A 62,056-nucleotide genomic window follows, 5' to 3' on the forward strand; every position below is an offset into this window, starting at 1 on the left:
AAGCTCAAATATTCAAGAGACTCATTTCATGCCATGAGCCATCGAATACTCAGCAAATCAGTGTGCTTCGAAGGATCAGGTTCGGAGTGGCACGTCTGTCGCCAGACAAGAACATCAACAATGGACAGTTTTCCAAAACACTAGATTATTTTTGGTCCAAATGTTTTCTTTTTCCATCACATGCCAGCACTTTCTGCAGATACCAGATACCTATGGTGAAGTTTGTGGTTACGAAAAATAAACTATGGTTAAGGTTAGTCAACAAAAGGGTTAGTTAAGTCAGGGAAAGATCATGGTTAAAGGTCCCATACTGTCATATTGTATCACATGAGATTTCAATGTCTTGTATGATTATAAAGCAGGTCTAGGTTCTATATTAATACTGTGAAAGTATCAAAGCCTCAGTCCACAGAGAAATGCACACAGCCTGTATTCAGACACTGAGCCTTAAAACCAGCCGTCAGGACTTCTGGAACTTTGTGATGTCACAACAAAGCAGTCACCGCCCTCAGCCATGCCCCAAGCCCTGCTCACCTGGACCCACCATCCAACCTTGTAAGATTTAATTTTATTTGAGTGTTTACCCTGAAATCCGCTATATTTGTATTGAATTACTCAGAAAACAGTCAGCCAATCAGAAGAGAGGATCTGAGCCACTCTTCTGATTGGCTGACTGACCTGTTGTTACTAGAGCTCCAGAGAGAAGCCTGAGAGAGATGTAAAACTACACTGAGATGGTTTTTGGTTCTTAAAACCACAAATATATCTTCTGATGGAGATCAACACTTCAGATAAAACACAGAAGTGTAAAATATGGAGCTTTAAGGTTTATAAAATACAGACATTATTTGTAGATCCATGAAAACGTGCAATCTCTGGCCACTTTACTTTCCATCTCACTACATAAAGAACCAATTACTTCCTGCACTGACACTGACTGTAGGACCTGGACATAAACCATGATGTGCAGAATCACACAGAACAGATAATATGTGATCTGACACAACATGGAGTGAATTTCACAACTTTAACCACTTGACCATTTGTTAATTTTCCCCCAAGCAGCTAATTACCAGCTACAGGTGTTAGCTGTCAGCTAGCTTCCAACAGACGCACTGACCCTGTGAGTCTCTGTTCAGCTCAGCCATAATGCTGACAAAAAAGAAGAGTGATGAAGTCCTCAGTGTGACAGATTACCCATTTCAAACCAGTATTCATATCATACTGGAATGAAGTAAAACCAGTGGCTGCCTGGAAGTTAGAAAATCAATCTGAAACTTACAGTCTGCTTTGGAAAATGACCAGCAAGAAAATATTCCAGATTTGCTGTTAATGGGCTAAAACATTTAAAACCACAAGTACTGTATGATCCATTAAGCCTTTATTAGCATCACACTCTATCCACTAGCACAAGTGTTTTCACTTTAGAATTACTGGAACACACTGGCATTGATTTAATTGGTCGTACTCTCACTGATGAGCTTTCTGCTGAACTCAAGTTATTGCAAAGAAATAAGATTCCAAGCTGAATGTCAGAGTTTAGCAACAAGGTTGAATAATTGGTTTTATTGTAACAAACTCACACACATTCACACACACACTTACTTTTTCAATAATTTATGAAAATGAGATTCAACTATCATGATGTAGTTCATCAGTGTCTGTACTGAACTGGACTGTCTTAATTTCTTCTCTAAAAACCACAGTACTCCACACTGGTTGAGCTCTATAGCAAACAGACACATGCTTTTTAAGTGGTACCGTATGTTTTCCTTTGGAGCTCCTTCATTAGTCATGTAGACATGATGTTCCCTCTGAGGATGTTTGGTTCCGTCATCAGTCAGTGTCCGTCTGATCTGAAAATTGAGTTACAGATAAATAAACTGCATCTTTGCAGAATTCACTCATGAGAAGTTTCAGGAGATATTTAAACATTTTGTGAACAACATGTATTTGCTTATTTTTCTCTGTGAGTGAGTTGAGACAATTGATAGCTGCGTTCCAGTTAAGGGGCTGCGTCCCTCCAAGGAGGTGGTCTGCAAAGGTGTGGCCTGCAAAGGCCGCTTAGACTTTGAAGGCTAAACCAAAATAAGATGGTTGGTCTAGCGAGCATTTCCTTTTTATCCACTGAGTCCGTCATGTTTTTGAAGAGTGACTCATCACTGGCAAGCAATGAATCTTTGGTCAGGACGGATCCACCTGTTGGATCCTTTGTTTCCCAGGAACAAAAGTCGCTTTAAAAGAAGCCTTCAAAATGGAACAGTCTAGTCACGCCGCTGTGATGGAATCGGTCAGATGCAGCCTCCAAAGGACGCGACCCCTGAATTGAGTCAATCTGTCGTCTGTGTGTTGAAGTTCAACTGAAATTGAAGAGCATTTCTCTACTACAGCTTAAAAATCTGCTTTGTAATTCATGCTGAGAATAAATCAGAAACCAACAAGTAAGAAATTTATCTTACATCTCTGGTTTCATGATGTCGCCCCTTATTTCTGTCCCTCAGAACAGAAAGCTAATTAGCTGCTCAGCTGCAGCATATTAAACAGCAAACGTAGCTGTAAATGTTGCTCTGGGTAGATGCTGGTGCTCCTCTCTCTTCCCTGCCACTAACAGCAGCTGTCTGACATCATGTAGCTGCAGCACCACTTTTAGTTGAGCTGCAATTATGCTTCTCCAAAGATATGGAGCCTTCTCAGAGAGCGGTGTGACGGCTGTCCGAACATGACACTACACTGCCGGCCGAAAGTTTTTAACACAGACGCACCTCTCCAGCTGCTGAAGCTCCTCTTCATCATAAAAATGATCATCAACTTTAAAAAACACACTGACTTCATTTTTGACTCCAAAGAGAGATGATGAAATGATCAAAATCTATTTCACTGCAAATGCAGGACTTTTACAAATCCAGTTTTTATATTAAAAAGAGGAGCTCTAATACTATCACCAAATCAGATCATAAAAGGCTAAATTGAACCTCTCTTTATGAACTTACAGACATTAAAATGCCTTGACCTGATTGGCTACAGCGCTGCACAAATAATGTGTTCAGTGCATAAAAATATGTGACCATCAAATCTTTCAAACGTACAGCCTGAAAACCTGACGCCTCTGGCCTGTCGCCAGTGCATAGGCATAAAAATCCACAAGATCCTGAAGGGATCCCCACACCTCAACCAGGGTACGGGGGCACAGAGGGGTTCTGGAAAATGTCCTCGGGGACCCTGAACAAAGAGAGTAATAACTTCCTGTAGTTCCACAGACATGAATCTCTTCTTGAAAATGTAAGAATGAACATGAAAACCTAATTTCTACATATAATGTAGAGGATTGCACAGCTCAACAGTAAATCAACAGCAGTATCTTTCCATATGGGTCTCTGGGATACATTATGTCAGATGGGTTCCCTGACATGTGTGAGCAGCCCTGCTGTCTGCACAATGTATTAAAAAGACACACATTACTCTTCCTCTGCCTTCACTTCTTCATAACATGAAGTTCAGCCTCTCTTACCATGAATCTACAAACTGAACAAGACTTGCAATAAGCTAAAAGCTAATGCTTTTTTAGTCCTCAGCCCTGAAGTCATTCTTTTTCAAATTGCACCATTATTTTTATAAAGAGCTTTCCCATGCTCCATTTGTCTATTTAATACAGCACATCTGGTGAATCCATCTCCACTCTGGCTTTCTCGTGAAAAACAATCTGTCGTCATCGCAGCAATGGAGGGGGGGTTGGGGAGGTGGGGTGGCGGGGGGGACTTCTGCTTCTCTGGTGAGAGGCATTACAGCTTTATGAGTGATGGACTGCCTCGGTGCTGGACACGCCGGACTGAACTGAGAGCCAGTGGAACACACTGTTATGGCAACATCACAGTGAGTGTGTTTAGACTAGGCTGTGCTGTGCAGTGAGGTAATGCCTGTGATGTAACTTCAAGGAAGCAAACAGGAGAGAGGGGAATACGTACTATAGGGGGGCAATGGCAGAATTGGTGGTAATGTTTGCCAGACCACAGCGCACAGTGTTATGTAGGAAACAGAGAGTGAAGGAGAGGCAAAGCTGCCCGGTAACAGAGCTGCTCTGGGAAAGCTTCAAATCACACAGTGGGAGTGAAAAAAAAAAAAAGCGCACTGGTCAAAGGTCAAACCATCCAAAACCAAGTCCAGTTTCCATGTGCAGACTCTGAGTAACCTGCAACTAACAACTCCAGAACTTTTGCATTTAAAGCCACTATATGTAGTAATTGAAATTGTCCAGCTTTGGCTCCCCCTGGTGGTTGGAACAGAGTCAGAGTGAACGCCTCTACCCCCATCCTGATTATCTAAATTTGTTCATATAAAAATATTGTGTATAAAAATGTCAACTACAACAGCAGGTGAAGGAGCTGTTGAGATGTACTGGTACTGGTTCTGTTTACACTGTGTGAAGATGTGTTCATGTGACGTCGCCCCTGTGAGGGAGGAACAGAAAGAAACAAAGTGGACGTGATGTTGTTGGCTTCAAGTCCATTTTTATTCCCTGGCTTTTTGACTCACTAACCTTTTAGTCCACATTCATGTTCATAATTGTGTATTTGTTCTTGTTGTTTTCTTGTTTTTGTTCGTATGTTTCTATGTTTCTGAATACATTATCATTCATGTACTTTCCTCGTGTTTTTACTTCATTAATGCATTTGTTTTACCAAAGCCATGGATTACAGATGTCAACTGATAATTAAACTTGGGGAAAATTCAGAAATGTCATAAACTGTTATTTCAAATGCATTTTGTGAAACATTAAAGGAAGTGAATTAAAGAGCGTGTTTAACACTTATTGTCATCTTGTCAAAAATCATTATCAAATCTGTTACTGATTGCTGATGCTGATGCAACACATTGGTTAAAAGTCAACAGACTTGCAAGCAGGTCAGACCAGACTCAAAACCAGACCCCCCCCCAACCCAACACCCAAAGATACACATGGTTTATTTCACTCCTGCAGGGTCGGATTAACTCGACCTTCTTCAACCCTCTGATACGACCCACAGCAGCAGGCGTACCAGACCTTGGTTGTCATGGTTACAATAATATACACATGGGCTGTACCGAGATCAGCGTACCTACCTTCGTCGCCATAGTTACTATAATAAGAGTCATGGCTTGGTTAGGTTTAGGAAAAGATGGTGATTTGGGTTAAAATAAGTTCTTCCTCAACATTACATGATCTTTGTTGTCATGGTTACAGTAATAACAACGAATGGTCATGGATAATAGAAACATAAACTGTCACTTTCACATGGGAATCAAACTCTGCGCTACAGCCGCTACATGTCTCCTAGCAACAAAACCTAACTATGGGTCATGATAACCTGCTGGCAGATGACCTGTGGGCTGGTTCTTACAGGACAGTTTGGTTTAGGTGGTCTATGAACAGCGAGTTGTTACTCGTGATGGGTTAAACTGCAGCAATGTTCTTTATGTTGTCTCTCCAAACAACCCTTATAGTAAAAGCATTACAAAGTAATTGTACAGTTGTCAGTACAGAGGACTGAACTCTGCTTGGATTTCAGTTTCTCCAGCCAAAACCACATAAACTATCAAAGAATTTCTTATTTTGCTTGAGTGCATCATAAAGACATCATAGCTCGTGACCCTACAGATACACGCCTGTCCACTCACTTATTTGTTAGGGTGAGGGGCCTCTGAGACTGTGTATGCACAGGGCTCAGATTTTCATGGTACAACCCTGGATCAAGTAACCCATAAAGAAACCTTTACTTTTTCATATTGCAGTAATTTCCAATCTGTCAGGCAGGTTTTCAGAGTGATAGGTGTGAAGTCACTGAAAACATTCAGCCCCCCTGCTTCACCTGGACTCCAACAAGTCCATTAAGCCTCTGTGGACTGGGCCTGCTCAGACTCTGGGCTGCAGAACATCTGAGCTGAGCTGCCCCTCCAGAGGCCTCTGCTGCCTGCTAATTTACTGTTCCCCAAAAACCCAGACAGCAGGAAAATTACTGCAATGCCTTTGCAAAAATAGAAGAATGTGTTTCGTAACCGTCTAATGTCAAACATAGCAATTCTGCTGTTTTTCAACGTTGCTATTTAAACTTTGCTTTCTTTTCTCCTGCTCACTGGTTTTCATGCTCGCCATAGCGTTTCTTCCATCATCACGGCGCTGGTGGGAGTGTGCGGCCAGTTCCAGAAACAAAATTGCCCGTGAGTGCTTTTGCTGTTCGTTTGTCTGAGGAACCCAGAGCTTTTCTGTGGGTGTGCCCTCTCTATTTTGCTCAACTTGGGGACTCGCTGTAATTGCTTGTTTAAGGATAATAACAAGGGAAGACTCTCGGAGGAGCCCTGCGCCGCATTCACCAGCCTTGAGGCAAGCACCGCAACCGCAGTGCAGTGCAACGGAGGAGTGGAGGACGAGGGGGAGGGAGAGCAACAGAGGAAGAGAGAGAGACAGACTGGGTGGTAATTAAGGGCTTATTTTTCCTGCCGACTGAAGAGCATCTGCACAGCTCTCACCTGCTCAGAAGGGATTATGCTGCTGTTTGTGTGTCTGTGTGTTTGTGTGTGCGCGCTAGCCGCTTCAGTTCTGAAAGGCTGGCCTCTGCCGCCTGTGCTCTTTCCCCAATGGATCTCCGACAGCGTATGTGAGCGTGTGTGTGTTTAATGTAATGCAGGGACGGCAGCCAGCGCAGGCAGTGAGTCTGTCAGACAGGGGGAGGTAATTAAATTAGGGGTGGCACTCCAGCAACCTGGAGGCTGAATGAGGCATGGGGGATTTTAGCGTGATCCCCTGGACTCATTGTTTCCCATCTCTCAGTAACACAGAGAGAGTCTGCTTTACCCACCGGGCTCACAACACATCAGAGCAGAGCAGCGCGGTAAAGCAAACCTTCACAGGTGCACATGCTCACCATCACACTGAAATGCACGCTTATAATCCGTCTGCACAGTCGGAATAACAAACATTTTCAGGTGCACAGATCAAGGCTCAGTGTTCATTGGCCCAGACAGCCTGTGTAGCTGTAGCCTACACATCCCAGCATCCCTCAGACCGACACTGTGACACACACTAGATGCTGATGTGCCACTGTGCCACTGCCACTTGGTCAAATTGTCTAGTTTAATGTGTGTGTCATTATTAAAGATCCTTACATCTCCACACACTTTGCTGTCATAATAAGCCACAGCTAACAGCTATTATGATTTCAAGGCAATGTCTTCAGGTTAGAGAGAGAAAAATTCCTCACTGCTGAAAAGCTGGACCTAGGTAATATCTGGCGTTTATGTTAAAATGACCTTAAAGCACCACAAGCCAAGGATGATGTCTATATGCAAACTCTGCAGCTGTGAGGGGTCAAGATTAGCATTAAGGTCAAAGAGAACTAGAATCATCGCCTCATGGCAGTATCCCTCCACCACTCACACTAGTTTCAGGTTACATCCCTGTTTATCCAGAATCATATAAAATATTAACCATTTGTGTGAAATTTGTCTAAAAAGCGTTTTGTGCAGTCACAATGACCTTTGACTTTTGACCACCAAAATCTAATCAGTTCATCCTTGAGTGAATGTTTGTTATCTCGGAGGACTGGCCTGGACAGACCCGGGTCTCTGTCTGACAGAGGCTGTTGAGTGTGGCTTTAGTTCTTGTCCCGTCTTCAGTTGTGTTTACTTTGAAGTGTGTTGAAGTGTGCGTCATCGCCGTCATACCTGTAACATTTTTTTTTCATCTATTACGTCCAAACAACACAACACGATATCAAACTGCCACCTCCTGTTTGTCGCCACCTTTTCAACACCAGTTCAGTTTCCTGTGCGTCATTACAAGCACTGGCCTGGGAACAGCGGACAGACGTGACTGTGGAGGTCCAACACAGATGGGGTTCAGTTTCTACTGTACCACTGAGGGTTAGGGGTGTGTTCTGCTACGACAGCTGGTCTTGGAGTGGTGCCTTCACTTTAACAATGGTCAGGGCTGCAACAGAGGAGAAAAGGCCTCAACCGGAGGAGAGATTTATGGCTCGTGTGTGATGGTAAGTTGGCCTGATTTCAGCATCTTGACATCTCCAAAGAAATAAAGACAGAAGGAGACAATTACAGAGGAAGAGGAAATACATGGATGGAATTTGAAATATCCTTATTTTTGATCTATAGACCATTTGGGTTTTTGCCTTCATTGGATACATTTCATTAATTATTTATTCACCAGCCTCAACATATTTTAAGTAATTTCACATTAGAGAATTAGAGAATAAAACTACAAACTGGAATTTATACTTGAATCAAATCAGATCAAATGTTCTACAGTTTCATGTGAAGTTTGTGACCTGGAGTCAAACCGACAGATGATGTTTGTGTTCAGTAACGTTTGTGTCTCGTAAATGTTGCTCAGACTTGTTTAAATCTGTAGGATTAACAATGCATGTGATGTTTGCTTGTATGTATTTGGAAAATGCCATTGAAATGAATGAAATGAATCCAATTTTCTAGATTCTAGCTCTAGTAAGAACAGGAAGCTCTGAGCCTCTCTTTCTGAGTGAGTGAATAAAAATACAGCAGATTTCAGGTTAACACTCCCACACTTGGACGGACCTGCTTTATAATCACAAAAGACATGGACATCTCACTTTATACGATATGGGACCTAAAGCATAGAACTTAAAAAATATGGAATATTTTCTGATTTGGTGTAATAATAAAGCTTTATTGTCATGTCTGGATTTTGTCAACTTCATCAAATGTGAAAATGTTATATTACAGGGGTGTTTACAGCTGCAGTGTTGCTGACATTGTATTTGAAGGGAACCAAACTGAGGCCACCTCTGGAGGAGGATGTTCCAAAAACCATATACTGTAGACTGAACGTCAGCTGCTGGTGGGGACAGGGTCAACCATGAGCTCGGAGAGTGGGAGAGAAGCAAACAGATGAAGGGCTGAAACCTGCTGACACCAGGCAGGATGCAGCCAACACTGTGGTCCAGCCACATACTGGGTTTTAAGAGTCTTGTTATATCTACAACAGTGGGTTCTGTTTGACTCCATACAATGAGGCAGTAAAGCCAGTGTCAAACACATGGGTCAGTTAAGTCATTCCGGTCCAGATTCAGTCTTCAACTGGAACCGGACAGTTTCAACAACAGCCTGGCAACTCAAACCTTGTCCTCATTAATAACATTAGAAATGACTTCTTGACTAATAATAAGGCCAGAGGTAGAAACAGCTTAGAAAACAGTGCCTTTCTCTAAAGCGGTGCAGGAATTTCTTCTGTGTGTGAGAAGGCCAGAGTACAGTTAGAGTAAGATAATGTGCTCAGCGCAGCATTGTTTCCCATCTGCCCAGCTTGCAGGCCATCTGAGCAGGACCTCACAGGAGACGCACATACATGCCTCCAGCTCCTCTGTGGTAAATAAATGAGATGTACAATTTGGTCCAACTGTCACAGCACACTTGGGGTTAAAGGAGGAGGTCTGCTCACCGTGGCAGGGCCCCATCGCCTCCCTGCAACCCCACGTCCCCAGAGGCCATGTTATCAAAACCCCACAGTGGGGGGTGATCCAGCCGCTCCTGTCACTGGCCAGTCAAGCAGGTGTATTCTTGCACTTGTCTTGCTCTGCCTTGATCTATATTCCCCCTGCCACGACCCCCCTCCCCATTCTTACTCACACACCATTGCTGAATACACACAGAGGTCCTATTAATCCCATTATGCAAATGAAAGTTATAAATCGCGCAGGGTTTTCTCTCTTCCCCCCTCGCTGTCTCCACTCATTCCTCCACGTTTCTCACCATGCCACCACCACACAGGGTTTCCCTGCCACTTAATTAAGTGAGAGCAGCAGGGTCTGCTGCAGCAGGCTCAGGAAGAATCCATGCCAAATGCTTTTTAGGGGGTGTGGGGCCGGGGCGTTTCAGCTGGCAGTGACAGATTGGCATCCAGCATGGCAATGACCCGGACAAGGACAATTGGCAGAAAGACTGTGAGGCCAAACACCTCCCAAAAAGCATGGGTGGATGGAGGTGTGTGTGTATATGGATGGATGTATGGATGTGTGAATGGATGAATGATGGATGGATGGATGGATGGATGAATGATAGATGGATGGATGGATGTATAGATGGATGGATGTATAGATGGGTGGATGAATGATGGATGGATGTATAGATGGGTGGATGAATGATGGATGGATGTATAGATGTATGGGTGGATGAATGATGGATGGATGTATAGATGTATGGTTGGATGTATAGATGTTTGGATGTATAGAAGGGTGGATGAATGGATGGATGGATGTATAGATGCATGGGTGGATGAATGATGGATGGATGATGGAGCACTGCTGATCCAGCAGTTGGACAGTGCTCAAGCTCAAACACGTCTGTTGCCAACATCAGTTCTCTGGTCACACCTGTAACATATAGAAGAAGTTTGGCCTTTTCACTGATTCACAGTTCTCATCAGCACACAGCTCTGTGTGCACTGAGGAGCAATTCATTTATCTCCTTATGCAAATCATCCTCTGTCCTTGTCAAATTCTCTTCTATTTATACAGACTCTGAACTTGCCCCAGAGGTGATTTTCAATCCCATGCAAAAGACTTTAGTTCTAATTAGAAGCACTCATGCTCAAGGAAACGCTCGCCAGTCAAACACATATATTACACATTAACACATACCACAGTGAACTTAATCCAGTGTCTGAGGGGAAATATGCCCCTCAGACATTTCACAATGTTTCCCCAAAATATCTTGTATTCAGGAATTGATTTAACAGTTTGACCTGAAATCAACTCAAATGAAAACCAAACTGTTTTTGAGGATAATGCAGGAAACTGCAAACAGCTTACATTTGTACAATGTAACCATGTACAGTTTAGCCCGTCTGTTAGATCCTGCTGAGACGCAGTGTATTCCAGAACATTCACTACAGACTCTTCCACAAAGTCACATCTGGAATAACAAGGCTCCTGTGATTGTGGTCTGCAGAGCAGTGTTTCCCTCCCTGTTGTGCTCACACTGAGGTGGGTCACTGCATGTGTTTCTGTGGGTGCACTCAGTGCTGTGTTGGCAGGCAGGACAGAAAGACTGACTATCTGATGAACTGTAGTTGCTCAACAAAGAGGTTTTTCTCTGTTTCATGGCTGCGGTGCATCAGTTGGCTGAATACAGGCCACGTAAGGCTGAGTAGAGCTGGGCTGTGCCACGATACAGATACAGAGCCTGGGCCAGATCCATAACGGATACATACACACGCCATCTTTGGACCAGGTGTGCACACGGTAAATAAAGATGGATGGAGCCTCTGTGACATCACCCACAGGTTTCTGAAGACTCAGAGTGAGCTGCTTCGCCATCACCATCTTGTCAGTGCCTGACTCTGCCCCCTACTCCCAGCTAATCCAAAAATGGGCAAAGAGTTGACTCACTGTTGGAGCCAGACTCTAGTGGTCATTAGAGGAACTGCGGCTTTTTCACTGTTGGCTTCATTTTTCTGTTTGGGTTTTCCACAGTAAACCAAGTTAGGCACAGTGAAGTGAAAATTTAACATAAAACAAAAAAGCCAGCTTCATGTTGCCTGTGTTTGTTATTATCATTATAAGTTTTGGTGTTTACACATCGATGTGTGTTACCAGCGTCTCACTCACCTGTGAAAACTGTTGCATTTCCTCTTCTGTAGCTCAGGAGGAGCTTCGTCGTGTCTGACAAATGAACAGAGTTGTGAAATGTAAAGCAGAGGAGCGTTTATCAGGTGGGAGAGGTGCAACAAAGAGACACCACCGAGTTACAGAACATGACAGGAAGTGTGGGAACATACTGAGTGTGTTTTAAAAGATGCTGCAGCTTTCTGAATGGAGCTGAACACAGAGGGACACAGTCTGGAGCCAGAATCTATTTGTCAGATTCATCTTCTAGCTTTTGATCAATAGTTGCAAACACTAGCATCTCTGCTAATAATGTTTCACACTGGCAGTAATCACAACTGTCAGCTTCAAACCACTGGAGACTGAACACAGCGTGGCCTAACCAAGGACCTGGCTCGGCCTCAGCAAGCGCTCCACACTCTACAGGTGAATGAATATGTGAATAAAAGCACATGGCTGTGGTGGGTGAGAACAGCTGAAATCAAGCAGCCGTGTACAGCAGTTGTGAGGCTTGTTGGGGGGGGGTGGGGGTGGGTGGGGGGGGGGGGGGGGGGTGGCACAAGGGATGGTACCAAACTCTGGCCGCCAACATTTTTGTTTGCAGCAAGCGTGGATTACTCTGCACACACACCCACGAGCTTGCACGCTGACAGACTGTTTGGCATACACTCTCTCTCACAACACACACACACACTTTCTGTGACCACCCACCCTCTGCACTGGCTCGTGTGCTCGTGAAAGCCGTGGACATCGGCTTTTAGACACAGTCATTAGTGTTGTGAATGCAGCAGAGGTCACAGAGTGGACAGACGTTGACACATCAGTCAATAGAGTCTCAAAGGAAAATTCTGGCTCATTATTCTCATTGTTTTGGCTGTCGTCGGATGGTTATGGTGAGGGTTCTCCTGAAAGAAGGAGAACATCAATTGCAGGACTGTGACAGGAAACAAACTCACACAAAAGTTGGATGGCGTTCAAACCCATTCACCACCCTGACCTCCACACCCTTTACTGCTCACTTCACCACACAGAAGACACACCAGGGTCAGTGTTCAGCAGCACTTCATCAAATCTGAATACAGCCTCAGATCGATCCATCAAATCCCTTATTTAATCTAATTAGGTTCAGCTTTCTTCACATGCATGGAGCTGAAGTTATAAATGACTACAGCTCAAAGGTTCAGTGAAGCTTCTGTAAACAAGACAATAACACAGCAGCAAAAACTATTTTCTATGTAAAGATTTAGTGTAGTAATGGCGTTCTGAACAGAGAATTTAGCCACACCCCCTTAATTTTTTTTAATCTATTTATTTATTTGATAGGGACAATGCATTTAACATAGTTCCAGGTCAGAGCATGAAACTAATGTGCTGCACAAAGATTTTTTAGCTATTGCTAATTCTCAACTCCTGTCTGTATTTTTTTTTACATGTACAGTTCAACCACAAGAGTCAATTTTAAAATGCTACAATACACACCAGGTATATAAGTAGAATAAAATACTATATTGAAAATCACTGCTTTTGATCTATAGTCTAAAAAGAGACAACAATAGCGCCACAAGCAGACAAACAAAATTGACTAACAATAGGCACAATTAGCTAGAAATGGATACAGCTCTGATTTGCAGAGAATTGAACCTTTGTTGTAAATGAATTTATGTCTGGAGTTATTTTGGTTTCAGGTGGTGATGTGTTCCACAGCTGACAGCCTCGTATGGAGAAATCTGATTTCTACATTTTGTTCTACATGTGGTTTGTGGCAGTTGCTATTCACCAAACTCTGTTACTCCAGTTACTCTGTCACTGTCTTTCCTTTGAATATATCTGGAGAGAGACTCTGGGGCTAAACTGTTAGTCGACTGTATCTTTTCAGTATGTGACAGAGGTGTCAGGACTTTTTGTGCGTTACTCTCCCTCTGTGTGAGTCTCTCTGGTCTTTGTTTTGGTGTCTGCTCATGCACACAAGTCCCTCCTCAAACCATTGGACCTACCCACCTTTTAAAACACACAGGCCCCGCCCACAGGTGAGAGTTCAGAATTTCCACTGAAGAAAACCACGTTTTCAATCTAACAGGGTGGTTACACCTTCACAGTAAACAACACACCACAAAACCACACCAACAATCTGCATCATCCACTGTATCAGTGGCATTAAATGAACCGGCACATCCCCTCATGTTGACTAATGCATCAGTAACTGTCTCCTTCTGCTAATGAAGTGTTAGTGACTGGAAGTGAGAGAGTGGGCTGGCAGCGATCAGGGGAAAAGACCCATTGATTAACAATCAACAACTGTAAAGAAATCCATTGGAACGCCGGCATGTTGGATACCTAATCAATAGGACACGGTTTTCATTTGTGTCCCTAAGCTACTGCCATCAATGGATCTGTGCCACAGCAGTGTGTCTGCTCCTCGGCAACCATACAGCAGACATTACTGTCCTGCCAGTGTCTGTGACAAATAACCATTTATTTGACAGTCGTCATCCAAGATCATTGATCAGTGCTGAGAGGATTGTAGATCCATGGAGAAATTAACGTAGGTGAGCAGCAGTGAACGCTTTCGACCAGACTCATTGAGCAAGTGAACAAATGGTGAAGTGTTTAAAGTGAACAAGGATATGGAGTCGTCCAAAGATGGAGAGATAACTGTTTAAATAGCAATCAATGTAAGGTAGAGTGAAAACACATATATGTACAGAGACATCTATGAATGTAAAAGTGGAAGATGCGATTCACAAAAATACAGTTCATTCTGTTTTAAGCTAAAGGTCTAGTTTGTGGTCACAAAGATAACTGATGATTTAAGTCGTGGGTAGTTATGTGAGCAGTAATGAATATATCTTGATCACAAAAAACTCTGAGATTCCTAACGTTGGTGCTGGAGACCAGGTCAATGTTTGGGGCTGAGTAAATCGGGCTTCATGATGAATATAATTGTGTATCATCTGCATAACAATGGACGTTGATGGAGTTGTTATTTCTACACATCAGTGTGCAGCTGCAGCCATCTCATCCACACTTTTTCTGTTCATGTTTTTAATGGCTGTAGCTTGGTAGCTAGCTATGTAAGAAGATCATGTCTGTTTGGATGAGCAACATGTGATTTGGCAAAACCAGGCTCACCTGGAAGTGGAGGAAGATTGTGGTTTATTAACCAGACCCACCTGAGATGCGTCATGTATTTATGATATAAACAGTTAGAATAAACTGCAGCTGATCATGTTACTGCTAATCTAAAACTCACACTTATGAAACCAAACAACAAAATTCATGGAAGCTTGAAGGAAACAGCAACATTTGACAAAATGGCTCTGCCCACAGGCAGCTGACTGTAGGAGGCATTGGCAGCACCTGGCGGCCTCACTTCGTTCAGTCTGACTGTACAGTCAGGACTGTGTGGGCGTGTACAGACGGTGCTGGATTGGCATCTCTCTCACTCTCCTGTTAGTTTTGTTGCACCTGTTAGAGTGGAACTGATTTACACCTTTATGGGTCTTAAAGGCCACCGTCCACATCCCACTTGGTGCTGGATGGGTGGAGCATGTGGAACAGGGAAGACAGAGGCATCCAATTTAAAACGTTAATGTTTTCTCTTTGCAAACACTTTTTCAAGTGACTTCACAGGTTCACTTTAGTACATTTGATTCTTAACAAGCAGTGTAGTCACAGCTTTTAACACAAGCTAATAGAGATCAGTCATCTCATTCCAAAAGCCTTTCCCCGCCTGCCTCTACCCAGCATGCAGCTTGGCGACATCCAGACAGGCAGCTACAGCTGTCTGATACGTCCTGTTTACATCAACCAAACTATATTAGAAACCTTTGAGTCATGACAAAATAAAATGAGTGACAACAACCATGAAAACTTCCTTTTCTGTTTTTCCCCTCTCAGAATATTGTTGACAGATACACGCCTCGACACTGACACCTCGCTCTGTCCTTTCACAAACACACACTGTTTCTGTGTGGACCTCAGGTCGACTAGTGACCACTTTGCAGAAGCTACAAAGGATCAAAATGAAGAATAAAGAATAATGGTTCCTGCAGGGATCCAACCTGAGCCTTGGTCAGTACTGTGCATGAATGTGTTAAATGAATGCAGTTCATTGAATGCATTTTTTGGTGAAGGGCTGAAGGAACGTGTGCGTGAGCGTCAGTCAGTGATGTTCACGCACCACAGGGTGGTCAAGCATGTGTCAAATGCTGGAAATACAAACAGTGAAGCTTCTGGTCCTGCTGAAGTCAGTTCATATGAATATTTGAAGGAATTTATTAACAAATCAGTGCAGATTCCAGAGGAAAAAAATTACATGTAAAAAACAGGTCCAGATGTCAGCTACATCAGCAGTGAAACTACACGAGTTGAAGCGTCTGACCAGTCTTCTGAAATGTCTGCAAGTGATTGATGATCACAAGAAATCATGAAAACCGGGTCAGACCATGTGACCACGAGCCCGCAGCCACAAAGTTCCTCCACCTCAGTCAGACTCACAGCACAGACACATTTAAATGTCATCTCTGTGTGTGGCTCTGTAGTAGTAGACAGTGAAGCATTAGTTTGTGAAGTGGTAATGACTGGGGGCTGAGGACGGATGGTAGGAGGAGGTTCCACTGAAAAGAATAAAAAAAGAAATGAACATGAACTAATTCTATTTTTTGGACTGTGAACTTACTTCAAATTCAAACTGTTGAACTGTGAATGTGAACTATTTCATTTTAATCTTTGTGAACTGATCGTTCTCTTGTATTATATAGATATAGAATTATAGAAATATAGAATAACAGTCCATATTCACACGGCAGATGTGATGTCACACTGAGGATGAGAAGCTGAAGTTACGTCTCCAAAAGGATAATGTTGTTCTGTTGTTTTACAGAAACAGAGAGAATCTGACAAACCATTTTCATTTGACGGCTTCCCAATGATCAGTGACTGAAGAGACAATGGGCGGTAAAAATCCACCCATTAGTTTCCTCTACACAACAGCTAACGTTGCCATTTAACCACTTCTTAGCTAACGTTAGCATCTGACCGTGCAGATCTCCAATACATGTAGCTGAGCCTGGAAGTAAAACGTCCTGAATCCAGTTCATCGTAACGTTAGCTGCCTTCTCACCTGGTGGAGTCTGCACAAGGCAGTGGATTGATTTGTCAGCAGCGCTAATGTTGACATTTACATTAATTACAAAGGTCACGTTTGCTAGCCAAACATTAACTGACAGTGTTTGACGTGTGGGCGGGTTTTACCTTCTGCATTGTGGATTTTTTTTAATCCTTAAATTTATCTGCCCATTTATCAGTTCTCTCAGAGGGAAGTGATGACAAACAATCCAGGTTTTCAACCACCTCAGTTCTCATTGAGGAGTTATACTGAGACGTTAAAGTGTTCAAGGCTCCCCGCCGTCGGCGTGATGTCAGAGGAAAATGGCCACCGTGTGAATATGGTCTATGTTAAACTGAAATTAAAACTTATTTTCTCACAATCACCACTGCTAATTCACTCTGTTTTAGGAATTAACTTATATTTCAAAATGATTGAAACACACAAAGCATCAATTTCACATGTTGATAAAAGTGTTAAACCATCTGCAGGAATGTATCAGACCACAGCAACACAGGGAAAGAGCAACGATGCCAACTGTTGCTGAACTGTGCCTGGAGGCTGCAGTGGTCGTGATGAGAGCAGCGCTGTGACTCTCGGACCATCCATCCTCTCTCAGAGCTGTTAGTCAGTGGGAGCAGACAAACTGGTCAGGGAAGAGGCGGCCTGCTGGGCCGTGAGTCACGTCAATCTGGACTGCAGCGAGACTCCATCACTCTGCGGCAGAGGAGAATGAGGATGATAAAACAGCCCGTCACGCAGAGAGAGAGACACAGCCGGTACACCAGGCAGGTCTGACTGAATCACACGTCGCCACCGCACACACAGATGCACACTCATGATGAGCCTGGAGCGGTAATGATCGGACTGAAGCTGGTGATGGATGTTACCGTCTTCTCAAGACCAGACTCACGCCAAAGAAGTTCCACAAAAAGACAACGTGGTTCCATCAGAAGTGTTCCTGACTGAAACAAGTATGCAAACTGTCATCTGCACATCACCATCATATTGTTTATTAACGAGTCAATAACAGGACGTCGACACTGGTTTGATCCAGAAACAGTGAAGCGTGGAAAGAGCCGATCAGAAGATGCCCCAGAGAAGAGTGAAGAGAGTCGACCCTGTGGCACAGAGAGGATCTGCAGGTGAGAGAGTGGTGGTGACAGAGAGGAAACTACACTGAACAAACATCTACAGGCCATGACAGGAGCAAATATCAAAAATTCTCTGTGTCAAAGTATATATGAAATAAACACATCGCCCTGACATGGTGTAAATATCAATATTCTAGTTTAATCTTTTCCAAACATTTCTCAAGTCAACACTTCCAGGTTTCTGATGAACTACACATATTACACAGTGTTTATTATTACTGAGTTATACACACACACACACACACACACACACACACACACACACAATCCTGCAGCTGAAAGTAGTCCCTAGAGCTATGTGGATAAATCCGCTGCTAAAAATAGGCCCCAGTAAATGGACTCTGATTAAGTAGAGTAAGTTATTAGTGTGGTTGCTGTGGTTACATTTGGTCTAATATCGGTACCATTATCTAAAAATACAGTTTCAGTAAATTATTCAGCCTTTTTAAAGAATGAAACTACTTTATTTATTTATGAGCCGTTTTTTTATGTTTGGGACGTCGACCTGACAACAGCTTAAACACACAGTTAGAACTTCTGCCTCTATGGATCTTTCAATCAAACAATAACAAAAGACTGTGTTAAAATCACTGATTCACCAACACTCTTCTCTGATTCGCTGGAGCTGAGCTGTCTAACATTTCCTCAGCTTGTTTCTCTGATAACTTCAGATCCAGACATCCGACCACTAAAATCCTTCATCTGGTTCAAAACATAGAGCTGAAAACCACCAAGGTGGAAAAAGTGAATCTTAAAAATGTGACTTCAAACTGTCACACAAACACAACACTGACACATGAGCAGAGAGGATATGACGTCACTGACAGGCGGGTTGAGCTCGGGTTGTTTTTAGAGCTTTTAATGAGGAAAAGTTACAGATTTTAACTTAACTTTCCCAAGTCCCTTAATTCTATATGTCCTGGATAAACTTGATTAGATCAGATGAAAACAGCAGGTTCAGCACTGATGTAAGTCCTGATTTAAACATTATTTGGAAGTCAGCTCCTTCTACCTATATACAGGACAACATTATGTTTTTCCCAACAGTAATGGGCCTTTTGTTTCACAGATCATGCAGTCTAATATGAGCTGATTATTGTGTTAACTGGAATATGCATGAGGTGTCCTGGTATGCAATTTTAAATGACACCTGCCAGCCAAATAGAAAGAAGCATTCTCCACTCTGGCTCTGCACTGACGTCTGACTGCTGGGAGATTTATGATGCCGCTGCACAGCCAAAATAAATCTGAGCTGACACAGAAACAGCGTCGGCGTGGCAGACAGCCGCGCTGACCGAACCCCAGCACGCAGACAATGAAAGGGCAGGTGGTGATTGGCTCGTCCCAGGTTCTCAACATGATAATGAGGCATTGTGAACGTCGTTGGCATGGCTGCCGCTGCTTTCCTCTGCCTTCTGTCTTCCTCTGAGGGCAGCGCGATGATGAGTTATTTTTCTGCAGCTTGGCACAGCATGACACATTCAGCTCCCCAGATGGTCCTCACCGTGATTCAGTTAGTCGCCTTGTCTGTTGCTGGGCAGCATGTGCGGGCCAATGAAACATCACACACACTTCGGAGCTTAGCTTCACGCGGTGAAAACCAGCAGCCACCAACACAGGACATGATTTTTTTCCCCCCAAGGATTCTCATGAATTAGTTTTCAGGCCTGTAACGTCTGCCATTCAAAGCAGTGGCGCCGGGGAGTTCGGGGAGGGGGCACGGGACTAATGATCAACGGAAATTTTCCCTCCTATTACTGTCATTATAGCTTTAAATTTAATAGATTATTAATGTCTGTGAGCAGAGTTTCTGGGGCCAAAAATGAAGGTTAAATTCTACAAAAGTCAACAGAGCCACTGAGCTCAAAGAAAAATAAAAGCAGAAGAAAGATGTTAAATGAGAGTTCACAGTGTTTTCTGCACGAGGTTCATCTGAGCGTCCAGACACTGGATTCAGCCTCAGACAACCAGTACAGTGTTTTGGAGAAATTAGCATAACATGATTTAAACAGATGACAAGTCTGGCAGTGAGCAGTGAATTCATTACAGTCCAGAGTAAAATAACTATATTATATTTTATATAAGCTAATGGGATTTCTCCACTGTCCTTTGCATTACTGCAGAAAATAAAGTGTGTGATCTCATTTTTGCAGCACTTTCCAGGGTGAGACTATAAACACTGAGACTTATGACACGTTGTTTTTAGACTTTTGAAGTCTGACACCCTCTCACACAAGTCCTAGTGAGTTGTAAGGACGGCAGCCCCGGGATAATGTCGGGATAATAACCCTCCAGGTTTCTCACTGAAACCCTGAGTGGACGGAGTCTCTGAACATCTCTTTAACAGATCATCTCAGGCCCTCACAGGCTGCCACTCCTGCATGTTTTCGTGATTAGCACATGTGCTGTCACCATGGAGAAGCTGTAAACTGTGGCTGGCCTGGATAATATTCCACCTGGTCGCGTTAACCTGACTCCATACGCCACACATTATTCTTCCTGGAACAGTTTCAATTAGAGCTCCAGACTTGTGACTCAGTACATTAGTCACACTGTGGACAGAGCTACCTCCCTGCATATGAAAATAAGAGCAAAGAAGACAGCACCTGTTTCTTCAGCTAAAGAACAAAGTGGCACGCTGTGTGAATGAACAATGAATACATGAGGGAACACGGCCCCCTCAAACCTCCACTGTGGAACCTTTGTCTCCCCCTCTGGCAGTCAGAGTAATTACAGAGACAATGTTGAATTCAGAGAAATGTCCTCAGTTTCAAGACGATAATTCATTATTCAGCCAACTCCAAAAGTATCACAAAAACCAACCAGTCCAAGAGCAGTAAGGTGACATCATGTCTCTTCTGTCAGAGCTCTCCACTTTTAGATCGTTCATAACATTTCACTGCTGCAAGTGCTAAAACATGCCAGTGGTGCATGGGAGACTTTTTACTTTAACAAGCAGAGTTATTGTCAGGAGCCAAGTTTCCATGAACCTGCTTAATGCACAATTTGACATTATGAACTAAAAAATAAGTAATGGGAACACGTGAATTTAAAAAAAAGTCTTAAACGTCACAAGAAGATGTGAAGATACTCCAGATCCCATCACCACCCGGCCCAGTCTATGTCCCGTCTCCTAAACTTAACCAATAGCCACATTTCCGTACATGCACAGAGCAAATCAGGTTTCTGGCATGAACCAACAGCCACACCCCTACCTCCGCTAACCCAGTGACATGTGACATCATCCACTCAACTGGACAAGACTCTCCCCACTTCCACTCAGTTTGTGGACTGGACTGCCGGAGGAGATAGGACCCTGCATCTGCTGTATGCTAACGTTAAAGGTTCTGTAAAAGAGATTTTTAACAATAACACAACAGCAAACAACTATTGTCTATGTAAAGATGTAGAGGAGTAATGGCATCAATGGCATTAAACCCTCGGCCCTCCCCACATTTATTATGTACCTTTACAATATACAGTGCGATGCGCAGCGTTAAGGTGAAATGACCCTCCAGAATTTACTCCACTGAAGAAACTATGTTTTTTTGTCTAAAAAGGCCCTGACAGAGGAAGAGATCAGAGCACAAACGGACCGACCATGGGATCCACTGGCTCTAATACCAGTCTGCCAGTGAACCATCAAAACATCCATAAAGTTTTTACTTTACTAAAGTTTTTTTTTTTTTTTTTTTTTACTTATTTACTTCCTATTTCCTAACTGTATGTTCTGCAGCTGTAATCAAACCATTTCCCTGCAGGGATCAATAAAGGTTTTGATTCTACTCATCTTCCACCCAGCCCCGCCCCCCTTTGCCTAAGTTGCCTAAATGTGGATTTTCTGGTAAATGGTTCTGTCCTATAAGTAGGTTCTTAGAAGTTCATTAGAATCTGAAGATGGGGGAGCACAGTGGGCAGATCATTCTCGGTGAGTGTCTTGAGCAGGTTTAGATACTCAACTTGTCTCTTGCAGTTTTGTTTTCACTTGCTGGCTTTCTCCACCTCCTCCCAGCAGCTGATTTATCGTTTTCAGTGATCAATCCTACTACTGGGGCGTTACAAGGACACATCGTCCACACATCTGAGGCGTGCATGGACATCCATCCATAAGAAAAGAGGCGGTCGATCAGCACAGGGCTGGGCGCGCTGCCCTGTGGGGGCCTGTGTCCTCGATGTGAGTCAAACAAGTGTGACCGCTGCCTGTCCATCACCAGGCTTCAGAACCTCCTGCAGGTGCTGAAAGACAGACAGCTTCTGCTTCTACTTTGACTGTGAGCAGAGGAAAAGTATTAGATGTTAAGAGAAAGTCAACAAATAACATTCGCTGCATTGATTGAGTGTTTTTCACTGCACCTTCTGAGCCACAGGCAGTCTGATGTGGATCAATTGTGGTACAGAATCCTTAATATGGGTCACAGCACTTCAGGCTGACAGGTGAGAGCTACAGTACGAGACAGTCAGAGGGAAAATGGTGGTGATCTTCAGACAGGTGGGGATCACAGCCTCAGCCAGGACGGGCTGAGCATGTCAGAGCAGACACCTGCTAGTCGACTGGAGCAAGCTCGGAGAACCAGACATCTGGGCCAACAGCCTTTTGCAAATTCACTTGCAATAGAGACTTTGTCGGACCAGCTGACAGCATCGGTGTCAGGTAGTGACGGGACTCCTTCCTATCTGTCAAAAACAAGGGTGAAATCTATTTTACTCAGTGAAGGGGGGGGCAGGGGTGTGTGTCAGGCCTCACCTGTGGTTCTCACTCTGTAGTGTAGTGTTTTTTTTCATAATGAAAATAAAAATCCATCTCAGACTCCTGTACAGGTGAGATGTGCTCATACTGGACCCATCTGGAGCCAAACACTAAGAACAGCATGTACACTGTTATTTCAGATTGTTTACAGTTGAGTTTACACGATGCCCGACATGATGTTAGTATTCATGTAAATAAAGTTTTACGAATTGTCACTTTGTTCACTGATTAAAGTCTCTAAAGCTTGAACTTTGTTTTGAACATGCCTTCACCACTAGATTTGATTGCAGTATGCAGCACGGTGTGGACGTCCCATCACTCCCAACATTCAGGCCTCATTTCTATCAGTTCCTGTGTAATAACATTTTTGTTGGCAGTAAACCACATTAGCTAAACCACTTTAGTTCCAGGTAAAACTGAAAATCAAATGTCTGTATAATGTATAAATTCCTTATTGCTGACAAAAACTATGCACAACAATGGTAAAATAATGCCAAAGCAGGACGGTGGCCTGTGTGTTGATTTGCTTTTTGTCAGGCTCTGCTGGGGAGTTTGTTTGGGGATGTTGCTGGGACATTGATAGTGTGGTACAGGTGGTTGGTAGGGTGTTATTAGAAGACTTCAGTGTGGTTTCTTTGGTGTTCTGGTGAGTTTCTAGGGTGTTTCTTTTATGGTTCGCAACAATATTACTTTGGGGTTGCAACAGCGTTGGGGTTGGTTATGGTGATTCTTAGGGTGTGTGATGGGGCTGTGAAGTGGGAGGGACTATTTCAGGGGCCCCTGGTTCTGTAAATGGATGCACTGCTTTGCCGCTTCAGAAACCCCCTCCCCTCACACCCTTTTGAACATCAGAATGAAGGCGGGGCAATCTGACTTTCACAGCATCTATTTCAGGGAGTACAGTTTTCATGTGTAAGAGAGACTGTCTGAAAAGTTACTCTAATATTCATCTCAGGATTCCCACACTTAGACAGTTATCAATTGCTGATATAACCAACAGATGATGTGTAATTATAAAGAAAAGATAAAATATACTTTATTGATGCCATGCAGGGAAATTAAAAAAATAAAAAGTTGCTGGTGTCCCTCTCTGCAGAAGTCTTTAGGTAAAAAGCTAAATCCTTGCACATTGTGAAGAACTAAAACAGCATCAGCATCAGACCTGGAGCGGAGCAGAGACTCAGTCCCTCTGAGGAGGAGGCAGGGTCTGACTGACCAACTGCGCAGCGAATGAAGTGAAGGGGACGTGGAGGGGTGGTAGTTGACCCTCCCTTCACAGCTGTGACTCCATACCCGCCTTGTAGCCCCTGCCTCCAGCCCCACCCCCCCACCCCTCCTCCCTGTGCTCCATGCCCTGCTCATGCCCACCCTCCCCTTGGCTCTGTGAGCGGCTGTCTAGGACAGATTACGCTGGCAGGCGCCCAGGCTGATGCCAGGCCCTCGTCAACAGAGCGGCCTTTGTGCTGAGATGACAAACCACAAAGTCAAGCCAACATCTGCAGGATAAAGAGCTGGAGGGGTGGGAAGGTCAGCTGAGGGGAGGAAAGGCCAGAGTGGAACAGAAGGGCAGGAGACAAGAGGGGCAAACTCTGAGGAACTTGTCCTACAGGAGCTTTGATGAACTGCACCAGAACTGGACATTATGAGCCTGCTGGAAAACAACACTTCAGCTTCTTTTAAATACAAAAATGAGAAAAAGTGAAAAATGATTTCCTACTTGATTTCTTGGTTTTGGACAGTAGGCACTCACCAGAGGTCACTGACATTATTTGACCTCTGACCACCATTTTCACTGTGTGTTGGATTTTGGGAAACCTCCTGTTAGTCACCAACACCCTGACAGCTGATCAAACATGTTCCCACTTCATTCATCCATGTTCTGTAAATTCTTGTATGTACTGTGTGCACTACACCACATGTAATAAAGTACGTTTCAGATGTGCCACTGACTCTCCTGCTTGCTCTTTAACTTACTCAGGTCATACCTGTTTTAATTTGATTAATTGTGGCTGTGTCTCTATACTGTGACACCTCTGTGTTGAGGCTCCCTTTGTAACTAAGTCCTAAGGCAGGTATTTATGCTTTATGTTAAACAGTATGTAAAATTTCATTTTTCCCTGACCTGCAGGATGGTAGATTGTTCATCTAACCTGAAATCATTTTGCAGTCACTGATTCACACTCATCAGTGTTATAAAACAATGTGCCCAAACTGTGTTTGTCATCTAAGCTGCACTAATCAATATGCTTCAGGATAACAATGGATCAAATGACCATGTATAATATGAAGGGAGCTGACTGTGGCAGCCAACCTGCCAACCGGCAGCTCTACTGAGCTTCTTTTAGCTTATTGTTTTGGATTTCCTTCCTCTTATTATGCCTCCACACCAGAGGCAGTATGTGTTTGGGTTGTTTGTCCATCTGCTCAACATTCAGTTGGAGTCAAGGGTGAACAGATTTTGGTGGTCAAAGGTCGAAGGTCAGGGATCCAGTAACCTTATAAAACACGGTTTTGGCCTTGTGAATGCATTATCTTGTGTACTCCTCAAGGGAATTCCTACAAATCTGTCACTAATGTCCATTTGGACTCAAGGGTGAACTGATTAGATTTTGATGGCCAAAGGTCAAAGGTCAAGGGCACTGTGGCCTCAGAAAAAACATTTTGGACATTACTCACAAATTCATATGCTAATTATGACACAATTTATCACAAAATGCTGAACTAATGAAAATGTTTATCCAAATGGTCAAAGGTCAATTTCAGTGTGACATCATAATGTCACATTGAGTCTAGTTGACACATTTTGAGCAGCTTCAGAAGCTGTTAAAAAATAAATTTAGCTAGCTGCACTAGCTGGTGAACATGGTGGAGCAATTAGCAGCTGAAGTGAGTCTGACATTTTTCTCAGGAGTTAATGGAGAAGTTTGGACTCATCAGACAGAAACACGACTCTGAGTGAATGCAAACGTTGCTCTGTGTCTACTGTTCACCACAACAATTCTATAACTCTGACTGTCAGATGTTGCATTTTCAGCTTCTTCCTCTGCCCCCAATTGGTTAAAAAAAACCCTTTAAGAGAGAACTGAGCACAGGGCTAATTTGGGAGACACTGACGGTGTCTGGTTCTAGGTGGATGTGGAGATGTGAAGCCGTCAGTGGTGAGTTCAACCTTCTCTTGACAGCTGCTTCTTTAATTTGTTTGCAGAGATGGTTTCTCGCCGGTTTTCATACCGCAACCAAACCTGTTTCATATCTGCTGCACATTGACTGGCTATGCTGATTAGTGTAGATGCTGCTCTGTCACTGTCACTCTCTTTAACTTCTACGGCCTCAAGGGATTTTGTCTGGAAGTAATGAACTCCTCTTTCTCTCACCACTGTGTCTCCTGTCAAGAATTTGAACCAGGGAGCTTCAGCTGCCTGAACAGTGTCCATGTGAAGCACTGGCACCACAGCTCAGGAGCCCCCTCTGCACTGTAAAGTCATTCAAATGTGGTTGGAAACATCAAAATCTATTTCTGTTTACTGGATGTCAGATAAGCACAAAGTTATACTTCATTATTCAGTACTGTAAACCACTGGTTCATCTCCTCTGTTCAGTGACATCAGATATTTCCCCTGAAATAACACAGTACAGTGCAGTCAGTATCTTTAGTGCTTCAGAAATTTATCAATGATATCAATCATGTGTGGTCATTAAGTTAAATAGTTATGCAAAATGTAAATGTTATTATTGTAACTGCTGGGCCATGAACAGAGTGTTACAGGTGGCTGTTAGGGTGTTATTAGAATAATTCAATGTGGTTTCTTTGGTGCTCTGGTGAGTTTCTAGGGTGTTTCTTTCACAGTTTTCAACAATATTACTTTGGGGTTGCTACGGTGTTGGTATTGATTTTTATGGTGATTCTGGCTGGTTGCTAGGTGCACTTATTGGTTGTTAGGGTGTGTTATGGGGTTGTCAAGTAGGAGAATTTGTTTCAGGGCCTCTGATTCTGAAAAAAAAAATCCCATTCATTGTTTCCATGTTCAGTAACAATAAAGTTGCTTGTTATAGAAAAAAGTGAAGTGAAGCTAGTGTTGTTGCACGGTGTTTATTTAGGATCTAAGAGTGGAAAACATTCCTCTGCCCTGACTCAATGAAGAGTGTTCAGATGAAGCTTGACGATGTGGTTGTGACGCATTTGTCTGCTCCACTCATGAGTGGGTGTGGTCCTCAGAGCTTATGGAAGCCAGCTAGTTGAACCTTGGAAACATATACTGCAGGATCTGGTCATTAGGGGACGTCAACAAGAGTGACACCCAGATTCACAAGGATTAACAGCATGCTGAAATGATGAAGCAAAGGAGCTGGTGTACGTCACATCTACAGTTGTTATACAGAGTGCAGTGCTGGGTTGACTCTACAACAGCTGTGAAAAATGACAAGTAAACACACATACATAGATCTGTGTTGTGTGTTCATTGGCCCTGTATGGCTGCGCCCTCGAAGTGAGGAAACACCACTGAGCAGTTGTTCGACAGAGGCCGAACAAGGTCACTCAACAAATGGTTAAATTTCAGTGTCAGTCAGTGGGAGACTTTACATTCTTGTGGTTCTACAAGCCATTTAAGTGTTTAACTGATTCTCTACACTTCGAGTACATGCAACTTTAAAACTGCTGTGCGAGCAGTGTGATTCATTTCATGGTGCACTGGATGTAAAAATGATCCACATCAACTGGTCCATACAATAAAATATCTGGTTATTGTACTAGACAGGTAACAGTCTCTGGCCAATGACCAAAAACCATCTCAGTGTAGTTTTACATCTCCTCTCTCAGGCTTCTCTCTGCAGCTCTAGCAACAGCAGAGCCAATCAGAACAGAGGATCTGAGCCTCTCTTCTGATAGGCTGACTGCTTTCGGATATATATATATATATATATATAGCAGATTTCAGGTAAAGTTGGATGGCTGAGGGTGATGACTGCTTCACTGTGACATCACAAAGTTCCAGAAGTCCTGACGGCTGGTTTTAAGGCTCAGTTTCTGAATACAGGCTGTGTGCATTTCTCTGTGGACTGAGGCTTTGATCCTTTCACAATATTAATATAGAATCTAGACCTGCTTTATAATCACAAACACATGGACATCTACCTTTAGACTGTGTGGAGCTTTAACAACTTTGACATTTTTGGGTGAAATATGAAATCTTGACATCTATCAGATTGATCCATAATATTTTGCACAGATATTAAAGGTACAAATCCTCAGGGTTTAGCTTCAATACTAGCTGCTGGTTAAATTTTGATAACATGGATTGACACAAAGCTTGACAAGCTCCAGCCTTTGTCTGCTCACTGCTGTCTTCTGTTTATGAACTATGTCAAAACCAATCACACTCAGTTGAAAAGGAGTGTTCGTTCAGACAGCGCTGCTGTTTATTTATGAAGTGATATATGTGAGTTACTGCCCCGCCTCAGGTTGTCCTTTCTGCAGGAGACTGTAACTCCACTGTCTTGGACTGCAGCTGTTGACGGAGGTTCTTGTTCTGCTCAGATGGAGAACTGGTGCATGTGCTGCTATGCTAAGATCGCTGAGGCTGCAGAGCAGAGCAAGGACTGGAACAAAGACAGGCAGAACAAGGACTAGCTGTTTAACAGTCAACAGTGGGCTGGTTACCAGCGATTGAATTTTGAAATTAAAAATGTAAATATTTAACCCTTTAATGAGCTGATCTGTACATTTCCTCATTGTGCCAAAGTAAGATCGTCCACACTTCTGTGTATCTACTCCAAAGAACCACAATCAAAGGCGGAGTGAAATTATACAGAGAAGAAGACGACGTTCAAATATGGAGCCGACACTCAGCACCAATACACAGCATCACTTCAGACTTTATTGTCACAAGAGCAGCATCCAGTTCTATTAGCAAGACACAGGGATTTAATGGGATGTTCAGCCCCTCATACGATGTGAAATCTATCAGCCTGCTAAATGTATTCCTGTCAGTGCTCCAAGGTGCTACAGTTTTTACAGTGTATCGCTGGCTGTTTCAAAGCTCACTCCATCAAAGCCACCACAGGTTAAAGTCCACTCTAGCCCCATTTGTATTCATTAGTGCAGACTCCCACCACCTCATCAGTATGGATGGACACTCAAAGTGGACTCTAAATAGAGCCTATTGACTGAGTCCACTGATCTTCCATCTTATGAGTTCCCTGAGACCAGCTGACCACTTGTAAGTGATTCAGTGTTCCAGTAATTAGCAAGACTGGGTGCAAAACCAAGACCTGACCTGGTGCTAATTATCAGAGCCAGCGAGGATCAGTGTCAACAAACCAGTAACGATGCCCCCCCCCTCCCCCCGGCTTCTCACTCACCCGCCCAGAGCCAGCTTCTGTTCAAGGTTTAAAAGGGAGGTTTCAACAAACACAACTGGTTGAATATGCAGATTGTACAGATGCTAAAGTGTATTTTCATGGATACTCTGATGTAAAGATTTACTAAAGAAACAGATCATAATCAAACACGTCTGTGCTCTCAGCAGGCTGCACAGCAGTGATGTACAAACCATGTACACGCACAAAAACCACACAAACGTCATTTCAACCTCTTGTTTTATAGAAAGTAAAAACCCAGTCTGTAACTTCTGCCTCTGCGGAAATCGACACAGTGCCATCTACAGGACGGGCGAGCTGAATGGAAATCAGTGCTGAAGAAATAGAATCATTATTCTAATGAGAATCAATTTTTTGCACAACTCTACAGGATAAAGCAGTTTCACATTTAAAGTCAGTTTTTCACCAACACTGTTTGGTAGACACAAGATGTTGGGGGGGGGGGGGGGGGGGGGGGGGGGGGGGGGTGTTTAGGAGCTGAAGCAAAAATCCATTGAATCAACATTGAGATATGGTCATGGCTTAAGATTGAATCAACATTGATGTCAGACGTTGAAAATAACATTGAAAGCGCTCGTTATGATCAACATTGAAATAATGTTGAATTTTCAATCAGTCTCAACATTGATTCAATAGTTATTCAACTACATTATGTTCAACATTGAAATAATGTAGAATTGTCAATCAATCCAAACATTGAATCAATATTGATTCATCTATAAATGCATTGAAATTACGTTGATTCTACATTGAAACAATGTGATTATTACAGGACCATTACAGCACTTTTCAACCTTCATCTGTAGGTTTTAAATATGCCTCATTCAAGTCCAAAATACTCACTTTACTCTTTTGGGTGTTATATAGTTCTGCAGGGGTAGCTCAAAACTTGTGTACCAGTGACATCACTGCTGTTCAAACATATGTCAGTTATTAGAATTAGTGAGCTTGATTTCACTGGTAGACAAGTTTGGAGCAACCCCTACAGAACTAACAACAACCAAAAAAGTAAAGTGATTGTTTTTGGCTTGAATGAGGCATATTAAAAACATACAGATGAAGGTTGAAATGTGCTGAAATGGGCCTTTAAGTATGATTTACCGAAGTGGTTCTCAACCTTTGCGACTACATTTGGGGTGCTGAACATCAGGTTGAGAACTGCTGCTTTACTGCATTCTCGATGAACGAAAAGAAGAGACCATTCTATTTATTACTATTTATCTAGTACTTTAATTTGAAAGTCATTTTTGCTGCCTCAACAAACAGCTACAAATATTGGGCTCCCATTTCTCAACAAGAAATGTTTAGAAATGTTCCAAATTTACCAAACAAAAAACAGTTCTAAAGCAATAGTCCAGTGCCTAAATGAAAACTGACATGAATAGGCCAAATATCTTTCAAGGTAACAGTTTTTATAGTCCCTCTTTTTGTTACTATACTTCCACTGCAGCTCAACAGGTAATTCTTAGGAACTATAGGACCCAGTTCAACATGAACAAAACAGATAGGAAAACAACTAATCCTTTTCTTTCCTTGGTACTCCGCCACTCCTCTCTGGTGCATAACGTAGCCACTTCTTCACAGTCTCGCTGTATTGGAATTCCAGCAACTTGCAGTCAAATTGACGAACAGCCGCTAAAAAAGAAAAAAAAAAAAAAAGAGACTTGTTATAAAGGTGTGTGTATATCTATCTATCCAGAGAGAGAGAGAGAGAGCGAGAGAGAGAGGCAGTGTAGTTTTTACTGTACTAGATTTTCACTCGGCCTTAAGAATGGATGCATCTCCCTCACCATGGAATGACTCATTTATCTATGTAGATTGTGTTTCATTTCATGGTGAGGAAAATGCATCCAATCTTGTTTAATTGTGATAATCAAATTTAAAATACACATAAATTAACTTCAATATTTGCCAAATCCATTGCAAAGTAGTAAATCTAGTCTTTTGAGATGCAGGCTCACCAAACATGCAGTCCTGCATTAGCGTGTCTTTGAAGGCCCTCTTCTGTCCCTTTCCTGCCCAGTTGAAGATGCTGGCTAGACTGTTTGTCATGGTAGAGGATAGCATTCGCCGGATCATCATGTCCGAGTTGGTCCCTCCGACTAATGCCAGGCGGGTAATCTGAACAGATAATGCAGAAAATGGTTAGTGTGCTGAAGTGTAAAGTGTACCATGTCAAATGGACAAGGTATCAGCTCATTTTTTAATTACAACTTTAATGAATTAAGACCATTTTTATTATCTAAATAAAAAATAAGACCATTACGGTGTCAAAACCAAACAACAAACAGTGCCATCAAACAAATTGGCAATCATTGGCTAAAAAAAATAGACAATTACTAAATAACAAAGAAATATTATCCCACATAGTTCTGAGCTTGTAGATCGGCCATTTTCACAATATTTCTCTGCCAAACACACAAGCAAGTGAGAAACAAATTTAATCCCTCCACTCCTACAATTACAGACATTATAAGCTCTTTGATTTCAAACAATAAATTTAAGGTCTTTCTAACTTTTTAAAGATCCACAGGATACCTACAAAAAAAATGCCTGCAGAAAAGATTGAAGCCTCGACAGATTATGAGAAAACGCTTAGTGTAAAAATTGTTCACCATCTTTCGACGGATTGTTTCCTCCTTAAGTGCAGCTTCAGCCTCATCAAACTGCTCTTCGTTGGTGAGCGGCAGCACGATGGGGAACCTCTCTTCTCTCTGTGAGTCAGGTCCAGCCCCATGAATATTCAAGGTGGATCTAATGTCCCGTGACATTTGCTTCACCTCCATGAGTAGCTCTGTAAGCATTGTGGTGTTTTTATTGGCAGCAATATCTGAAATAAAAACAGTTGATTTTACATTAAATTTCAAGGGTAGATTCTCAATTTTCAATCATTTAGAATTACACTAAGCAACTCACTGATAACTGTTTGCACCCCTTACTTCTAGTAACCATGAAGTGCTTAAATTTTAGGCCTAAACACCATGACAAATTACAAGAAAAAAACATGACAAACATGGGAAAGTCACAAGAGATTGGTTTCTCAATTCAGAGGGCATCAATAAGGTTTATTTTATTTTATTTATCCTTTATTTAATCAGGGGAGTCCCGTTGAGATTGGCATCTCTTTTACAAGGGAGCCTTGGTCAAGAAGGCAGCAAACAAAAGTTACAACATCATAAAACATAAACACAACAGTACATAGATAATGAAGGGTAAGAGGTTGATCAGAAAATCATACTTGCCTTTCAACACTTGGCTAGACTCCCCTCTGTGGAATCTTCGACGTGGCGTTTCTGGAGCTGAACCTTTAAAATACCAACAACATAGCATCAGCATTTACTTCACATTAGGTCATTGTGTATTTTATGAATGCTACATGTGCAATTGCATTGCAGTTGGACAGGGGTTAAAAAAGATAGCAAGCACCCCATTATTTTATGTCCACTCCTTTGAGACACACATTTTCTGATATTGGGAAATGGGGAACAGGAACACTTTGACATGACTATTAGTAGCCGACTTGTAACAAGTGTACTCAGTTCCAATGGGAATATAGGTATCTTTACCTAGGCTAGGTGACCTGAACTCAGCTGATCTGGAGCCATGTGCGTAGCTGACACTGAAATCTAAAAGAAAGGACACACATCATTAATTGTGGAAATGAAAATGAATTGGAGAATTTTGCACAAAAACAAACAAACATTTAAGTTGAGTAATACATACCATTCCTTTCTTGCTGTGATGGCAAGCGAGTGTGATAGGGGCTTGAGTTATACATTGGCATTCCTAGAGAAATACAGACAGAATCAACAAAGTAAGGCCACCATAAACAGGTTCTAGCAAAACAGTGAGACACTGAATAAGCTATATGCACTTGACACTCCCACCCATCTAATTAACATTTCCAGTCAGTGCAAGGTCTCCAGTAAGGCAGGACCAGTAATCTCCCATAGAGGCACCACTGCCTCCTAATGAAACAGACTGGAGAAAATCTGAGTAGCTGAGAGAATCACATACAAGTAGCCTATTAGTCTACTTACCATCATTACAAATGTCCGTGGACTCTAACTCTGCCAAATAGCTTCCACAAAAGCCTAAAATGAGAGAACACAAAATATGAACTATGAATGCTGTAACTTGGACAAAGCACATTTACATAGGAAACAAGCTTTAATGTCCATCTCAACGTAGTAGTGTGATGTGGTTCACTTACTATTATTAGCCTGGGGAAATGAGAGTTCCTTTGCATAGCTACCTGCAGAGGCTAAAAGAAGGGAACACAAGACATGAATGGTGGATGCTGTAACTTTTGAACACATACCTCATGGTATGCTTGTATGTACTGACACAGGAACTAAATGCTTTCAAATTAAAGCTTACATGCAAAATCTCTACCATTTTAATAAGTAATGACATACCACTGCTTGCATCTGCGGGGCACTGGCTGGATTCCGGCACCGTATTAACAAATAAGTGGAATTATACATGAAATGTACAGTAGGTGTAGCAGCAGAATCCAAAAAATGCACTAACGTTAAAAATATATCAGCCTTCAAGTGCAACGCAAATATGACTACATTGATGAAAAAACAAAATAGACATTGACTCAACTGTTATCAGTTATGCTCTAAGTTTAAAAATAAAAAGCAGAGAGAAGAAGGCAATCCCAGTTAAGCCCCTTTCTCACCGCGCGCTGCAGCCACCGCGGGGGAGAGCGCAGACAGCGCATGCGTCGTGGCGCGAGTTGCTGAGCGACGGACGGTACAGGAAGTGTTCCTGCGTGATACTTTCCCCACTGGTTTGTCCAAAAAGCTCGGGACAGATTGGGACACGGCATTGATTATCATCTCCTCCATTTTCCTGCTTTCACTCAAGCCGGCCATATCGCCACTACCTCTCCTACTGGACGCGCTGCGCCCAGATTAAACATTTTTCACTTAGGGCGCAGCGCGCAATGGCGGCAGGCGCCCGCCTCGCGCGCCGCTCAGCCCGACGCGGGGCGGTGCGCTCTCGCGCCGCGGTAGCACGCACACAATGAATGGGTTTGCCGCCTGCGCTTTGCGCGCTCGGTGTGACGGGCCCTTTACTATAGTGCTTGCATTAAAGCGGCATAAACCCGGTGAAGGAGGGGGGAGGGGGATAAATAAGTGAGCTCCCTCATTAAAAACGCGTTTTCTACACCTTATTTTGTAGATACAAGCCTGATATTCACAGAGGAGCCGTCTGCTCTGACACGAACCCTCAGCTGAGCTTCTGCACAGGAACACGCGAACACACACCAGCGTTAGTTCGCTAACATGCTACAACCTCAACAACAAGCTGCAACCTCACGGTCATAATTCACAAAGTTAACAATAGCCACATGATGACATGCTGGAATCTCCAGGGAAAATACACCATGTTCTCATGAGGACTGACCAGTTTGTCTTCTTTTCGTCACTCAGGTAACGTTAATAAACGCCGCCAGTCGCCTTCAGCCGTGAACCTGTTTGACCTGAAGTCTCAGGTGAGAGCAGGTCTCGCGAGCTGCCCGCGCCTACCACAGACCACAGCATACCACCCATTGAAACCATGTCTATCTAATGTTGACATTTCAACACTGAAAAACCAGCATCTACACAATGCTGATTCAACAACATGTTTTCAAATGTTGAAATGGTAGATGTAATTAAACATTGAATCAACACAGATTTGTCAACCTCAACCAAAAATAACCAATTTGACCAAAATTCAATGTTGAATCACGGTATTTTGCTATCTGGGGAGCTAAGCTTTGCTTCAAATATCTATTGATTTTGAGCTTCTGTCAGACAAACACAGCACTGACACATGAGCAGAGAGGATATGACGTCATTGACAGACGACCAATGAGACGGAGCGTTACCATGATTAAAATCACAGATTTCTCTGGTGATGATGATAAATCACAGCCAGTAATGGTTTACAGGTGCATGAGGCAGATAAATGAGTGATAATATGGGAGCTGCAGGTATTAAACTGCAGTCTCACATAAACTGGCATCACAGTCTTTGGGGGTTGAACCAGTTTACTTGGACACGTCCGGCTGATGTTTCCTGCTGTGTCAGTAATGAATGAACAGTGTATTTTCATTTTCACATGCATGACAAATCTGCACAGAGAGAGACTGACACACAGAGAAATGATCACAGCTGACATCTCGAGAATATCTCCCATGACACCACAGCCGCGCCACACACACACACACACACACACACAAATGTACACAGGCACACTTCATACATTATGGACAGAGCCCATCCTCCTCAGCTGTTTTCCCTGAGCCAACACCAATCTAGCCGGTGCGTGACTGCAGCAGTGAGATATTGTGTTACTATGCAAGTGCTGGTGTGTGAGAATGAGCATGGGATGGCAGGATTTAGCCCCATAAGCTTCACAGAGTTGCGGGTATCTATGGCAAGCAGCTTCCCCGAACCTAAGCCCCTCTTCCTGGGTAATATACGGATGCCACACCTGTCCCCACTGACATATGCCATATCACTTTCCCTGGCTCACATACACACTCAGAGAGTGCAGCGTACGTGTGTGTGTGTGTGTGTGTGTGTGTGTGTGTGTAAGCCAGACTGTATAACATTGTTCACAAGTACATATGTAAATGTGTAACATTTACATATGTACTTGTGAACACTTTTTGCCATGTGGTCTGCTCTTGACATGTCAGCACAGGCACTGAAAGTAAATGCGTCTCTGTGCAATTTAGTGTCTGAAGAGAAAGAAGACAAAGTCTACATGTGCAGCTTGGCATCAGGTAAAACTGTGGCTGCAGTCGAAAAGTCAAAATAATCTCCTCTCCTCACCACCTTCCCTCCACCTCGATGGAAAACGTCATGAGGTCAAAAATATATAATAATAATAATAATAATAAATAAATAAATAAAATAAAATAAAAACGTATAGAGTTTCCTGAACTGGGTGCTCTTCACATTTTTATACATTTGTTAAAGGTGCTATATGTAAGTTTTTGCCATCACTACATAGCTAACGTTAGCTTTAACAGCTGTTTACTTACCAGTCTTGTTTTCATTCCTGTACTGAAAAGCAGCCTCCTGTGGTGAAAAGCAATCGCAATTTTCAATCACTTCTTCTATTGAAGTTACCATGCTAACCAGCTAGCACCATCCAGCCAAACAATGGCTGAAGCTCATGGCCACATCATCATCATCAAGAAACCACGCCAAGAGAGAAAACGTACAAATAGCACCTTTAAGAAGAGAAAATTCATATTGTAATTCATTACACAACGGGAGGGGATTTAGTGAAACAACATTTATTTATACAATGTATTTTCATGATGATGATATTGTTAAAGAAATTCAGTATGGCTACTCTTCAACATGGTGAACTGGATTTAAAGAGAAGAAATCTGTGTTCGTGGATTTGGAGCTCAGACAATCAGACAAAGATTTCCATCAGTTTTAAAAAGTGTCACAAACGTAAAACAGACACAACCAAGGAAAACCTTGTCTGTAAAAGGAGTCAATCACCTTTTTTAGGTTAACCTGTGTTTAAAACACCTGCTAATGTTGACGTAAAAGGGTTTTAGAGGCTGAATAATCTCCAGAGGAGCAGTGTCACTGTCCTCCACCGGGTTTTCACCGACACTAAACAAACCCACGTTGCTTGACGTGCATGAGTCTGGAGAGTGTGGCTGATTGATGCTGTAGAGTCATGTGAGTTAAATAACAACAGTAATTAACCACGATAATTAACCATGGTTATAGTGATAATTAAATTTATACATTTTAAGGTAATTCTAACCATCTGGTATTTTTACTGTGATTTAGTGTGAAACTGTCACAACATCCAGTAAAATCTGGAGAAACCCCACTTCAGTCTCCTCTTGCTCTCCCTCATCACACAACAGCTGGCCTCAGTTCAGTTCCTCTGCACATGTTGTTCTGAATCTAGAGGAGAAAACTGACAAATGTTCCTGTACCTTCCTCCCTAAATACTACAAGTTACCCACACTGAGCTCTGAGCTGCTGCAGCGTCGCTCAAACCCCTGCCCACAGTGCAAAGTCTGACTATAGCAACTAAAGTTAAGGTTGTCTCTTTCAAGCTCAAGGCCCTGTGCTCTCTGAAGTCAGAGACCAGGGAGGCTCTTGTCTTCTCTAAAGGGCAACGCTTTAATTTTTATTTTCACTGGGTGATGAGCACTCTCCCTCTCTCTCTCCCTACAAAGGAAAGACTCGTGTTTTGTAGCTTAGATGCAACAGAATGATTGTGAAAAGCAGAGAAGGAACCACCAGCTCTGAACAGTGAGCAAACATCACAGAACATCAGTGGAGGGACTGAGCCTCTCACACAGCATCAGTTTCATGTTAGATTACAGAAACACATTAAAAAGACTGAGTCGTCTGAGTGGTAACACTCATTTGCACATCACTCCACACGTCTCACATCTAGTGCTAACGGCTGCTGATCAGAGGTCAGCACTCCCAGCCCCCACCACGAGCCTTCGCCCATCGCTGATGCTACGTTAGGACAATTCAGGTTTATTATTTTCAAAGACTAAGACATAGGAACATGGTGAAGTTGCCAGAAAGAACTGGAGAGAGCAGAAAATAAAAACACCAGCAGTCTCCAGTTTCTCTAAACCACTTCACAGAGCATGTGTGAAATGTTACTAACAATCCCTCACTGTGTTCACCGTCTACAGCAAGAGCAGCGGGTAAAATCTGAGGCAGGGAGAGGGTCAATAAACTGTGTGGGATGTTTACAACAGACATAATTTCACTGTTCGCCTTCGTTGTCTCTTTCAAATAAATCTGACTAACTTGGATGTTTGTTTCCAACCTGTCTGCTCATGTTTCTTCTCGGCTCAGACGTCGCTCTGTTCTCAGCTCTGAGAGAAATGTTATGACTGATGGACAAAGACAATGAGACGATAAACCAGAGCTGTTCAACAAAAATTCAAAGAGGTCAAAGTGCAGCACTTCTTCAGGTTGGAATGGGTTATATTATAATAAATTATATATTATAATAATAATAATATATAATAAAATTAGAAAATAAGTATATATGATAATAATGTTATAATAATTATTATATAATAATTATCAATATAATAATAACTATATGTTCTCTAATTATTTCAAGCAGAAAAACAGCTGTAATAAGTAACAACTACATAAAAATGGATTTTAAAAAAAATCATCAAATGTATTTCACTGAATGACTTGAGTCACAGTGATTGGCTGAGTAGCGTCATGTGACCAGTGTCATAAAGGCTGTAAAAGCTGCGCCTGTTAGAATAAAAATGCTCTGTCAAAATGTAATAACTCTGGGGGCGACCCGATGGCGGAGTGGTTGGGGCGCGTATCACATAAGCTGATGCTCTCAGCAGGCAAGTGCTGGTTCAACTCCCGACCGCCCTGACTCTTTCCTGCGTGTCATTCCCCCTCTCTGCCCCTTTCCTGACACTCTCTACAGTCCTGTCAAATAAAGGCAAAAAATGCCCCCCAAAAAACATCTTTAAAATGTAATAACTAATTAATCTATAGGTTATACAGAGCCAGTCAAAAGTCTGGGAAAGTGTGTGACTGTATGTCTGGGTCCAGATCCGGACCATGGTCCACCTACTACTGACCACCAGTCACCCACAAGTGACCCCTGCTGGTCAGCGAGTAAATGAGTTAAAATATCATTTGTAGTAATTTGTTAAAACATCATGTTTTAAATTGAGTGTCTCTCAAACTGTCTGTGAGTAAACACAGAGACCAGCAGAGAGCAGTGCACATGTGTTGTTTTTAGGACTGAATCTACTCAAATGTAATTTTAAATATTATCACTTGAATTGGTCGTTTTAGTCGTTAGGCTCACAGCTGTTTTAGGACACTGTCTACTCATGTGGCTCCACCAGTTTACACTTTGTTTATGTTCTATGATTCATGTCAAAAATGATCAGTGTGGGGTTAGGAAGGACACAAAGAAGAAGCTAACTGTTAGCCTGCCCTGGGGCAGGCAGTTATCAGCCTGTTAACTATCAAACCTGCACAACCGAGAAGGTGATGGAGCAGAGTCTTCAGACCTTCATCAAAAGAAAATCAAATTCAACCTCCGCCACAACAGGAAGTGTTAAGTGTTAAGTTTCACTAGTGATATCATCACCACCCCTGGGACTCCTGTTGTATTCATGTGTGTGATCATTTAGATGTTACATGAATAGCCCCACCTGCAGAGTGTGAGGTTTCACCTGTGTCCCAGGTGACAGACTGGCCACAGTAAAACTGAAGCAGCAGGAGTCAGGTGGTCCACTTTTATCTTAATGTCTAAACCAATGAAACCAGGATTATCGTCATATGTGCACAGATAGGACTGAACAGTGTTATGCTGCCGGCCACTGAATAATGAGCCTGTTTTACATTGATGTCACTCAACTGTGTTGTTGTCCTACTGATGAAGACGTTGCCTCATCCTTTATCCACAGAGGGTTGAAGGACGAGGCAAGGTCCTCAGTGTTAATAAAGACCCTGTTCAGTATTCTTTACATTAATAATACACAGCGCTGGAGTCGAAACACACACACAGACAGATGTAAATGTGCAGTAGAACACACACACACACACACACACACACACACACACACACGGAAAACATTGAACGCTCAGTTTGATTCCCACTGTGCTGGCTCATGTATCGTCAGACTGGAGCTGAAAATGTCGTTTCCATGGTAGAAAAAAAACAATGACACAGCATCCTCCCCACCTACCACTGTGTCGCCCAGTCTGCTGAGTCTGCTGCGTCTCATTCACTGATCAACATCAACAGGTGTCCAAACAACCAATAAGGTTTTGATAAATAAGCTGCACTTATATACATCAATAAGACAAAACATTATGATCGTTCATGGACGATATGGATCCAGTAACAATGTCACATGTCGAGGTCTGGGATATAGAGAGCTGCAGGAACGAGTCCTTAAACCTGGAGGTTAGTTATCATTTACACCTCCTGCTCCCTGGTCCTGAAGGTTGATGTCTGAAATCAGGTCTGTGTTTAACAGCAGCTCAGGACATTTTCAGGTTTGATTCTCTGACTTCAGATCCGTCAGTAAATCCCTCAGTCCTGATTCTTGAAGCTTCTCCGGCTGTTAAAAAGGCCGGTTGCTAACAAGAGTCTAAATGAGACGACAGAGGTTGTCGGGGACGTTAAACGTCATCAGTCCAACATGAAACCGACCTCCTCACCAGTCCACCTTTACAGCCTCACTGTGTTTCCACAGACTGTCACTAACTCTGTCAGAGGAAAGGCTTCTGTAGAAGAGCTCAGAGCTGAATCAGACTACAGGCTGAAGGTTAGTGGTGGTGACGGTGAAGTCATGTGACCGTGGTGTCGTTGGTTTATAAGAACACTGACATCAGTTACAACCCGGAGGAGCAGAGTCTCACACATCAGAGGAAACGCATCAATAGAAAATATGGAAGATTTTACGACAACAATAAAACAATGAAAAAGTCTCATTTATTTGACTCAAAAATGTCAAATAACATAGACTTTTAAGGTCCACCCAAACCTGCCCCCACTGTGAATAGCCAAAGGAAACAGTTACCCAAAAGTCGCACCATGCCACACCACGCCACACCGCCCACTTCACTGAGTGGTGTGGAGGGAAACGGTCAGCACAGGAGAGAGAGAAGAAGACAAAAGGTGGAGCTGAGCTCGTGGGAAGGAGAAAACACTAGGAGGAGGTTGCTGCTCAATCACTGACACGTTCACAACAGAGCTGTGCTGATGGACAACCATCAGAGCGATTCCAAACGCTTCGCTGATGTCGAGGTGATATTTGACCTGTTTTCCCATTAATGTATTAACTTATTATCATTATTTGTAGTTTTAAATGAATATGAACACACACACACACACACACACACACACACACACACACACACACACACACACACACACAGCAACCAGATGATTGTCACTGCAGACGGAACATGGACACGCTTGCTCTCATCAACGTATGATAAACCCCTCCCACCACACACACACACACACACACACACACACACACACACACACACACACACACACACACACACACACACACACACACACACACACACACACACACACACACACACACACACACCTACAGCTCCCGGTGATCATATCAGCTGCTGGCTTGTTGACATGGTGACAACAGGACGATCAGACTCTGGATAAAATCGCACAACTCTCGCTCACGAGCTCAGTTAGTGTCAGGTGCACATCATCATTTTTCATGTGCTTCATCAGCTTGTGTTAATAATCAGCACCTGATCATGTAGGTGAGGAAATAATGGACACGACACAGAACATTTAGTTCCATGTAAACTCAGTCTGCTTGAGGACAGAGCGGCTGCAGAGACAGAGAGTGGGATTGTTGTTGGACAGTTCTGTCTGTTATTCCAGCTCGCTCTGTTGAAATGTCCCCCCCTCCCAGGTCCAGCTGGAGCGGAGCATATATCCACAGTATGTGATTACACTGTCCTTCTCTACCTTTAACTGTGTGCGCTGACTTCATTTTTGTTGGATGTGAGACGTGGCTCTCAGGGGGACCGAGGAATGCCGGCTGAAAAGACGGATATTATGCTGAAAGGAAACAGTACCTGGTCTCACGCTCCTGCCCTCCAGAGCCACTTCCATCGGGTTCGCCGCTCAATCGAGACCCCATGCTTCGCCTGAAAAGCAAAGAGGTGTGAGAAAGTGGGTTTGAGAGAGAGGGGAGTGATGCTGTGCGTGGAGGGGGGCAGTATTTTCAGAAAGACGATGAATTTATACCATCAAACCTGTCGGGACACAAATGTTTGAAGGATTTAAGTGTCAGGATGCTTCAGACAAAGTGTGTGAAGATTATTGAGCAGAGATGGGGTGGGGGGGGCGTGAATGTCCCGGGACACTGAGCGTGATCACAAACACCAGTATTGACAACGCTCTGCAGCAGGTGTTGTGTGTTTTCCATTGTGAACCCAGCAGTGTTGTATAACTGGCTCTATCATCACCATCCAGCATCGACTCTCTCATCTTCTGTCTCTGGACTCTGGACATTCCCACTGCACCACCACACTCAGCTACAGGGTGGAGGTGTCTGACAGTGTGGCAGAAAGGAGAGGCCCTTGTCACAGAACACACACCAGCTCCCACAACACAGGACTGGGAGCCACTGAACACTGGATCTATGAACACAACTACAGCAGCGCGCTGACTGTGCCTGTGGCAGGTCCACCAATGGAGGGGCCCTGGTCTTTTCCATATGTGGACAAACCCTCATTAATGGAAATCTCAGCCCGTCTCATGAAACTCTGCTTCCAAATGCAAGGCCCTTGGGACCCCGTCCCCCATGTGTTTGTGGCTGATGAGGTCTTCTGTTCTGACTGCTGCTGCCATTGAGCTATAAATAAAGTATCAACCATTTATTAAACTACCAATGTCTTTATTTTTCTTTATAGCAGAGACATTTATTTAGTTTTATTTTGAAATTTCCACCACACAATGATGTAGCATCATTAGCATGATTCTTCACTCTGTATTCTGTCACATTACCAACAAACAATGACGAGCATGACATCATCACCCAGTGATCAATGTGTCCTCAAGAAGAAGCTGATCAGCTTTAAACTGGGTTCGGTTCTTTCTGGAAACAAACACTTCACAGATCATCTCCTAAAAACTGTGGCACAGCTCGTCTCTTTTTCATCCATCATGTCCTCACAGCGGCTCAGTGAAGAGGTGGTGACAGCAGCTGATGGAGGGGGGGTTGGCAGAGGGACGCAGGACTCAGGCAGTGATGATTGGTGGGACTCGGGTGATGAGGACTCTGTTGATTTGTTGGTTGGCACAGGAAAAGCTGCGGGTAGGGAGTCAAATTTGTGCTTGTATGCTTCAATAAAAAAGGTTTAAAAACACCAGGACTTGTGCATCTGTAGGAAGAAGATCTGCTGCCACTCTGTCTACTCTTTCTTTTATATAATCACATTTTTACCTTTGCAGCCCACAGGTTGGGAACCACTGTATGGGGCTACAACAGTGACATTACATTTTGGTATTGAAAATAAAATAAAGTTAAAGTTAAAGTTAAGTTAAAGTTAAAGTTATCCTTTAACGGACGTTATGCTGTTTCGGCAGAGCTCTGCTGGAACAAGCGCTAACATTAGCTGATACAAGTCAGTTAACTTCAGAACCCCTCTCCTCCTGCACTGTTTGTTTGGGGGTTTGAGTTGATTCTGCAGCTCATGTGACTGCACTAAATTCTGCTGGGCTGCGGTTTGATGCTGCTCAGTATTTAGCATTATCGATAGCATTAGCGATATCAACCATTTGTGTGAAAACCTAATCATTTTCATCCTTGAGTCCAGGTGGACATTTGTGCACAAATTTGAAGAAGTTCCATCAAGGCGTTACTGAGATATCGTGTCCATGAGAATGGCACGGACGGATGGACAGATGGACGGCCGGACGGACGGACCTGAAAACAGTTTGCCTCCAGCTCGGCGGCGAAGCGTAACAAAAAAAAAAAGCGAGAGAAGCAGACTTACCTGCACTACTGCACTTTCTTAACTATTTTTGGATTTTACTGATGAACTTTTTTTTTAACTTTTAGCACTTTAGGAGGCACGACATCGAGCAATGCATTCTTCTTTTTGGTCTGTTGTTTTTCTTTGTTTGTGTGGGTGTGTGGCTACTCTGAGCCTTTTGAATTGAATTGAATTGAACTGAACTGAACTGAATTGAACTGAAGTTCAGGGGTTCCAGGTGAACTTGTGTGTGCACTGCCTCAGGATGTGGTCCTGTCTTCCCTTCAGGCTTCTGAACGTAAAGACGTCACAGAGAACTGAGAAGCCAAGAGACCACGGTGATCAGCTTTTGATCACTCGAGTTCAGATGATCTGACCCTAGTTTTAATGGGTCTGTATCCTGAGGTAAAACTACAGAGGGCAGGAACACACTCAGGAGACTGATCACTGCTGCTTTTCTGTCACAGTTTGTGTGGATTTTCATATCTCACTGATGTCCACACAGGGTCTGGAGAACCCAGCGGAGAGGTTCTTTGTGGAACTACTTCAGGTTCTTTACTTTTCCAGGCAGAGTGATGCAGACAAAGAGACGGTGAGACACGTGGAGAGTGAGACAGAGCGGGTTAGAGATTGACACATGAAGTTGATCCTGCAGCTACTACAAAGTTTCCATCAAATAAACCAACTCATTAATGCAGCCCTGCACACTCTCATCTTTTAATTGAACTTCCATATTTCATGAAAATCTTTGGGCGCTGGTGAATGTGGCATATCCTCTGTATGTTTCATGTTTTGGGACTAATCAATACAAGCGTGATTAGAGCTAATGTGCTATATGGAAATCTAGCTTTCAGGGCACTGCAGTCTCGTTATCTCTTACTCCTTCTATACGTTTATGCATATGAATCCAGAGCAAGATCAAAGATCTCGAGTCAACCAGAAGACAGGATTACGACGCCGATGTCTTCGGCAATCTTATCAGTAAACTGTCTCCTAATCCCACTGGGACAGAAAAGAAACACCCGTCCCCTTCACACCGCTGCTCCTACCATCAGATGCGTTCGCCTTGTTATGCTAAAAGCAGAGTGAAATGTCTCAACACAGACGCAGCCGAAAAGGCATCAAAAGACAGCCACAAATGATTCCTAAAGACCACAGAATTATCTCTGAAAGGCCTGTTCTTTGAATTTTCAAACAGTCACTGTGGAAACAGCTTTTTTTAATCCTGCGAAAACTCCTCTTTGTATAATAACAGATAACAGTCCCACATCCACCTCAACCAACAGGAACCTCTGCTCAACTCGGACCATAATGCATTTCACACGTGCTTAGGTGGGAAAAATGAGGTGATTTCTAAAATCCAGACTTGAACCAGACTTGAAATGTCAGCTTTACTCTTAAGGAAATGCATGAAGACCAACGCCGTCACACAAATAAATCACATCTGGGTCCGGGGCCGTTCGCAAAGCTGTCTCATCCTGTCCAGTTTTTTCTGGAGAGAGCCACCTCAGGATGAAGTGTGTGAGGCCTGCAGCCAGGGTCCACACACGGTTTGGCTCCGGGAGGTGGATTCTCAGGACGGACTGAGGAAAGGCGTGGGGCTGCAGTCATCGCCAGCGGTGATGTCATCTCATGTTCACATTTTTCACCCCTGTTACCAAAGAGTTTGCACTGTGGGAGACACACTCCACCAACACTCTGAGCCGTGTTGGGAAACATACTGAAAAAGAAGGTGATCGATTTAAATCTCACTGATTGCAGAAGAAACCAAAGCAGTTACGTTCCTCTGCAGCGCTCAGCATCGTCAGAAGTGACACTTCCACATCCTGTCTGACCAACCTGATCGACACACTGGACACTCTGTTGGATGTGCTCCATCACTGCAGCCTCCACACCCCCCCCGGCACTGAACATCTGCTGGACATTAATCCTGAGTGCAGTTCCTGCTGAGACTGATCAGCCGAGGAGGAGATGGAGTTAAGATTATTTGATCAAACTTTATCAACTCTGGAAGGTCAATGAGACTTTAAACAATAACAGCAACAAACAGCTGTTTTCTCTGTAAAGGTGCAGTGAAGTCATGGCGTCCTGAGCGCAGAACGAAGCCACACCCCCTCTGAGTGTGATGTAATCTCAGCTTCTCTGGTCTTTGTTTTGGTATCTACAGTGACTACAGACTACATCTCTGGTGGCTACAGATAGGGGGACAGGAGGCTGAGCTGAAGTAGCACACTTTTTAATTAATTTATTTTATCGGTTATCAGTTGAAAAAAAAAAAAAACGACACTGACAGTCGGAAGATGCTGATTATAGCATCTGATAATCAGTCGATCAATACTCACAAGAGAACATCGCTGAGCCTCAATTAGTACTTCCACACTCACATCTGCTATTTTGAGAGCATAAGAGAGTTCACACACACAAGTATGGCAACATGCAGGCAAAGACCATCTGAACTATGTGCGAAGGAGAGGAGGGACCTGGATTTCTCACTATGACAGACGCATCTGTCATCTTGTTGTTATGTGGAGGTGAGAGCTGATATTATGCTGCGAAACACCGTATCTATCAATTTATTTGAAACTGAACGTGCTGATGCTCAGAGGCTGACGGACGTGTTTGGCTTATTCTCCACATGAACGTGTTCTACTTGATTTATCGCAGCTGTGTAAATCGTAGGCTCCTGCTCTGCAGAGCAAATCTTACCAACAGTCTTCCACCATTTTCCCCTTTGTTGTTATTTTCACATTATATTCTCCTTAAAACCAAAACACGACAGCAAACATTTTATCTGAATCAACCTGCGGTTCTGAAATGAAAAGGCGTCGCTCCAATTCCAAGCTGAAATAAAGTCTTAAAGTCTCATCTCCACCGGCCCCTGTGAAGGAAGCAGAAGGGGTTAAGAGCTGCTTTCAGAACCGTGGATTACGTGGGTTCCCCAAACTGCTTGAGAGAGGCCTACTTTTTGAAGAGGAGGGAGACGGGATTGGGAAGCGCGGGGGTGTTTTCTTTAAATGTGTAATTTTATTTTATTTTTTTGCCTTTGAAACCCGGTCTCAGAGGCTTTGTGTGGCTGTCACATAATGGGGTTTCCTGTCACAAGGCTGTCTGATGCCATTAATTTGCTTCTCCCACAACGTTCTCTAGGGCTACTGCCTATATGCCAAACGCTGAGCTTTTCAATGCCCTCTCTCTCTCTCTCTCTCTCTCTCTCTCAGAAGCAACATCTTTTCAAAGAGCCATGGCACTGCTGGAGAGCCTTTTAAGAAACCAGAGCAATGTGGGGGGTGGACGGAGGGTTTCAACCTGCATGGTCTTTCCAAACATACAAGCGGGACGAGGCCCGAGCGTGAATAAATACAGCACAGCCCGAGCTGCTTTCTGAAGAAACTCACCCTTGATCTGTCTCAGGAGGAAAAAGAAAAAAAACAGAACTTGGGAAGAAAGACGGAGCGGAGGAATAAAGGAGAAAGGAGGCATTAGGAGCGCCCCCCGTCAGCCACCTGGAGTTCCTGCAGCCTCTGAGTGCATTCCAAGGATCATAAAAATGAGGGGGAGCGGGGGGTGGAAGAAAGAGAGGGGGTTTTAAAAAAGCATGAGGCCCAGGAGATACAGTCAACCCCCCACTGGTCCTGCTCTTTTCACTGAATACACAAGACAACAGGGACGGCCTCTCCATCTGAAACAACCCCTGGAGGGCCGTGGAGGAGCTCTCCTCTCCTGCAGGCCCGGAGGAGACGGGGAGAGCAGCTCCACAGACAGAGAGGAACAAAACAGTGCTCCGACTGAAACCAGATAGGCAGAAAGAAACAGTCAGTCAAAGAGGGATACAGGAGGAGAGGGGCTTTTCAGACCGATGAGACCAGGGTGAGCGGGGGGGAGGGGGGCAAATGTCACTCATCATATCGGCTTGACCTTTGTCTTTGTCGCCATGTCGCACAAACGCACAATACACCACGTACGCACAAAAGAGTCCAGTCACACAGCCTGCACTGTGTGAGCGCGGCCGCTCTGCAGACTGTATGTGGGGAATTTATGATGCATGATTGTCAGAATTCATTTAGTGCATTTAAAGACTGATGGAGCAGAGAAACATCAATAAAAACAGACGTCGCTGTCCGTTAGCACAGCGAATATTCCCTTTCTCACAACACTGCCTCCAAGTTTTTAAAGTCGGGATTTTTTTTTTTGTCAACAAATCTCAAAAAGAAAAGATGAAACACTGAGCACGTTCCCGTACAGACGAACATGTAACTCCATGTCAGAAATAATCTCCGTCCATACAGTCACACCTCAAATCACATGACCACACTGGAGCTGGAGTAAACAGGAAGTGGATTAAAATACAGACTTTAACTGAACAACAGCTGCTGCAAAGACGACAAGGTCAGTAACACTTTAATTCACTATTCATGTTGCTTTCACCACTGGTAGTCCAGCCTGACAAGAGCCAATCAGGAGCCACCGTGGGCGTCTGCAGCTGTGTCCCAATACAGGGGCCGCATCCTTCTGAGGACGTAGTCGGCGAAGATGTGGCCGTAGACCACGAAGGCTGAACCGAAAGGAGACGTCTGGTCTACAGGATTTTACCTTTGCGTTACCGTTGTGCGCAACTTTTCTGTTGTATTGCAAAACGCCACTCCTGCCGCTTAGCAACCCTGACAACACATAGTTTTTGTACAAAATCTTGAGGTTTTAACAGTTGTACTGTTGCTGTTGAACTGAGCTGAAACCCAGTACTAACATTTTACAGTGCAATCCTCAGGTTCTGTCTGGCATTTCCTGCCATTTTCATTACTGGCTTGCACTGAATCTTGGGATATGTTGGGTCACAAGGGGTCTGCCTGTTGCAGCCTTTGTTGCCCAGGAACAGAAGGACACATTTCTTGGCTGCATTTGTAAGAGCCTTTGAAATGGGAAAGTCTAGTTGAGTCGCTGTGATGCAGCCTCCGAGGGATGTGGACCTTGAATTGGGACAAAGCAACTGTGTCAGCCACTGCCAGTTACAAGCTAACAAACAACATGAACAAATAACAGATGCTAACTACGCTAACGGTTCTGATCCGTCTGCTAGTCTCTGATTCTGGTCTCAACAGACTCCTCATCTGAGTGTGGGTCTGACTGAGGCTCCAACATGAGGCTGAGTCTCTCTGATGTTTCCTCCTCTAACATCTTCATCCTCTCTGCTCTTTCACCTGGACACCTGGAGCCAGCAGGTGGTGGGCGGGGCCAAGGCCTGATCCAATCAGGAAGTAGGTGCAGATTCATCCCTAGCTTTCCATTTTTTTCACTTTTTAAGAGGAAATATCATGTTACACTAAATCTGAATCATAGCAGAGGATTTGTACAGAGTTGAAAACACGTCTGGAGGAAGTTTAGAAAGATGAGATGGACAGTCAGTCTCCTCACAGAAGATAAAATCATTTCTTCCCTGAAACGGACTTTACCTTCCCTCTAAAGCCCTGATTCATGTTTTTATCAGACAGGAGGAAAGCTCCAACACACACACACACACACACACACACACACACACACACACACACACACACACACATGTATCCCCTGCATGTTATTTCAACAAGTGTAGAAAACCTCCCTTGGTTTGTGTCTAAAAATGCTATATGTGTTTGCATGTGCTCACATACACACTTCATTTCAAGAATGCTCTTACATGCCCATGCTCTGCTGGAGAGCCCTCACACACACACACACTACACCCGCCTATTGAACCCCCCCCCCCTTTTTCTTGTCTGAATGGTCTAAGTCCCCTCACAGAGCTACACAATCCCCTCCATATGTTTGCATGCAAGTCTCCTCCAACTGCATAGTGCGCGCACACGCGCACACACACACACACACACACACAGAGCTACTCCCCATTACGTCACAGAGGAGGCATTCCAGTTGGACCTGTGGGGATTAAGAAGTGGAGAGAGCTGAAACTTCTCCAGTGAAGCCTCTGCACATCCCAGCTTTGAATCCAGCTACCCCCCCCCCCCCTCCCACCCCCCACCCCCACCACCACCACTCATCCCTGCACCTGCTTCTAGTTATTACCACCCCCACCCACCCCCCCAACTCCTCTCTTCACCACTGGGAAGCAGAGCCTGAGCTTTTCAAACCTCCTATTCAGTAGGTGCAGCCTTGGGAAAAACAGCTTTCTACCTTTGCAGCGATGAGAGGCTGAGAGCCGCCTCACTTGTGCCATTGTGCGCTTTCATGTTTTGACTCGGTCAGAGTTTGTGTGTTTGAGTGTGGTCTGAGAGACAGCAGAGCCTCTGCTCACTGGTTTACCTCATGGCCCAGATATATCACCTCACTGTGAGAGCTGTCTGTGCTGTGCTGAGACCACCTAGAGGAGCAAAGGCTCCCACTAAGCTACTGAGAGTGAAAAGCAAACAACAGTGTGTACACACACTCTCTGAATGGTGGTTAATCCACCTGTGGCTGGACTGTGGCAGCTGTCAGGTTCATCTTCCTCATAACAGTGAGCAGGGTGGTAATGACTCCAGTATTTCTTCTTGGACTGTGGGGGTTTGAGGAACCTGGGGGAGTTTTTTCTCAACACTTTTTCAGACTGACTCTGTGTCCAGTATTGTACCAGCTGAAAAAAGATTTCTCCACAAAACTGTCCTCTTGGCAATGTGCACAGAGTTTTGAGTATTTCTAGCTTCATGTTGGGAAATGAAATGTTTAATTTTACAGATGCTGTCATTTCCAGGGAAACAATCAGGTTGTAAGAACAAGGGAAACAGAGGCAAAGTTTTGAGACTGTTATTTTAGTAAGAGTTTAATTTGTTGTGTTGAGTTTATACAGAATATTAAATGTCACTTTCTAGCAAATTATAAGCAAATTTTTTAATAACTCAGAAGAGTAATGACAGTAGAGTGGGTGACGTAGTTTCATGTTCGTACTTTCATGTAGGGCAGAGCAGTGGCATGGTTTATGCTGTATATGCATCATCAATAGGATAAATCTTAATACATTTTGAGGACCAGTAAATGATTTACCAAAGGTTAGAAACTGAAGCCTGTATGTAGCAAGTAAAGCAGAACAAAAAGCAGCACTTGGTAAAAAACTGTTAAATAGATGACAATACTTCTCTCTCGTGGAGGCATCACTGCATTTCTGTTTTTAAAGTTATTTTTGGGGAATTTTGTCCTTTTTTTAATGCAATAGAAACAGAGAGAGAGAGAGACAGGAGAGCTATGGGAGAGTGAGGGGAGGACATCAAGTTTAAATGGTGTGTGCTCCAGCAGGTGAGCCGCTGAGGTGCTCCGTTACTGCTCTTGTGTGTCGGCGTGGTCGGGGTGCGCTGTGTGGTGACATGACAACAGCAGTGGAGAAGCAAAGAGCGGGTCAGGTGTGTTTGAGTCTATAAAACTAGAAATCAGGATAGAAATATAAATACAGTCCATTCATCTCACTAGGACATCCTCACATGAACCATGTGTTATTGGGCTGTGTGGGGCACTGCAGGGATGGACATGTGTATGTCTTCATTTAGTCACTGCCACATTCATTCATCTTTTGTGTGAATCCAAAAACTGATTTAGCCTTTTTCCTCAGAGCCACAGAGCTCACTGACGCATTGGCTGACATGTTTCTCCTTTACAAAGAACATGGTCCACTGTAGAAACAGCTCTACAGGCAGGAACTGTGATCATTTTTAGGCTGCATCCACATTACTGCGTTTTAGTTTGAAAACACATCACTTTTATCACGTTTCCTCCTCCGTCCACACTACTCTGGAGTTTTCGAGCTGCTAAAACAGAGACTTGCAGAAATGCTGCTGGACCTGTTTTAGTCTAAAACTCCAGGTTGTTTTGTAGTCTGGACGGACAGAAACAGAGACCTTGGAAACAATGATGTAAAACCCAGGATGGCTCCTGATTGGCTCTTATCATCCTGGACTACCAGTGGTGAAACAACATGGAGAATGAATAACAAAACGTGTGAGCTAGTTTTCAAGGATGCATTACTTTGACAAATCACAACCACATGATGAAAATCTAAATGATTAGATTTTGATTTGATTTCAAATCTCAAAACTACATTTGGCGACAGAGTAAAAGTATATATTATAGCAGTTATGAGTCTGGCTCATATTCTTGTTGAATGCTGGGATACTGGTCTTCAGGTATTCAGACAGAACAAGTCCAAGACACCACAAGGACAAGCAAGAAGGCAGCTCGACAAAGGTCTATTGATTAATGTATTAATTCTGTCTTTTTAATTAGTGAAAAAAACAGCTTTTTTTTGGCACATCAGTGTCAGAAGGACAACCATTCACGTTTGATATCTAGACTTTCACAATGACACGTCCTCGCTACTAATCTTGTACAAGCTAGGTCTTCATCCCCATTTAAACTTGAGTAAAAAAAAAAAAAAAAAAAAAAAAACATATTCACTGGCTTTAACAGGATAATACCAAGCAGTGAATGTCACAGTTCACTTTTCTCTTTGGAAATCAATATTGCTAAGCAACACGAGTCAATCAAAACTGTCTCCCTGGCCACAGCAGGGGAGTTAAACTCTGGACCTCCTTGAAGACCTCACACCGATCGGCCTGTCTCGCTTTCTTCTGCCCTCTATTCTTCATTATCTAATTCAAGTGTCAATTTTCAGCCGGCGCCTGAGTTGACCCTTTCTTCTGCCATTGTTTCTGCTCGGCGGGGCACGATGCCTCCCACTTAATCGTTGATCCAATTAATTTGGGAAACCTTTCTCGGCTTCTTTACAAGAATGAGGGCCTTTGAATAAAAAACGTGCAACAAAAGAAGTAAGTTAACACAGGGCAGTGTCATTGATTGACACTGGTGCCAAAACGCCTGTGTGTTGCCATTATCCCAGATCGAGTTATGGAACCTTCGCAGAGAAAGGTGGCCTTGATGAAAGAGATGAACATGTCTAATTAACTTGTGTCAAATAAAAGTTTCCAGCTCCACACAAGTGACTCAACCATCCCACCGCTTTTTTAATGGTTTTGCCTCCTGGTGGGGCTTTTTAAATGGCAGGAGCTTATTAAACTGATGTCATTTTATCTTTTCTCTGCAGCACACACCTGGCATCTCTATGCACCATTTTCTATCGTGCGCACGGGGGAAACACTGGGCTGTGCTACAGTCTGTACTGCCACGCACTGCCGGCGGGGGGGGGGGGGGGGGGGGGGGGGGGGGGTTATAAACTCTGCAAGAAAAGGTATTCCAACACTTGTCAGAATGTAACTATGCACTTCTTTGTTCAGTTTGGATTGACTTAACCTTTTTTGCCTAATTGGTCATATTCCCAATGGTTCATGAAATGTGTGCACTGTGAGGAGTTTTTGTGAAAAGACAAAATCCATAATAATTAGGGTAAGCCCATCATTAGCTGCCTGTAAAGTTAAACAGCTGTATACACAGAATGGTGGAGTGGAGGATCACAGACGGAGCATTCTCTCTGTAATTCCTGGCTTCATTATTTGATCGAGTCGGCTAATTGGGCGCCGAGATTGAATCCCTCACGGGGGCAGAAACACATATGAGCCGACTAGACTGAATCGGTGGAGGGCCACATCTTTCAGTTCTTCTAAGGGATTAACAAATTGTGTGGGTTTTAATAAATCATGCGTCTGGACATGAATAAATCACTGGGCGTTAAGCCTCAGGGGAGACGGCTTCAAATCAGTCAAAGAGGAACCAGGACCGAGATGACATGACACTCACATGGATGCAGGTGGTACTGATGGGAGGGAAGAAATGCATACATGATGAAGTGACGGTGGATGTGATTCTGTTTGTGAATGTGCATGATGGGAAATCAGATTTGATATTCTTCCTCCGTCCTTTTCATTGACACAGCCTCACGTTGAATGGAGCAGTCGTGACTTCCAGCACAACTTCCCACAATGACATGATCAAAACATCCTGGAGTGTTTCTGAGACTTCAGCACTATAGGGCGCACTGGATTATAAGGCGCACTGTCAATGAATGGTCTATTTTCGAACTTTTTTCATATATAAGGTGCACCGGACTATAAGGCGCATTAAGCGAAACAAAACAGTCAGATAAGTCAGTCAGACTTTATTAAACGCGTTCACAATAACTCCCAACCTGGTTCAGTTGTAACACGTAAAAAAACACAGTCTGATACCGCTAAATCAAACGTTAGCGTATTCACAATAACTCCTTATACACACACACTGTAATATTATGGTGAAGCACAGTATGTATTACTCCGCGACGCTCCTGACTACAATAGCCGTAATGCTGCAAGCGGTGCGGCTTTGTAGTTTACCAAAGTCGTTCTAAAACATTTTGACAGAGCGCCGTGAGCGCCGTGTACCACACAAAATCACTTCGAGGTCAGTAAGCACAACCAGAATTAATCCATATATAAGGCGCTCCGGATTATAAGGCGCACTGTCGTTTTTTGAGAAAATTAAAGGCTTTTAAGTGCGCCTTATAGTCCGGAAAATACGGTAAGTAGCTTCCATTTATACTGTGTGTGTGTGTGTGTATGTGTGTGTGTAGCACTGCTGCAGGATGATGATGATGATGATGATGATACAGCAGCATTAGATGTGTATGTCTTGATTTACCTCAGTCACATTCATTTTGAGTTTTATTGCTTTTATTCTGTAAAGCACTTCGTGTAACATTTGTATGAGAAGTCTGACTAATAAATTCTGATTGACAGATTGATTGATTGATTTTAAGGGATTGCAACAGTTACCATAAACTGTGGAATCCTTTGCCAAGATGTTGTCATTTTTCATTATGTGTAAGACTCATTATTTTGGGTTTGAACTTTAAAAACCTGTAGGCTCAGTATCTACCTACAGTTTTAAAGCTCCAACCAGTCCAAAGGTAGATGTCCATGTGTTTGTGATTATAAAGCAGGTCTAGGTTCTATATTAATACTGTGAAAGTATCAAAGCCTCAGTCCACAGAGAAATGCACACAGCCTGTATTCAGAAACTGAGCCTTAAAACCAGCCGTCAGGACTTCTGGAACTTTGTGATGTCACAACAAAGCAGTCACCACACCGCTCTGTGAAGAAGCAGACACTTTTAACAATAAACTCATTCTTTGCTTTTTGCATTTTTGTATTATATCTCGTTATAATTTCACATCATATATACATTGTGAATTTGATCTTTGTATTTATTTAAAAAAAACAATTTGAACTAAACTAGATTTCTCCCTAAGGTAGATTTGCTGTAGTAAATTTTTTTCCAATGTAAAGTAGTGTTGTAGATCTACCTTTTATACATTTTTTAACAATATAATATATCATACAATTGAACTTGAGGTGTGTAAGAAGATTAAATATTTGGACTATTACATAACTGATAATCTATCAGATGATAAGGACATTAGCAGACAGTGTCAAAAGTTATACGTAGCTGACATGTTGGGACGTCTTTATGTGTACAGTCACTATAACAACATCTCATTAAAGCTTCTTGCAATCTGTAAATGCTATTATTTTAGCTTTAACCAACCGTGACCTGAGCTCTGGTAGCGTCCCATCTTGAGTGAGGAGCCAGTGGCGTTCCAGCCTGTCTGATCAGTGTTTTCTACTTTTGGTTTAAGATACATTATTTAGGTATTCATTTATTTATATGGTATACATTATATTTCATTGTTCTATGGACACCTCATGCTCTGTGTCCTTAATAAAGTTTGAAATTAAGTGAAATGCAGTAGCTTCAAAGATGCTCTTAAGTAATGAGGGGCAACATTAAAAGCACGATTTGAAGAACTGCGTCTAATCTACAGCACAAAGCAGCAGTTTTCTAACTCTGTGGATGTGTCCACGGGAAGAAGAATGACGCACTGAGCCAACAGTTTTTTTTCTATTAATTTATCAAATGCAAATGAATATGAATTTATCAATGTATAAGTAATATAAGTGTACAATGGAGAAGACCACCATCATCACCGAGAGAAGGGATGTCAACTGGTTTGTACCAGCTGAGCGGGGGGAGTTCATTTTTCATATACTGCCCCAGGGAGTCTGGAGGCGACTCTGTCAGCAGTGAATATAGCCACTCACACCCACATTCATGAAAACGCTTTTGTCCCAAGTTAATTTGAATTTGAGAATTAATGGGCATTTTTTTTCCAAGCCAAGTTAATGTATCGGCTCCACTCTGACAACAAGTGTCCTGCCCTCCACTGGCTGGAGAGAGAGTGCGTTGTGGGAGAGAGAGCAACAGACAGTGGCAGCAGCAGTTTGGCTCCAGTTTCACTCAAAACGCACCGTCATACTTTTTATTGTCAGGTCATCCTTCACACTGGAGACAGCAGTTTGACCAGTGTAATTCAAACACGACTTACTGGCTTTTTTCTGAGCCTTTCAATCTCAAGACCTCATCACAGTCTCAGAGTGAAGAACATGGAGTGGGATGAGATAGTTTAATCTCCAAAACAGCTGATTTTCTCCACGCTGACCCTCACTACTGCCTAAAAGACACTGAAAAACTTACCAGAAGTTACTCAAGTGCAGTTTTATTATGTTATCACCCAGTCTAAAGGTAGATGTCCATGTGTTTGTGATTATAAAGCAGGTCTAGGTTCTATATTAATACTGTGAAAGTATCAAAGCCTCAGTCCACAGAGAAATGCACACAGCCTGTATTCAGAAACTGAGCCTTAAAACCAGCCGTCAGGACTTCTGGAACTTTGTCTATATCTTCTTATCATCTCAAAAGTACATCAAACTTTTTATTTCCATAGCGATACAGTCGACCTTTCGCTCGCTTGTCACACTTTGGGAACAGCTGTAATGTAACACATATGTCCATGTGGTGTATTTGCATACATTACCATGCAGCCACGTCAGACGCATGATTGAAAGTATTTGAGCGTGAGACCTGTGACAGTGACATTCAGAGAAAAACAGAGGATTTATCTAATAATGAGTACAGCCTGTCTTCCCTCTCCCAGTCATGTGTCCCTGTGGCTTCCCTCTAAGTGGCTGCAGGTGAGTGTGCACAATTACTCCCATCTTTGCCATTTTGGGGTGAGTGGGCGGATAAACAAGCACCGTACAGCACAACTAATTGTTCCATTACATGAAATGGAAAGTGCAGGAGGGGTAATCAAGCAGCTTTGTTGCAAATAACATGCCTCTGTTCTGCCTGATGATGTTTTGAATTTTGACGACTGAAAGCCCTGCTACCCCACCGGCGGTCCACCTGCGCTCTCTGGGAGGAAGAGAAAAACATAGATGACACTCATGCCAGAGGATAACGCGTACATTAATACGGATTATTATTTCACTGTACTGAGGAAGTCTGCAGTCTCCCTGCATACAGAGTTGCTGCCCTACTTTTGCTCCTGTTTGTTGGGTGATAGTTTTATATTTTTTTGGCTGCGAACTGCTTCCCCAGATTATTTTGATAATCAGATTTTTATTTTTATTTTACAACACTGGACTGACAGTCCCACATATAGTTATGTCGAAAGAGTGAATCTATCCCCACATGCAGATGCTTATTAATGACAGACACAACTACCCACAGGATCACTTCCTCTTTCGCGACTTTGCTTACAAAATAAAAGTGCAAGAAAGTTTGTTTTGTTATTTTATTTTTTTTGCTGCAATATTTCAAGCTGTTGTGAGCTTTTATTCTGGAAGGTTCTGACAGGAAGTTTCAATGATTCTGAGTTGACTGATTGACAAAGCTCAATGACAACTGTGTCCAGATCCAGAAATCAGCCAAACATATAATATGTGACTGTGGGCCACACATGAGCAAACACCAGTGGAATTTTTATCAATTTCCTAAATTAGCCTTTGAGTATGTTCTGGCCGCCACGTAATTGGTTAGAAAAACACTGGCCCAAAGCCAAACTTCGAGCACTAAATTCTCGAGCATGAAGTCCACATAAAAAGATGTATTATAGAGACAGTTAGCCTCCACTGTGAACGACGCTACCTAAAGCCCACTGGTTAATAATGGTTCATTTAGTTGTAAGGCAAAGGAGCATCATCATCATTCTGGGGTCATATTATCTTTCACCAGCCAGCAGTGTCAGCTGCTCCGTCAGTCCATCACTCTGGTGCAGACTGAAATGTCAGTTCTTAGATGGATCGTCATGAAACAGATATTCATGGTCCCCACAGGATCAACTGTGATAACTTTGTGGTTCCAACAACTTTTCATATAGAACCACTGCTCAGTCAAATACCTGCACAACTAATGACATTCACATCAGCCTCACCTGTACTTCAGGTAGAGATGTTGTGGACGGTTTTGATTCCTCGCTTCACTGTGAGAAAAATGATGTAACCAACCTAAAGCAGAGTAAACATCTCAACTATAGAGGGCCTGATTACAAGTACTGAGGACACTGTCAACAGGGAGGAGGTCCAGATACTGTCCTCATCTCTCTCTCTCTCTCTCTCTCTTTCTCTCTCTCTCTCTCTCTCTCTTTCTCTCTCTTACACAAACACATTGGCAACGAACCCATCTCACAGATTGCCTAAAAATAACAAAGCATCCATGTAAAGCAGGGAAGTGAGATTGGATCACAAGTGGTTACTCAAGACACATTAAAGCCAAGAGTGAACAGGGATATCTACTCCAGCAATCTTCACTGGCAGGCAGACAATATCAGAAAAGACCCTTCACATCCTGGTCACTGCCTTTTCACCCCCCTCCCCTCTGGCAGGCTTGAGGTCATAAGGGCACACACCGACCCTCTGAAAAACAGCGTGTCTTTGTGTTTTAATACGCTATGACAATAAAAAATCTAACTATCTATCTATCATTCTATCTATCCATCCATCCATCCATCCACCAAAGCTGTATTACATTATTCTCTGTCATCATCTGTCACAGTATTTAAACAGACCAATAACCTCTGTCTAATCTTCATCTTTTATAATATAAGCTTTACTGAAGAGAACAGTGTCTTCAATAAAGCTGGTGAAAGCTTTAATAAAGGGTTTTGTGTGAGTGGTGGAAAATAGAAGTGCCCTGATGTGTTACATCAAATTGTGATCATGTACTTCAAAATGCCAACAGTGTGCAGGCTTACATAGAAACAACGCACATTCACAAGAGCTGCAGCCTCCTTCTCCTGACTGTAAACCCTGCACGCTCTCATCAGAGTTACAGAGTATGTCACTCAATGTGTGTGGATGGCAGTGGCCTTCAATGGCACAGAGGCAACATGACAATAACAATGAGAATGACAATTATAATGAGAGCACAGTACTTGACTGGGTGGCCCATAGTTAGTGTAGGGTTTCCAACTGTCCCGTAAAATACTGAATCTTCCCGTACTTGGAAATTAAAAAAAAAAAAAAAGATACCAGCCGCACTTTCTCCCATGTTTTTAAAACACAATTTAGTGCAAATCTATGGGAGATAACTTCTTGATAGGAGACAGATCCTTATAGACTTCCACTAGGGGGAAAAAGCCAAGGAAATACCAAACTTCCAGATGTGAAACTAGCAGTTCTCCTGGGTGAAGGCACAGCTCCTCTGGCAGCCATGAATCTGCCTGACACAGCCTGAGGGACTCACAACCACATCCCCAAAAGATCTGTACAATATTAATTCTTTGTTTTAAACTATATTGTATGGTATCTTATTGTATAAAATTTAAACAATGGACTGCATCAGTATGTGACGTGTATATTTGATATGTACATGTATTTTAATCATGTGTTAACTGTTCTGGATACAACATGTTTATGTTCATGCAAATAAAGCTATTTGTACAGAACTGAATAAATATAACAGGTTGGACTATTAAAGCAGGGAGATTTGTTTAAGACAGAGAAAAAACTTACATATTATGTTCCTCTACCACTGTGCTCCTGATTCATATCCAGGGATTCTCAGCCAATAACTTTGTTGTTTTTGATATTTTTCTGTGAAGCTGAAACAGCGTCTTAAACCCACCTGGTCGCTCCTAACCTCAGCGACACACTGTGGTCCTGAGTGCTGGCAAGCTACACATCGTTAGCTCAGGTAGACTCTCCACAATTCAACTGAAACCATGAGTGCAAAAGTATAACTCATTCAGATTTAACAGCATCATAAAGACGGTATCATGCTAGTGATTCATACCTTTGACGAGGTCGTGAAGTCCCACTGTCTGTCCTTTCCTCCATTATTCCATTGGTCCACCATCAAAAGCATTAAAGGGTCCTTCATGGAGTATTCCAAGTCCTGTCACGTGAAGTCCACAGCAAACCGTGGGAAAACGTCTTCACTTCCTGTAACAAGCAACCAGCTTCTGCAGCTTCCGGCTGGGGGCTTGGGTCGTGCTTCTGATGAGCCCCCACCTCAGGAGGTGGAGTGACGTGGCGCACCTGCTCAAAGCGCCGATGACGGAATCGCCGCTGCCGCAGATCAGGTGAGGGCCGAGTGGAGTGACTTTGGGTCCCGCCCACTATAAATCAAAATGTGATTGGTTAATTCACCTGCTGCCCGTATGCTCTCCTAACCAGTGATGAGCCAGCTGACCTTTTCTCTGCCTAGAAACCAAAGGAAAAAAAAGGAAAAAAATCCCCCTATTTTCACGGGCTTGGGACAGTAACCCTTTCAGTTCCAAAGCAAACTTAACAGAAAACAAAATTGCATTTTCAAGCCTTAATTACAGCGCCGCCATCTTGATCTGGTATTTGTAGAAGTCTTGATTACAGGATGGTATAGGGCAGGTGGCCCCCAGCTCTAACTCCTCCACACCTGTCTGCACTCTGGCTTGGCAGAAGTAGGGGGTGTGACAACCTTGAATTTTGAAAAATTCTGTGATGTGTATAGGATGTCCTGTTGAAACATAAAGTCGTGCAGTCCAAAAACTGAGACGAAGTGGAGAGAGTCCTGTCCAGCTGAAGTCCTCAGACCTCATGAGGAAAGTACTGGGGCGCAGAGACTGGAGTCTCACAGTAACAGAGTGGATGATGTCACACATGGTTCTGGGTTACGAAGTAAACAACAACCTGGTCTTCGATCAGGGCAAATGGGCACGTCAGTCTGCCACACATCGACCTACACTGGCCACCCATGGCCGCCTGAATCAAATTCAGTCACTGCTGCCTTCAGAGTGACTCCTGTGTCTGCACCATCCACTTGAACTCTATCATTCAGCCTTGTGCTCCTTCTCAGCCTCTGTGTTCCTCCCAGGAACGTCGTCTGGCATCACCATCCCTGCACACAACACAATCTCAGTCCAGACTGTTCTTGGTCTGCATTGATAACCATTGCATACACAGTAAACTGGGCCTGAAGGATGTGTATGACACTTCCCACACACTGGGAGGATGTGAGCACCTGTGTACCAACTCTGACCCATGTGTACGAACATTTTGGAGACAGAGAGTGCGAGTCCTCAGTGTAACCTGTTAACACAGGCTCCGAAATGAAAAAGACCTCCCTCAGACGCAACACACACGCCACGCAGCAAGTATGTTCGCAGCATTAGTGATGTGCTTCACTTGTAAATAACTTTGGATTAAAGCATCTGCCAAATGTGTAAATGTAATATAATGGATTATGTGCGAGAACTCCCTGGGAACGTGGTATAGATGTAGCTCTGAGGCTAACAGTTCAATGTCTGGGCTGCAGAAAGGGGTCATCCCGTCCGCCCAAACTGTCCAACAGTCTTCAATGGCAGCGATAGGATCAGGTGCATCTTCCTGCAGCCATGTTGCTGTGAAACACCTCACAATGTTCAATGACGTATGAAACACATCGAGCTGTGTTTTTGCACCATAACACATATTTACACCTTCACTTTTAGTGTTCTCACTGAATTATTTGACCTGCAATTCAAAGTATTTTGCAAGTATTTGGACAGGAGAACATTTTAGTCATTGTGCTCACTGTTTGACTTCAGCTGCTTTTGACTTGCTGATGTCAACTTGACCTAAAAGCTCTGATGCTGAGTACCTCCTGATAGCAAAGGGTGCAGCTGTATAGACCTACAGTGTAATTAGCAAAGCTGATACAATTTAGAGTTTTTAAGCAGCTGAATGCCTCTGTGAATGAGAAAGTACACAGGCTGGGCATCATACAGCAGTATGGTGTACAGAACCTATGGGCTAGGTTAAACCTCGGTGACATGTATGTACTGTATGCATTTGATTCCACCCTTGTAGTTTGCATGTGTTGTTGCAAGTGCTGTGACTGAGGTGGTACCAGGCGCTTCTTCCCTGCGAGTGTCGAGATGTTCACTTCATCTGGTTTTTGCAGGTGAACAAGCACGACAGCAACAAATCCTGGGACTTGTCTTCTCTTTCCACTGCTCTCTTATTAGCTGGAGACCTTCAGTCCCACTCATGTCATTAGGAGAAATTACAACGGTGCATTGTCAGTGACATGAACAGGCACAGGGCAAATTCACCTAATCTAAATTTATCCTGCAAATCAGGCACTTATTCCATCTCTTTCCTAACACTGGGTCTCCTGCAGCCCGGGCACACAGGGCTCGCTCACCTAGTCTAGCACCTCATTTACTTAATTCACACCCCTGGAAGATAGGATTAAATTAGCAGTCT

General features: G+C 43.2%; 1 protein-coding gene across 6 annotated transcripts; it reads right to left on the reverse strand.

The window, feature by feature from the left end:
• Nucleotides 1-30,229: 30,229 nt before the first annotated feature.
• On the reverse strand, nt 30,230-60,261 carry LOC139619980 (uncharacterized). 6 transcript variants are annotated; one of them, XM_071475072.1, is made up of 10 exons: nt 59,625-60,261; nt 41,643-41,714; nt 33,224-33,274; nt 33,051-33,104; nt 32,734-32,796; nt 32,577-32,636; nt 32,253-32,315; nt 31,626-31,840; nt 30,972-31,131; nt 30,230-30,645 (listed from the first exon to the last, which is right to left on the reverse strand). In XM_071475072.1, exons 2-10 carry the CDS (start codon nt 41,677-41,679, stop codon nt 30,527-30,529), a joined length of 822 nt encoding a protein of 273 aa, XP_071331173.1. In that variant the 5' UTR covers nt 41,680-41,714; nt 59,625-60,261; the 3' UTR covers nt 30,230-30,526. The 6 variants fall into 6 exon arrangements, with proteins under 6 accessions (XP_071331173.1, XP_071331177.1, XP_071331174.1 ...); XM_071475076.1 differs by lacking the exon at nt 41,643-41,714 and having other exon boundaries at nt 59,625-60,232; XM_071475073.1 differs by lacking the exons at nt 41,643-41,714; nt 59,625-60,261 and adding an exon at nt 33,429-34,503.
• Nucleotides 60,262-62,056: the final 1,795 nt, after the last annotated feature.

This window comes from Trachinotus anak, unplaced genomic scaffold (assembly GCF_046630095.1).
Source record: "Trachinotus anak isolate AG129_WGS33_773 ecotype Australia unplaced genomic scaffold, CSIRO_AGI_Tana_v1 ptg000004l, whole genome shotgun sequence".
Lineage (NCBI taxonomy): Eukaryota > Metazoa > Chordata > Actinopteri > Carangiformes > Carangidae > Trachinotus > Trachinotus anak.

Excerpts from the sequence above, each read along its gene's own strand:
- LOC139619980 (XM_071475071.1), bottom strand. The coding sequence starts at position 33,329 with ATGTGTTCAAAAGTTACAGCATCCACCATTCATGTCTTGTGTTCCCTT. Across the intron at positions 32,316-32,576 it reads GTTCAGGTCACCTAGCCTAG|GTTCAGCTCCAGAAACGCCA; the intron begins GTAAAGATACCT and ends GGTATTTTAAAG. Across the intron at positions 31,132-31,625 it reads AAACAATCCGTCGAAAGATG|ATTACCCGCCTGGCATTAGT; the intron begins GTGAACAATTTT and ends TTATCTGTTCAG.